At 37.2% G+C, this 60,948-nt stretch overlaps 2 protein-coding genes across 2 annotated transcripts; both read right to left on the bottom strand.

The window, feature by feature from the left end:
- Positions 1-2,337: 2,337 nt before the first annotated feature.
- Positions 2,338-45,327, bottom strand: LOC121375283. The gene is made up of 7 exons (XM_041502659.1): positions 45,101-45,327; positions 24,281-24,427; positions 12,455-12,728; positions 11,337-11,430; positions 9,326-9,487; positions 8,364-8,451; positions 2,338-7,177 (listed from the first exon to the last, which is right to left on the bottom strand). The coding sequence occupies exons 3-7, from the start codon at positions 12,605-12,607 to the stop codon at positions 6,799-6,801; spliced, it is 876 nt and encodes a 291-aa protein (XP_041358593.1). The 5' UTR covers positions 12,608-12,728; positions 24,281-24,427; positions 45,101-45,327; the 3' UTR covers positions 2,338-6,798.
- LOC121374011 lies at positions 38,526-39,206 on the bottom strand. The gene has a single exon (XM_041500883.1). It carries the CDS (start codon positions 39,204-39,206, stop codon positions 38,526-38,528), a length of 681 nt encoding a protein of 226 aa, XP_041356817.1.
- Positions 45,328-60,948: the final 15,621 nt, after the last annotated feature.

Here is a 60,948-nt window from a genome sequence, read left to right as displayed (position 1 = left end):
ATGTAAGATTTTGTATTGTGGGGAGTGGGGAGGGAGGGGCAACCCGCACTGTATGTATGTATGTAAGATTTTGTATTGTGGGGAGTGGAGAGGGAGGGGCAACCCGCACTGTATGTATGTAAGATTTTGTATTGTGGGGCAACCCGCATTGTATGTATGTAAGATGTTGTATTGTGGGGCAACCCGCACTGTATGTATGTACGATTTTGTATTGTGGGGAGTGGGGAGGGAAGGGCAACCCGCACTGTATGTATGTAAGATTTTGTATTGTGGGGAGTGAGGAGGGAGGGGCAACCCGCACTGTATGTATGTACGATTTTGTATTGTGGGGAGTGGGGAGGGAGGGGCAACCCGCACTGTATGTATGTACGATTTTGTATTGTGGGGAGTGGGGAGGGAGGGGCAACCCGCACTGTATGTATGTAAGATTTTGTATTGTGTGGAGTGAGGAGGGAGGGGCAACCCGCACTGTATGTATGTAAGATTTTGTATTGTGGGGAGTGGAGAGGGAGGGGCAACCCGCACTGTATGTATGTAAGATTTTCTATTGTGGGGAGTGGGGAGGGAGGGGCAACCTGCACTGTATGTATGTAAGATTTTGTATTGTGTGGAGTGGGGAGGGAGGGGCAACCCGCACTGTATGTATGTAAGATTTTGTATTGTGGGGAGTGGAGAGGGAGGAGCAACCCGCACTGTATGTATGTAAAATTTTATATTGTGGGGAGTGGGGAGGGAGGGGCAACCCGCACTGTATGTATGTAAGATTTTGCATTGTGGGGAGTGGGGAGGGAGGGGCAACCCGCACTGTATGTATGTAAGATTTTGTATTGTGGGGCAACCCGCACTGTATGTATGTAAGATTTTGTATTGTGGGGCAACCCGCACTGTATGTATGTAAGATTTTGTATTGTGGGGAGTGGGGAGGGAGGGGCAACCCGCACTGTATGTATGTAAGATTTTATATTGTGGGGAGTGGGGAGGGAGGGGCAACCCGCACTGTATGTATGTAAGATTTTGTATTGTGGGGAGTGGGGAGGGAGGGACAACCCGCACTGTATGTATGTATGTAAGATTTTGTATTGTGGGGAGTGGGGAGGGAGGGGCAACCCGCACTGTATGTATGTAAGATTTTGTATTGTGGGGCAACCTGCACTGTATGTATGTAAGATTTTGTATTGTGGGGAGTGGGGAGGGAGGGGCAACCCGCACTGTATGTATGTAAGATTTTGTATTGTGGGGGTGGGGAGGGAGGGGCAACCCGCACTGTATGTATGTAAGATTTTGTATTGTGGGGAGTGGAGAGGGAGGGGCAACCCGCACTGTATGTATGTAAGATTTTGTATTGTGGGGCAACCCGCATTGTATGTATGTAAGATGTTGTATTGTGGGGCAACCCGTACTGTATGTATGTACGATTTTGTATTGTGGGGAGTGGGGAGGGAAGGGCAACCCGCACTGTATGTATGTAAGATTTTGTATTGTGGGCAGTGGAGAGGGAGGGGCAACCCGCACTGTATGTATGTAAGATTTTGTATTGTGGGGAGTGAGGAGGGAGGGGCAACCCGCACTGTATGCATGTACGATTTTGTATTGTGGGGAGTGGGGAGGGAGGGGCAACCCGCACTGTATGTATGTACGATTTTGTATTGTGGGGAGTGGGGAGGGAGGGGCAACCCGCACTGTATGTATGTAAGATTTTGTATTGTGTGGAGTGAGGAGGGAGGGGCAACCCGCACTGTATGTATGTAAGATTTTGTATTGTGGGGAGTGGAGAAGGAGGGTCAACCCGCACTGTATGTATGTAAGATTTTCTATTGTGGGGAGTGGGGAGGGAGGGCAACCCGCACTGTATGTATGTAAGATTTTATATTGTGGGGAGTGGGAAGGGAGGGGCAACCCGCACTGTATGTATGTAAGATTTTGTATTGTGGGGAGTGGGGAGGGAGGGGCAACCCGCACTGTATGTATGCAAGATTTTGTATTGTGGGGAGTGGAGAGGGAGGGGCAACCCGCACTGTATGTATGCAAGATTTTGTATTGTGGGGAGTGGGGAGGAAGGGGCAACCCGCACTGTATGTATGTAAGATTGTGTATTGTGGGGAGGGAAGGGCAACCCGCACTGTATGTATGTAAGATTTTATATTGTGGGGAGTGGGGAGGTAGGGGCAACCCGCACTGTATGTATGTAAGATTTTATAAAATGAAACATATTACACAAATATAACTTGAAAGGGGTTGCATGATAAAAAAAAAAAAAAAAAAAAAAATATCACGGTTCGATTACGATGTTACACCGTTATCTAAACCTCGCCAAATAACCACGATATCAAAACGTAGTAACCTGATATTCTATATTTATTATTACAAAAACTCACTTCTCTGAAAAACAAGGATCTATTAAAACATCAAAAGATATTGCTTGTTTGTCACTGTCCGACGATTTAAATAACAAAACCTATTATATACATTATATGGAAAAGTCAACAATAACGAAATAGGTCAACAAATACATACAGTAAAAATAAAAACATATAATACTTAATGATGATTGAACATACACGCTAATTACAAACATCGAACATCAACAAAAACTTTGTTTTGATTACTGACACCACTAGTGCACAGGGCCGTACCATCCGGGGGGGGGGGGGGGGAGCAGTCGGGACAGTATCCCCCCGGGAATCTCACTTGTTTTACTCCAGAAAATAGCATACACATCTCAGGGTTTAATTTGTATAGTGTTTGATTTGTTTATACAAAGTAGTGCTCCCCTAGGATTTGACTTAATAACCGATTTAGCGGCGGGACGTAGCCCAATGGTAAACCGCTCGCCTGATACGCGATCAGTCTGGGATAAATCCTCGTTGGTGGAGACACTGAGCTATTTCTTGTTCCAGCCAATGCACCAAAACTGGTATATCAAAGCCCTTGGTATGTACTACCCTGCTGATTGTATGAAAGTGCGCGCTGTATGAAATTCCTGAAACACGTTTCTGCAACGAATTTCATACAAAAACACGCGAATAAGATTATCTAGTATAAAGGGGAGATCCAAACAATTGCAACAATTGTACAGACATAGGCATTTCCAGTTGTCTAGGAAAATCATTTTATTAATTATCTGGATTCCAGAAACGTTTTTAATCGGTTTCAAGCAAGTTTCAGACCCAATGATTTATCTCAACTGTTTAATAAACATGGATAGTTTAATGTTGATATCAAAAACTCCCGAAGATCCCCAGACCTGTCTACATGAATTAAGTTAAAATTGTACTAGATGGAAGTTAGAAGTAAATACTTAAAAAACTAATGTTGAGATTTTTAATAAAAAAAGGTATTTAGGAGAAATTTCAATCATTTTTCAAATATAACAACACTATATTATTGGTCACAGACTGATTTCAATATCTAGGGTGTATATTACATTATTCTGGAAACCTAAAATTAGCATAAGAAAATTTTAGTATAAATCCATTAAAAGCTACGTTTTCTTTAAGATCAAAATTAAAGGAATTTTAAGAATTTCCAGATAATACCTTTTTGAAGCTCTTTGACGCCACGATATTTTCGATTTTAACTTATCAAGTGAAATTTGGAATATCTGATTATGAAAATTATTTTTCAATGATAACACTCCTTTCGAAACAGTACATGTAAAATATTTAAAATACATGCTAGGAGTGCATGAAAAGATGTAGTGTTGATTTAAAGCTGGGTGTAATCCGGTCGTGACGTCAATTACAAAATTCATGTTTAGATATGAACATGGACTTGAATAACTTCCATATAATAGAATTCTGTTAAGAGAAGCTTTTATGTCTAATGGAAATAACTACATGTATATGAATGATGGTAAATCGTCGTATGGCAATCTTTTATGTCTAATGGAAATAACTACATGTATATGAATGATGGTAAATCGTCGTATGGCAATCTTTTATGTCTAATGGAAATAACCACATGTATATGAATGATGGTAAATCGTTGTATGGCAATCTTTTATGTCTAATGGAAATAACTACATGTATATGAATGATGGTAAATCGTTGTATGGCAATCTTTTGAAGCTACCAAAACACATGAACATTAATCTTAACTTAACAAAAATATATTTGATGACAATATTAAATAATACTATCAAAAACAATTTGAAAACAAAATATTTTACATACAACTGGCACCAATTACAAAGTTGAAAATATAATAATACTTTTACAAGACTTGCTACCCACCCAAAATAAACGTTCTGCAATTACAAAACTAAGAACAAGCTCACACAATTTAAATATTGAAACTGGAACATATAAAAATCCCGCAATTCCAAGAGATCAAATCTACTGCCCCATTTTTCTAAACCTGACCGAGACAGAAATACACTTTACTAAACCTGACCGAGACAGAGATATACTTTTTACTAAACCTGACCAAGACAGAGATACACTTTACTAAACCTGACCGAGACAGAGATATACTTTTTACTAAACCTGACCAAGACAGAGATACACTTTTTACTAAACCTGACCGAGACAGAAATACACTTTTTACTAAACCTGACCAAGACAGAGATACACTTTTTACTAAACCTGACCGAGACAGAGATACACTTTTTACTAAACCTGACCGAGACAGAGATACACTTTTACTAAACCTGACCGAGACAGAGATACAATTTTTACTAAACCTGACCGAGACAGAAATACACTTTTTACTAAACCTGACCGAGACAGAAATACACTTTTTACTAAACCTGACCAAGACAGAGATACACTTTTTACTAAACCTGACCAAGACAGAGATATACTTTTTACTAAACCTGACCAAGACAGAGATACACTTTACTAAACCTGACCGAGACAGAGATATACTTTTTACTAAACCTGACCAAGACAGAGATACACTTTTTACTAAACCTGACCAAGACAGAGATACAGTTTTTACTAAACCTGACCGAGACAGAGATACACTTTTTACTAAACCTGACCGAGACAGAGATACACTTTTTACTAAACCTGACCGAGACAGAGATACACTTTTTACTAAACCTGACCGAGACAGAAATACACTTTTTACTAAACCTGACCGAGACAGAGATACACTTTTTACTAAACCTGACCAAGACAGAGATACACTTTTTACTAAACCTGACCAAGACAGAGATATACTTTTTACTAAACCTGACCAAGACAGAGATATACTTTTTACTAAACCTGACCGAGACAGAGATACACTTTTTACTAAACCTGACCGAGACAGAAATACACTTTTTACTAAACCTGACCAAGACAGAGATACACTTTTTACTAAACCTGACCGAGACAGAGATACACTTTTTACTAAACCTGACCGAGACAGAGATACACTTTTTACTAAACCTGACCGAGACAGAGATACACTTTTTACTAACCCTGACCGAGACAGAGATACACTTTTTACTAACCCTGACCGAGACAGAAATACACTTTTTACTAAACCTGACCAAGACAGAGATACACTTTTTACTAAACCTGACCGAGACAGAGATACACTTTTTACTAAACCTGACCGAGACAGAGATACACTTTTTACTAAACCTGACCGAGACAGAGATACACTTTTTACTAAACCTGACCGAGACAGAGATACACTTTTTACTAACCCTGACCGAGACAAAGATACACTTTTTACTAACCCTGACCGAGACAGAAATACACTTTTTACTAAACCTGACCAAGACAGAGATACACTTTTTACTAAACCTGACCGAGACAGAGATACACTTTTTACTAAACCTGACCGAGACAGAGATACACTTTTTACTAACCCTGACCGAGACAGAGATACACTTTTTACTAAACCTGACCGAGACAGAGATACACTGTTTACTAAACCTGACCGAGACAGAGATACACTTTTTACTAAACCTGACCGAGACAGAAATACACTTTTTACTAAACCTGACCGAGACAGATATACACTTTTTATTAAACCTGACCGAGACAGAGATACACTTTTTACTAAATTGTAACACATTTCTTAAATTAAGAAACATATATTTAAAAGACTTAATGCTTAAAATTAGCCATAGTTAAACATTGTCATACAAGATGAATTTAAATTATGTTTATTAATGTTAAACACCTTAAATATACACGGTTGTACCATCTTAAATAAGTTTATAATCACGTGTAATACATTTGAACAGGTGTAATACAATATTTATAGCACGGCAACTCCCAGCCAAATGGGTACTAAAATGCCATATAACGGTCGTTTTACTTGTACCCGATTTTTTGGTGCGGAGCGGACGCGACCAATATGAACCGTGCCACTCATGTGGAAGCATTGCTATTGATATACAGTAAACGTCACCAACTGTTGAGACGCCGACATGATCGCACATCATATCACATGAATCGTGTTTGTTAGATGTAAACGAGTGCAACGTGGGGGATACATCCTGCTGAGCTGTCTTATGCAAATTAGGTAACCGCATAATCGTAAAGTTAGGAATATCACAGCTAGCTGGCATTGTGTCTAATACAATAATTGTTATTATTATCATGGCATTCTTCCTTGTGTACAGTTAACGTTAAAGCACATTCTCCAACATTTCCCAGGCAGGAATCCAACGTTTGGCGATTTCTAGAACAAAGGTTGTGTTTCTACTTACACAATTAATGATCAGGTCATGTCAGGTCATAGGGTTTTACGTGCACATTCAGAACAAGCTGTTGTAGCGCACGCCTGTCCTGGGCGCAGGTGCCGGGCTCGGCAGGCTCCTCCGTCCAGGACAGGAAAAGGGTTGGGGTAGGTAGGAGATTAAGGATCGTTTGGTTGCTCTAGATGTACGGCGGTTATATATCCGAAATTACCACACGGCGGTGGTGCGGTCATGCCGGATTCCTCCGCCGTTGACACACGCGGTGCGGATGAAGACGTTGTATACAGGTCAGCGTCCATGTCTATGTAGTCCACGTCGTCTATACTCTGACTCTTGGCTGGGAGGCGCGGGGCAGACGAGTCGTACCCGCCTCCACTAGAACCGCCGGAGACAGGTTCTTCGTAAACGTGACCGTCGATATTCTGCGGAAACACGATCTGGCCGTTGTGTTTGACGGACGTGATGGCGCTTTCGTCCAGTTCCATGTATTCACTGATGTTGTCTGCGTCGTCATCCGAGGGTGGTGTGGAGGATTTTCTAAAGAAGAAAACAGAGAGAGATGAGGATGGGAGGACTGGAATGAAATGATATGTAACCCCATTCACTACAGATCTGATAACGAATGCTTACAAATAGGTCTATTAGTCAGGTTTGCAATTTCTAAGCTATCTTAGCGCTACGAAATCGTAAAACTATCGTAATAGTGACGTCGTGGCTTACGATGGTTTTACGAGTTAATAGCGCTAAGACAGAAATTGCTCGTTGGGATACGAATTAAATACTTTTTATTTTGTCTTTCTCAGATATCCAGCATATTAGGTTAAACATATTGGTTGGCCCTAATCTTCACAAAAATGCTCGAATACAGCCCATGATGCCCAGTTTGTTTCCATGGCATAGTTATTCGATGCCGTATTGATTTGATTTATCCACCAACCCTAATGAAACGTAACAAAGTTGCATGCAGGCTTCAGACTTATATTAAGAAAAACAATGTTTTAAAAGTCAAACAATTATGGATTGTGACATTTACCATGAACTGTAAGTTGACGCAGTGCTGTAACCATGACTCCATTCTACGTTTCCCGGCACTCATTTTTGTTTTACAATTTTTGAAAAAAGGTAGTGTAAAATTTCAGTCTGTCCCGTAATTTGTGATTAGTTCATGTACAGTTTGTTTTTATTTAACGACGCCACTAGAGCACATTGAATTTTTATCTTATCATCGGCTATTGGACGTCAAATATATGGTCATTCTGACACTGTTTTTAAAAGGAAACCCGCTGTCGCCACATAGGCTACTTTTTTACGACAGGCAGCAAGGGATCTTTAATTTGCGCTTTCCACAGGTAGGATAGCACAAATCATGGCCTTTGTTGAACCAGTTATGGATCACTGGTCGGTGCAAGTGGTTTACACCTACCCATTGAGCCTTGCGGAACACTCACTCAATGTTTGGAGTCGGTATCTGGATTCAAAATCCCATGCCTCGACTGGGATCCGAACGCAGTACCTACCAGCCTGTAGACCAATAGCCTAACCACGACGCCACCGAGGCCGGTACATGTATAGAGAAATGGTGCAAATTGATTATGATGCATACATACAACACACACACGCACGCACACACGCACACGAAGTGTTTCGATTTTGTTGTTTGTTATTGCTGTTGTAGTTATTTGTTGTTTGAGTCATTCGTTTTGTCACTATTGTGACCACCTACCTGCAGTAGCAGACGATCCCGATAACGATAGCCGCCAGTAGAACAGCCACAGGTATGGCGATCATATAATACAGCGCAGTATCAATCACTGAAATATGTCAAACTATTAAACTATTGTAACGATAACGATAGCCGCCAGTTTAACAGCCACAGGTATGGCGATCATATAATACAGCGAAGTATCAATCACTGAAATATGTCAAACTATCAAACTATTGTAACGATAATGACAGCCGCCTGTAGAACAGCCACAGGTATGGCGATCATATAATACAGCGAAGTATCAATCACTGAAATATATCAAACTATCAAACTATTGTAACGATAACGATAGCCGCCAGTTTAACAGCAACAGGTATGGCGATCATATAATACACCGCGAAGTATCAATCACTGAAATATATCAAACTATCAAACTATTGTAACGATAACGATAGCCGCCAGTTTAACAGCCACAGGTATGGCGATCATATAATACAGCGCAGTATCAATCACTGAAATATGTCAGCCTATTGTAACGATCAAGATAGCCGCCAGTAGAACAGACACAGGTATGACATATAATACAGCGCAGTATCACTCACTAAATATGTCAAACTGTTGTACTTCAAATGTAAACTGTAGTAATCTTACAACCAACATGTTTATATTATACTACCGGATATTACTGGCTAATAATAGTCTCACTTTACCCCTTCCATATCTAATGCATTGTATTATTGACGTAATATAACGATACCAGGTTGTTTGTGTTTCTTTGACTATAATTAGTTCGATATATCACAGAGATCATTTAAAAAAAAGTAAATAACTTTTTATTTAAAAAGGAACACAATACTGAGAAGAAATGTACGCAAGACAGAAGTACTATAATAAATATACTATGAGATGTACTACAATACATTATGTCAATGTCGACATAAGGGTAAACACGAAAACCAGTCACAGACAGAGATACCAACCTATTCCTGGCGTCGTGCTGACTGTATTGCTGATTGTTGTCTTGGGACTGTTGTCGATATACGTGGTGGTTTTAATACTCGTGGATAGTGATGTTGTTTCTGATGGTGTATTACTGGACGTTGATCCTGGTGACGAGGTGGTGGGAGTCGAAGAATCACATTCTAAAAAATGTTTATAAAAGATTATTAGTGCAAACATTAAATGGGACTGTCTTGGTAACGTATCTTCTGTCAGTACAGTCTCTTCTAGTTATTAAATTATAATATTCTTACATAATATTTACACTTTAAAAAATATTTCATAATAAAATGAAAATATCCTCTTACTTTTTCGAATTAATATTGACAAATCTAATAATAAGTCTATTTAATGTGTATTTTCTGTCCTTGTCAAAGGCAGAGATACATTTCGATATAATTTTGACGAATCTGATATAGATCTATTTATTATGTATTTTATTTTCTCGTCAAAGGCAGAGATTCATTTCCAGTTAATTTTAAGGAACCTGATATTTATTATGTATTTTATTTTCTCGTCAAAGGCAGAGATTCATTTCCAGTTAATTTTAAGGAACCTGATATTTATTGTGTATTTTATTGCCTTGTCTAAGGTAGAAATACATTTCGAGTTCATTTTGTCGAACCTGATATAGATCTATTATGTATTTTATTTTCTCGTCAAAGGCAGAGATTCATTTCCAGTTAATTTTGAGGAACCTGATATTTATTGTGTATTTTATTGCCTTGTCTAAGGTAGAAATACATTTCTAGTTCATTTTAACGAACCTGATATAGATCTATTTATTATGTATTTTATTTTCTCGTCAAAGGCAGAGATTCATTTCCAGTTAATTTTGAGGAACCTGATATTTATTGTGTATTTTATTGCCTTGTCTAAGGTAGAAATACATTTCGAGTTCATTTTAACGAACCTGATATAGATCTATTTATTATGTATTTTATTTTCTCGTCAAAGGCAGAGATTCATTTCCAGTTAATTTTGAGGAACCTGATATTTATTGTGTATTTTATTGCCTTGTCTAAGGTAGAAATACATTTCGAGTTCATTTTAACGAACCTGATATAGATCTATTTATTATGTATTTTATTTTCTCGTCAAAGGCAGAGATTCATTTCCAGTTAATTTTGAGGAACCTGATATTTATTGTGTATTTTATTGCCTTGTCTAAGGTAGAAATACATTTCGAGTTCATTTTGACGAACCTGATATAGATCTATTTATTATGTATTTTATTTTCTCGTCAAAGGCAGAGATTCATTTCCAGTTAATTTTGAGGAACCTAATATTTATTGTGTATTTTATTGCCTTGTCTAAGGTAGAAATACATTTCGAGTTCATTTTAACGAACCTGATATAGATCTATTTATTATGTATTTTATTTTCTCGTCAAAGGCAGAGATTCATTTCCAGTTAATTTTGAGGAACCTGATATTTATTGTGTATTTTATTGCCTTGTCTAAGGTAGAAATACATTTCGAGTTCATTTTGACGAACCTGATATAGATCTATTTATTATGTATTTTATTTTCTCGTCAAAGGCAGAGATTCATTTCCAGTTAATTTTGAGGAACCTGATATTTATTGTGTATTTTATTGCCTTGTCTAAGGTAGAAATACATTTCGAGTTAATTTTGACGAACCTGATATAGATCTATTTATTATGTATTTTATTTTCTCGTTCAAAATTTTGAGGAACCTGATATTTATTGTGTATTTTATTGCCTTGTCTAAGGTAGAAATACATTTCGAGTTAATTTTGACGAACCTGATATAGGTCTATTTATTATGTATTTTGTGTCGTCGTCAAAGGAAGAGATACACATTATGTTTGTGAAATATATGTACGGCTTTGTATTATTATTATGCTGGTAGCGTTGTTTGGTACAAACATATGACTTTGAAACGGATTAGTGACACTAATTCACAATTATCCTTTGTCCAGCACCTGAGAGAACTTCACAATGGGATGTCACTTCCGGTCCGACGTACCTGATTGAATGCATAGTGATGTTGAGTACAATTTGAGGTCATCTATAGCTATGTCACCACGAATATCACTTCCAGTTCTTGCGTCGATATACACCTATCGAATACAAAACAATTTAATGTATTATGTCATCGATCTGCCTGTCTTATGGAATGCACATTGAATGTTTACAAAGGGATTTTACATGTACATACAAGCCCACGCAGCTCACCACCCCTCCCCCACACACGCGCAAACGTTTCAGCACACACAAACACACACACACACACACACACACACACACACACACACACACGCTCCAGCACACATACACACACACACACACTCCAGCACAAACACACTCCAGCACACACACACACACACACACACACACACACACACACACACACACGTACAAACATACACACACATACACACTCCAGCACACACACATACGCACACACAGAGACGCGCGCGCGCGCACACACGGTCCAACACACACACACACACACACACACACACGTTCCAGCACACACACACACACACGCATTCAGGCACACGCACAACGCACAGAAAGACACACACATGCTCCAACACACAGAGAGAGAGAGAGAGAGAGAGAGAGAGAGAGAGAGAGAGAGAGAGAGAGAGAGAGAGAGAGTGTGTGTGTGTGTGTGCGTGCGTGTGCGCGCTATTAGAGCATCCTATTTATTTAATAATTGACATAAACATGACTATAACTAATTAACTGATCCTGTCCATTTTTAAAGTTTGTTTTATTTAACGACACCACTAGAGCACATTGATTTTTTAATCATCGGCTATTGGATGTAAAACATTTAGTAATGTTTAACATATGGTCTCAGTAGCAAAGGGTCTTTTATACGCACCATCCCATAGACAGGATAGCACATACCACGGCCTTTTAAATACCAGTTGTGGTGCACTGGCCGGAAAGAGAAATGGCCCAATGGGTCCAGGGACGGTGATCGATCCTGGATCAACCGCGCATGAAGCAAACGTTTTACCACTGGGCTACATCGCACCCCTAAATCCTGCTACTTGACACTTGGTGTTGTTAAATAGTAATTTAGTCTGCATTACTCTCACTTTCAGATAAACATCTCTTATGAAAATTCACCTGAAACGTTCCATTTGTTTGCCTTGCAATATTAACTGCAGCACAATGCCAGGAATTATTTTGATTTCCAACTTTTGACCACAACTCTGACTTCTGCTGTGAGTCCAGGGAGACAACTCCTACTGTCAATTTTCCGACTCCCGTGCCGTACATGTGGTAGAAGAAACGGAAACAGCGGGTTGAATTCAACGTGGGACTGACTAGCGCTACACCTCGACCAGTATCAACAAGACCATTTGATTGAAGTCGTTCACTTCCAAGTAGATGTAATAGTCTGTCAAATAGAAAAACATACGTTTACACATTAACTAGACATACATACACTATATAGATATTCATACACCAATACACATAAACATTTAAAGTTGATGCGATTGTCAAGATGTTGATTTATCGTTACTTTGAGCTAAGAAAAATTGGTGCAGTGTATTTTAGTTTATTATTATTAATATTATTACACAAAGGTTCGTTTTGGACTAGGCCTACATGTATTTGACAATTATTGACATACTTACTAAACGAACCACGCATTGAAGTAAATGTGCCACAGTTGCTAATGGTTGGTGTGGTTGTAAAAGTTTGTTATATAATCAGTGTGAACAGGTGTAAAGAATTATTAAGCTGGTGTGTACTTGGCATACGATGACAGCTGTGGTCACGTGTCACCGACAGGATGAGCCTATTTCCCATATACTGATTAAAGCTAGGGTCACGTGATCTTTTGTGACAAGGTTTGCATTGCATGTATTTTATTATTCGTACATTATATATCGACATCATGCGTCTGTCCAAAATATCATCAACTCTACACTCACCTGCTGAGAAGGTAACTATGGTCAAGTTGACGTCTAAAAATCAAGTTGTCGATCTGGGGCCAAATTCATAAAAGGCATCTAACTTAGTTGTTTGCTAGATGGTAGCAAGCTTCTAAATGCCTAGTTCATTGCTACAGAGTTGGTAGCTAATATGTAATTCATAAAAGCATGTTAAACATGCTGCTCCATAGTTGCCTGATAAGCATATTGGCACAGGTCCAATCCTTGACAACACCATGTCAATTTCTTTACACACATGTCCATTTCAAATGTAATGTTGGTAATTTTGTGATAGGATAATAGTTACATCTTTATTGAACTTTCTATATGAGTTGTGAGTTAAATGTAGCAACAAAAAACCCAGAAAGCCTAATTATTCTCAAACTGAAAATTTATTTTTGGCGCAAAAGTACCAGGAATACACACGACGTCCCCCAGAAAGATTGCAATATCAATAGAAGAAAAAAAGATGCATGGAAAACGAATGAATGTTTAACGACAACCCAGCAACATGGAAAACGATTCACATGTCACATAAGGCGCGCGCTTCTCAGAGGTTTCGAGAAGCATCGATGATTTGAAACAAAAACTTTCAAAATTATAATCTGAATCCCGCGAACACGTTTTAGAGAAGAAAAAGGCGAGGGAACAGACCGATGGAGGGAAACCACCCCAGGACCCTAGTGGTGCTCATGAAAAGATAATTGACTTATGTAAGGATACCCCAAGCTTTAAAGGGACATTCCTGAGTTCGCTGCATTGTGAGATGTTTCCGACTAATAAAATATTTCTACGATTAAACTTACATATTAAATATATTTTCTGGTTTAGAATATCAGTGTCTGTATATTTAATGTGTTTTTGGTCGTTACCGCGATATTTTCTAAGAAGCCCAAACGTCATTCCTCTTCAAATAATTTCGTACGTACGAAAAAAAATTATTTTTGGAAATAAAGTGAAATTTAACCTAGTACAAATATTAGAACGAACAGAAACACGTTTAATATACAGCCACTAATATGTTATGCAGGAAAATATATTTGATATGTAATTACAATCGTTAAAACGTCTCTGTTAGTCGATAACAAGTGCAGCAAACTCAGGAATGTCCTTTTAAGGGATTAGACGGAACAGAATTGGGTGCAAATGAAATATGTTCCATATCAATGAATATTACACAAGTAGTAGGTGAGTACATTAAAATAGAAATTAATCGAAATTATACATATACTAATTATATATATATAAGTACACGGGGGGTGGGGGTGGGGTGGGGGTGGGGTGGGGTGGATGTAGCTTGTCGTAAGGATGTCAGTATTCAAATTGAGCATACAAACTTACTCCTTGAGCAACAAAAATTAAAACTTGAAATTGAACTGTTGAAACAAAAGATCAAACAGAATGAAATTAAAACCATTGATTAACTATTTAATCAAATTGTAACAATTTTCAAAAAACACACAAACACTGTAATTGTATAATAATTTAAAACATTCATGTTTGTTTATCCTTTGTTTGTTGTTTATATAATCAGTATATGCCAATTAAACAGACAATTACTGTTTAATAGGTCCTGACTGCACGACGTAACACAAACAAGTGACTTAGCAGCTTGCTAGTGAGTTAGAGGTACATGTACTCCCGATCGACTCTAGACTTAGCAAGCAACTTTGAAGCTTGCTACCATTAGAAGGGTTTTATGAATAACACTTAGCAACAAACTAGAGTTAGAAGCCAGTTCAGCGACTAATTAGGCTTAGCAAGCTTTTATGAATTTGGCCCCTGGTGTAGCACGTGCTAGCCGTGCCCAACACCGTGTCATTATTTCAGCCTGTCAGACACACAGCTATAGATACCCTACGTGTTGTATGTTACAAACTTACTCGACCTCTCTTAGCCGTTACTACGCGATGTTATTCTTTCTTTTATTCTTTTGCAATACAGCCATTCTACACTCTATTATACTGATGTTGGTAGTAGAGAAAAATGTAAAAAAAAAGGTAGAACGTTATATCTTTATGTTCAGGGAAACAAACCAGTTTAGAACTAAACAACATATTTGCCTAATTAGAAATAAGTACATACGTGTTTGCTACAATGTGTTGTGTTTTAAAACCATTAAAGTAGAAACCCAAGTTACAGACTCGCACTTACTTTTACCAGATGTAGCCCTTCTCTCTGTCTGTGCTATTTTGACGTACACTGTGTTTCATAGCAATGGGGATTGATCTGAACTTGTACAGACAGAGTGGGGAAATTTGCTTTAGCCTTACGTGCAAATGGTGCATATTCAGTTGATCTAAATACTTATATATTAATATTAATGTTATTTACCTTTGGGATAACCGGCGTAAGAATTGTACTATTATTATTACTTTGTTGTGGGGATGTGCATTCTAATCCTGGACCAAAAAAAGGTTTGTCAATAGTTCACTTGAATGTTTGCAGCCTCCGTGATAAAATTGATTTTGTTAATGCTGAACTTAATAATTTTGATGTGATTTGTATTTCCGAAACATGGCTACATAAAGATGATGCTGATAACATAGTAATTCCTGGTTACCCCCCCCCCCCCCCCCCCCCCCCCCCCCCCCCAAGTTCGTAAAGATAGGTTGACTAGAGGAGGAGGTGTGGCTATCTATGTTAAAGAATGTATATTTTATAAGCATATGTTGGACTTGGAAGTAAATGGTCTGGAAGCTGTATGGGTGAATATTAGAATTAAAAACCAAAATATACTCCTTGGGTGCTTTTATAGATCTGATTATAGTAAAGCGTACTGGGAATTAATTTCTGAATCAATATCAGCTGCTAATGATAAGATGATGAAAACTGTAATTGTGGGAGATTTTAATGAGGACTTACTAGGTGAAAACCATCCACATATTGATAACATATGTCAATTGCATGGACTGACTCAAATTATTACCGAGGCTACACGGATTACTGCTAATACTAGTACTCTCATTGATCTTGTTTTTGTTTCGTCTCACGAATTTGTTGAAGAACACGGAATTCTGCCTCCATTTTGCAGTGATCATTGTGCTGTTTACGTGACTTTGAAGTTTAAAAAGAAACAAAGCACATGCTATACAAGAAAAATTTACAATTATAACAAGGCTGATTTTTATGGCTTGCAAAATTGTATTAAAAATTTCAACTGGGAGAATATATTTGTTAGTAACGATGTAAACATTATAGCAGAGCTAATGGTTAAAACTATAATTAATTGCTGTGATGATTTTATTCCACATAAATATGTTACTATTAGACGAAACGATGCTCCTTGGATGAACAGTAATATTAGGACTTTAATGCGGAAACGAAATAGACTACATACAAAGGCAAAAATTAGAAATACACAACGAGATTAGGAGCTATTTAGAGAGGCGCGTAACAAAGTTATTTCAAGCATCCGTAAAGCTAAATATGATTATAATATGAAACTAGATAATTTGTTAAATAATGAACACGGGAGTAAAACATGGTGGCAGGTTCTCAAACGATATATAAAACAAAAAGATAATTCCAAATCAACATTTCCAGTTATTGAAAACAATGGTATTCTTTATGAGAGTGATGAAGATATTGCAAACGTAATGAACAATTATTTTATAAACCAAGCCAGAGTTGATAAACCAGACCAAGACGTACCAATGAATCAACATAAGATCATTAATCAACTGAAAGAAATAAGATTACAGGAAAAAGAAGTCGAAGATGTGTTGTTATCTCTAAATGTAAGAAAAGCCAGTGGTCCTGATCTAATTAATAACAAAATTATTAAGAAAATTGGAAAATATTTAGCCAACCCGTTGACGAAATTATTTAACTTGTCTCTGTCTTATTCTATATTTCCCACTATTTGGAAGCAGTCACTCATCGTTCCCATCCATAAGAAAGGTAGTATTCATCTGTGCAGTAATTACAGGCCAGTGGCCTTAACAAGCTGTTTATCTAAAGTATTTGAAACATGCGTTATGAAATATATTTCAAATTTCTTTCTTGATAATGAAATAATATCTTATTTGCAGTCTGGTTTTAGACCTGGTGATTCCACAGCTTATCAGTTGACAGACCTTTATAATTATATCTCTAAAGCAATGGATGATGGGAAAGAGGTCAAGGCAGTATTTTGCGATATTAGCAAAGCCTTCGATCGCGTTTGGCACAAAGGTTTATTGTATAAATTACAGACAAATGGAATAAGTGGAAAACTCATCCTGTGGTTTAAGAGTTATTTAGAAAATCGTAAGCAAAAAACGGTGATCATTGGGTGTACATCTGATAATAAATCCGTATTGGCTGGGGTACCACAGGGATCGGTATTAGGACCTCTCCTGTTTTTGGTTTATATCAACGATATTGTTGATAATATTAGTTGTAATATTAGATTATTTGCCGATGATACTTCTCTTTTTATTACTTTAGATGATGATTATGCTTTGGGATATCGTATGATAAACGCAGACTTGTGCTTGATATCAGACTGGGCAGACAAGTGGCAGGTTAAGTTCGCACCTGGTAAAACAGAATCTATTACCTTCTCAAGAAAAATTCATACCCATACCCAAATAGATTTGTACTTAAGTGATTCCAAAATAAAATAGGTTAAAAACTACAAACATCTTGGTCTAACATTTCAGAATGATGGGCAGTGGCATTGTCATATTGAACAAGTGGTTAAAAAAATTAGCCCAATGATAAATTGTTTCCGTAGCCTAAAGTATCGTTTAAATAGGAAAACCCTAGAAATGCTTTATAAATCATATATTCTACCGTTGTTCGATTATTGTGACTATATATGGGATAATTGTACCGAAGGTCAAGCAAATATATTGGAACAATTTCAACTGGATGCTCTTCGAACAGTTTGTGGTGCTGTTAGGGGCACTAACCACAATAAAATCTATAATGAAACAGGATTTACCGGTTTTCCTTTAGTCCAACGTCGTAAATTCCACAAAACATGTACTTTTTATAAAATGATTGAAGGTATGACTCCTAATTATTTATCAACATTAGTGCCCCCATGAGTAATGACAGTGAGGAATTATCCGCTTCGAAATGCTGATGAATTGAAAAACATTCGTGCTAGAACAGAACTATATAAGAAATCATTTTTGCCGTCAGCTGTTCGGGATTGGAATGGCCTCGATATTAATATTAGAAATTTAAACTCTTTTAAAAAATTTAAAAAGGCAATATTTCCACTAAAACAAACACCACATAAATACTTTTTAGATTTTGGATCACACTCAAACCAAATTATACATTGTAGACTCCGTTTAGATTGCAGTGATCTAAATGCCCACAGATTTTTAAGACACATTTATGATAATCCTTATTGTCGTTGTGGCCATCCTTTTGAAGATACAGTTCACTTTCGGCTCTGTTGTCCTTTGTATGATCATATTCGCCCATCCATGTTCTTTTATAACAGAGGTTCGACATTAAAGCAGTGCTTTTTGGAAATAAGGATTATCCTTCTGAATTGAACCTAAAGATAGTACAATCTGTGCACAATTTTATTACTTTAACAAAGCGATTCACTTTATAATTATACATTACCTAGTATATATATATTATTATTATTATATTAGTCTGGTGCACCATTTGCATGTTTCGCTTAAAATTTGTATTATATATGGTTTGCACACGTAGCTCATGTATATTTACGAATGCGACTTCTATATCAAACAAAGTATTTGTAGTTTGTATGCAATGGCTGAAATGTTATTTATGTAATGTTATCTTTCATGTTCATCATTTATTTCAATTAATGTATTATGTCAAATTATATCGTGGAAAGGCATTTACATAGGCCTACAACCTGTTTGCCGATCCATTTGATTTATTTCAAATGAATAAATATTGTTTTTAAAAAAAACCCCACACACACAAACAAACAAACAAACACACACAATATCTATGAATGTAATAGTCAACCCGATATATATATATATATATATATATATATATATATATATATATATATATATATATATATATATATATTGTTTTAGTATATCCAGTGTAATCAAAGTATGTGATAGTTTTCAGATCACATACTGTCAGAATTTGATAACTTTGCAAATTAGATGTAAATTAATTGAGGTCACGACACTACGTTTATTGACATTTAAGCAAACTTACTAGGGTACGGTGACACTTCACAACTGACGTATGTACTCATAGTCATCGAACAAAAACATTTCAATAGCAACTTTATACTGCACGCTGTCCAGGGTTCAGAAAATAATAATTTAAAAAACGTTAAGCACTAGTTTATTATTATGTAAGTATATCCAAAATGACGTCATTCACATTTGACGTAATTTCCATTCAAAAGGAATCCGCGTCACATATTCTTACGTCATTTGAATATCGCGTAATAGCTGACTGGAATTAAAGTTGTGTATACTGTTTACAAAAACAGTTTGTATTAAGCTCAAGTTTATATGATAAAGAGATTATTTCCCTCGTGTGTTTCGGTATCGTCAATATTATATATTAGGAATAAAAATAATATATTATATATATGTGTGTGTATGTGTATATGTATGTATGTATGTATGTATGTATGTATGTATGTGTATATATTATTAGTTACGCGTTTTTTTAAACAGGCGTACGGGATTGTATGCCCCTCCAAAATCTGTATTTCCTGAGGCGCAGCCAAATGAAATACAGATTTTTGAGGGCCTATAAAAAAAAACCGCGTAACGAATTTATTACCTTTTAGATCTTTGTTTTATAATTAAACTAAAATTACACTAACAGTCAAACGTTTTAAATAAAGTACACACACATTTCGAGTTTGAGTTTAATAACATAACATTACATCAAATTCCTCAAAATATATTGCAAGGTATTACTGCTTTCTGTTAGCTGTTTGGGTATTAAAAGTGTCAACAAGGATTCTGAGTGGTTTTACTCTGAAATCATTTCAAACCCTGTTTCGAAAAGGGAGACAACTCTTAGCGCCTTATTATCTTGCGTGTTTTAAAGGTCTACAATCATGGCACATTATTAATACACAGTATATAAAACAAATACATAAACATTACAGTATTAAAAAAAAAAAACTCAAAAATACCATCCCAGTTATTAATAAAGTGACTTTTTGAAAACGCGTGGGGGAAAAATTCACTGCTCAGTCGATTTGACCCGCATCAGACCTGTGACCAGACCAGCTGATTCACGCTACTTTGGACATTTTGTCTTAACACATTTGTACATCTACTCTAATGGTACCTCAATTGGTGAGGAAATGGAGTATAAGCACGTTAACCTAGTTACCTACCTACCTAAGTTCAGTCCTGACTTTTGAAAGTGGGATATTAAAATATGTGTTCAGATCAGAACGCATTTAAAACAACAAGCAGAATAAATAACATTATTTTGTTGATTAATATCACATAAAATAGGGATCTGAATTTATTGTCTTAGACAGATCGGTATGATGCAATACAGGTATGAACACATACAAATAATAATACGATTTATCTTGCTACCTACACCCGTTACTACGGGTGTTGTTCATTGTTTTCAAAGAAGCGCGATTATTTCATAACACTTTCTGTGGTGTCCTAATTACAGGGGACCTGCCGTCATTGTTAAAAGGTGACCACTGGCAGACAGTAGGTATGATCGCGCGTCGGAGTAAACACAGCTAATTACTACATGAAAGGTTCTTTTGTTCTTGAATTTGCATCCGATGTCCGGAATAGAAGGCATCTGGTGTCGACAGATTTTTTGTTTCCTAATAAATTAACGATAGCTGAACGAGACTTTAAAACTGCCGGTTTACACAGAATGCCGGTTTAGATAGATGCCGGTTTGGACAATTTCCATTGTGTGTGTGCGTGTGCGTATGTGTATATATATGTGTATGTGTGTGTGTGCGTGCGCGCGCGTGTGTGTGTGTGTGTATATATATATATATATATATATATACACGCGCACGCACGCACGCACAAAATGTTCGTATTTATTTATGAAATACAAGCCCCATATTTTTTTTATCGTTCTAGGCTTGGTACCCTCCACTGGAGTAGACAGGATTTTATATTGGGATGGGGGAGGGGAGGAACCCACACTATGTATATACATGTGTATATATGATTTTATAAAATGTATTACTTTTTAAAAACAGTTTGATGGGGGTGGGGGTGGGTTCCCGTAGGCCCCCTCCCTAAGCCACTGCAGTGACGGCGCATGTCCTAACACATTTCAAAGAGCCACTTTTGTCGGTTACATTTGTTGTATATGTGAAAATGTCCTCAACTGAATTTGAAAGAAGAGTCGTACCACTCTATTTTACACTGCAATCTAATTAAAATTAGCTCCACTATTACATGTGGATCTAAAGACAGCCAGTTGGAGCTCATGTCCACCAATCAAAACCTTACTTGCAGAATCCTGCCAGTGATTTAAAAATAATTTGAAAACATTCCGAATTATCCTGAGGGTATACGACATGTTTCGTGTGAATTACGAATGCCTTAAAACATGTTTTATTTTGTAAAATAAATAATTTGTAATGTAAAACTGAAGACTGATTTAGTTTTTTTTTATTTTTATAAATAAATAAATAATTTTTAATGTAAAATTGAAGACTGATAACCCACCCCGTACGTATTGGTATGGTTCGCTGTACTGCGTCCACTAAAATAGACTCGCCCGATATTTTTAGAATTTGTATGCTCCCAAATAACGTTATAAAAGGCGAAGTGTGATTGGTCAATATTTAAATTATTATTTACAGACGAAATGTTACCTGGACATTGGGGACTACGCAGTGTTGTTAGTTTTAAATCACTGGCAGGATTCTGCAAGTAAGGTTTTGATTGGTGGACATGAGCTCCAACTGGCTGTCTTTAGATCCACATGTAATAGTGGAGCTAATTTTAATTAGATTGTTTTACACTGCCGCCTCCTCTCCCCCCCCCCCCCCCCCCCCCGCCCTTTTGATCTCTAGTTTAGCTCGTGTTCGTCGTGGTTTCTTGTTTGTTGTATCATGCGCAATCGTAGAACATGTGCCGGTGGGAATACAGGTTTTGTACAGATATGTTTAAAAATAAAATAATAATTAAAACAAAAATTAATAAAAAAAATAGGTGTCAAATTTATCGACCACCTTAAATAATTGTCGTAATCCCCAGGGATGAAGTGGTCACTGCAGATCCTATCCCATCGTGATAGTCCTTTCCATCACGCACGGGTTCTGTTTAAGAACCACTTCCATGCAAACCCTGTGATTGTCGGTTTGTTTAAAGTTCGGAAAAAACTGCTGCTTTGATACATCCATACACTAAACAATGGTTCACCATATTTTACATTTGAAAACTGTCTCCAAAAGAATATTCCATCCATACAATTCAATATAATAAAATTTTCGCGTTTTAAAAATACACGTGTTCCACCTTCCCAGTAAAATGTTTGAAAGGCTGCAGGTCAGGTCAGGTCATAGGGCTTTACGTGCACATTCAGAACAAGCTGTTGCAGATGGGAAAAAACGCGACTTTTTATTGCGAATATGTTAAAAACGGGTAATTTTAAATTTTTAAATTTTATTGATACTTCATATATATTGTAAAAGGTATACGTAGATACCAAACAATAGTGAATTACGTTTTTGATAAATGTTGACCTTTAAACGTTTATGATTATGTTGTAATCATATCGGGAAAACAAAATTAAACACCCGCAGCCGAACAAAAATATTTGTCGTGTTGTACTAACTTGTAGAACCTGTAAAAAGCATGTCAAATTATTATTTAAAATAAGTTCGCGATAATTAGCCCAAGTTCTAACACGGTAACTGATTACGCAATGCTATATTATAGCATTAGCTTTTAATACGCGAAAAACTACAATCTAACACGTTTTTGGGGGCCAAACGTGCTCAAGAAATTTTCAAATAAACAGTAAAAATTAAATTTACCGAATTGTGGTATTCCAATTCATAATGAATTCAAGATTTTTAACAAATTTAATCAGTGAGTTTGTATTTTCGTACAACCAGTCGAGCAAGTCACTTGACATTTCGTACACCCCGGCAAATCCTGTATTTTCCCGCAAATGACAAGGCGTACTTGTGGTATGCATTAGCTATTGACCAATCAAAACGCATGGAATCTATCTAAAAAGTAATAAACAAAGGTATGCAGTTTCAAACATCAGGTTACCTAGACTACAAGTGTTTTTCAGGATTCGTGCATTAGATACATAAACGCCGTTTGGAATCAATGTGGAGTCTGGTAAACGCGTAGAAAGAGATACAATTATTTTTAAAATAATTTACAGTGATATTGGTAAATTTCTGAACGAAGACATTTTAAATCTGCAAACGGTTACGGAAGATATCCTATTACAGCACTTCCGGTTATTTCATTCCAAAAACATTCAAGTCTCAATAATATATTATGCTAGTCTCAGACTACCAGCTACCAGCACAAAGTTGGCGAACTCGACAGTTGCGTTGTCATTTCCTCAACTCCCGACTTACGACGGACGACTGATGGGTTATACGACGAGAATCGAGTTGTAAGAGCGCTCAGACAAGAAACTAACTGGACAGTCTCCGCCTAATTCTGCAACCCTCTAGCCCAGTCCATTTTTCAGTGGTTGCTCTGTTATCCCCTTTTCTTAAATACAAACACAAAATAAAATAATAACATAATAACAACAACCGCTACTACTACTACTACTACTACTACTACTACTACTACTACTACTACTACTACTACTACTGCTGCTACTACTACTGCTGCTACTACTACTACTGCTACTACTACTACTACTGCTGCTGCTACTACTACTACTACTACTACTACTACTACTACTACTACTACTACTACTACTACTACTACTACTACTACTACTACTACAAGAACAACATATCGAAGCCAGTAATTACACTTAGTAAAATTAACTGTTCCTGTATGACGTGTAAGAATTTAAAATACTCCTTCTTAAATACGAACAGAAAATAAAAATGTCTCACTTTGCGTTGCATTGGTATGTCCGTTTTGAGGACCAGTGTTAATCGTAACAGTGCCAAGACGATGAAGTTTCCAGGTGCCGTTCGACCACGTGGCGTTTTGCCAGCCACAGAATCCAGCCTCGAAGGTACATTCTAGAGGTTCGCCTTCTGAAACGTGAGAAAACCATTTATTTGATTATTTCTTTATTTATTTCTTTGTTGTTTTTGTTCCAATAATTTTAAATGTTAATTTATATCCTAGAGTGTTCACTGTTCGTTCGGCTAAATATATGCGCCATTGTTGCTACTCGTCCTGCCAACAATAATATCGAAATGATTACTAATCTTAAAGTGGTCCTATATCCTTTATTTCCACAAACCATTCACAAAACTGAAGGTCTTGGTGGACTAGTAGACGTTTCACAACGAGGTCAACCAACCACAGTGATCATTTGTCGTTGACCTACTTATGAAACGTCTACTACTCCACTATAATATCGGAACATCAGTAAAGAGTTATGGTTTTGTCCTCCACTTCAAACTCAAACTAACGGGCCATAAACACTCCAATAAAATTAAATATTATCCAGTGCTTTGGGTATTTAATTCTTATTTTTTTATAAACATTTTTGATACAGCAAAAATATCGAACCAATATTATGAACCAAGAAAGGAAACTTTACAAATGGAAATGATTCCTCTACAAATGTCTTACAGTGAATACAATAAAAAAAATATATTTTGAACAAAACTTAGAATAAAGAGTATTCAGGTTTAGTTTACTCCAACAAATATCATTGTAGTGTGACCCAATAATATATTTGAATACTTGTATTATACATGACTAAACGAGTGCCTATATACGGCTAAAATAAAGCCTCAGACAGGTGGAAAAAATATTTATTTATATGTTACAGTTAATGTTTATTATATACTCTTTATTATATTGATAATTATTATCACATTTTATATTAGATAGTTTCGTCACATTCCATACAATGTAAATATTTTCTTTTTTAATGATATATCGTCGCTGAACTAAGAAAACCTCGTAAGTGCAGTTTTGACGATTTTCATTTTTATTCTTTCAGAAGCATAAATCTATTATCTTTTTGTTGTCAAAACCTCGTACATGTCCTGGCAATGGAAAGTATGGAAAATGTCAAATAAGTAAAACACGTATTTGATAACCACTGTTTATCTGTTATGAAAACCTTGTATTTACTGATTATTTTTATCCTTATCATATTTCAACCTTTTCTATCAGGTTAAGGTAAATTTTTAGTGACCAAAGTGTCTGTATTGTATATATGTACATATTATGTATTCAACTGGTGGTCAAGAAAAAGCTATCATACCAGAAAAGAAGTGTAGGCCCACGAGGTATTTCTGTATTTAAGGTCCAAGCATAAATACAAAAAAAAAGAAAAAAAAAGATAATCTTGGAGAAGATAACAGTTTATCTAAAATTAAGTCTGGGACTTACATTAAGAAGCTGAACTAAAATGTATCTATATATGGACAGTTAATAATAAAGTGGGAAAGTGCAAGTTAGGGTAGCAGCAGACAACATACATGTACAATCATTCAATGGCAAGGCCACACATGTTTCAATACCATTATGTAGGACAGTGATTAATTTTAATTTGAACTGATGAAGGGTAGTGCTTATATATATTCTAGACACCTAGCTGTTTCATAGTTGAGGAAAATGAATGAAGTACACCCGACGCCTATAGATATAACTGGGTTATTTTAATGGATAGCTGATGTTTACTTCACGTAAAATATCAGTTTTTAGGTAAAGGATTCTTTGGTAAGCCACTGCGCAGGTTTCACATTATCGAGTTATTATATACGCAACAATGATGTATGGTATCGATTAATATGTAGGTTTATTTGTTTATTTTATTTTATTTCATTGTTATTGTTATTTATGTAAAGAGAGCAAACATGATGATGCATCTTTATTTAAAGTTTTTAAAAATATATCTTGTTATAAAATTCCATCCAGTTACACAGTAAATAAGATGTCATTTGTTAGCCCAGGTAACATTTGTTTATTCCGTGAGCCAAGTATGTTCAGCTAAAACGAAATGTATTATTTTGAAAATATTTGTGGTTAATCTCTTAAAAGGCAAATTTTTTAAGCCATTGATGAATACTCCTGTTAGTTAACTTAAATGGACAATGAACATTTTGTATACACATTATATTGTTATACACCCTAAAAAGTGGCAGACAGCCACCCTGTAGGAAACCTACTATGTAACTTTTAAGATCTAATATACAAGGTTTATTAAAACGTTAATACACCTAATCTATTGGTGACCCGGGGCCAGAGTCACAAAGACATTTACTGTAACCATCTGTTAAGCAATCGCTAGCGAAAATGTTTTCTTTGATCATTTTAAAAATAAATTCATTATTGTGCCACATTCTTGAATGTAGCAGACAATACTAATGAACATTACAAATCGTCATTTCTAGAAAATGCAGTTTTAAAATTTGGTCCTTGCATGTTGCAGCCTGGTCAAGAAAGAGTATGGGATGGGGGTGGAGAGGCGGCTTCGTTGAACTGCTCCTGATTTAAGCAATTTAAAAACAAAACATTGTACGGAGAAGTGTTCTCTAAACATTACTTATCACAGTCTAGGCCCCTTCACAATGTCCCGCATACGTACCTGCAGGTCACTTTCACTTTTTTGTTTACCAACAGCAGATTAACAGTCATTTAAACTTAACAACCTGTATGATTGGGCAAGACATGTTTTTATTAATTTTAATGAGGAATTCCTGGTCCAACAAAGGACACCTGGCCATCTGCAGAACAGAACAGAACAGAACAGAACAGAACTTTATTTCACCCAGGCCGCTATTCAGCGGCATATGAGGTACATTAACAATAATTATATGACAGTGATAAGATGGGGTTTACAGGAGAAAATTTACATGTACAATATCAAAACAAAAATTTCTAATAATAATAATAATACAAAATGAAATATATTTCTAATAGTAATAATCTATCTATCTATCCATCTCTACATATACATATACATATACATATACATATACACACACACATATATATATATATATATATATATATATATATATATATATATATATATATATATATATATATATATATATATATATATATATGCAAACACGGATAGTAGTAGTCGGAATAAGACAGCATAAGCTTGGAAGACAATTCGTTTTAAGGTTTACCGAATTTATCCGTAATTTCTTTTATTAATATGCACAACTTTTTTTAGAAGACTTATTTTGTCATTTGTCATTAGTTGTTTAAATTTCAGCATATTGGGTTTGTTATAATAATATGGCTTTAACAAAAAAAATCGGGAGTTATTAAAGAAAGAGCATGTTAGTAGATAGTGAAATTCGTCTCCGATGTCATTTTTATTACATAGTGTACATAGTCTGCTTTCTACTGGGGTGTTGTTCCATCGTCCTGTTTCGATTGGTAAGTAATGGTTTGATGTTCTAAATTTGAGTAACGTAGTCCAGGATATTTGTGGTAATTTTATAATATATTTTTCTAATGTTAGGTGTTCTTTAAATGTGGTGTACATTTTACCCCTTGATGATGAAGCTATGTCGCTATTCCATTGTTGTAGGTACTGATCGTTTTGTCTTAATTTAACGTGATGAATAAGTAGTGGTATAGATGAACAGTTTTGTGAAATCCAAATACTGGTCATACCTAGTTGGTTAAATATATTTTCCACGTGTTTTATCCACTTATAATTATATCCAGATATGTTAGAGTCGTGTAACATTAGTTTATACAATAAGAAGGATGTTTTTGTTTGTTTTCCAGAAACAATTCGGGCCCAGATACTTATCATCCTTTGTTGGATAATTAATTTAAGGGGTTTTCTTCCAAGTTCACCGTATATCATGAATAGTGGGGTTCCTTTCCTTACTGGTAGGATGTGTTTTAAAAATTTAATATGAATAGCTTCAATAATATCAATATTTTCATGGCCCCATATTTCACATCCATATAAAAGAATCGGGACAACCATTGAATCAAATAATTTTAATTTACATTCAACTGAAAAGTTATTGTCTTTAGATTTTGATAGGATAAAGTACATTGCTTTTGTCGCCTTTTGTGTTAGCAGTTTTTTGGTGATTTTAAACCTATTTAATTTGGTAAAAGTTAACCCTAAATATTTGTACTCTTTTACGTTATCGAGTGTTTGGTTTCCTAATGTAAATACCTTCTTGTAGTCAGTAGCAGTACCATTAAAAATTATTATTTTAGTTTTGTTTACGTTAACTTTAAGTTTCCATTTATTGCAATATTGTGAAAAGGCATTAAGGGATTGTTGTAAATCGAAGGCGTTTGTTGTGAGAAGCGCAGTATCGTCGGCATATAATAAGCATAGAAAATAAAGAATGGTTTCCGAGATTGTTGCTATGTCATCTGTGGCTATAGATACCCCAGTACAACTGTGGCTTTTTAAGTAATTATCTAGATCATTTAAATAAATAGAAAACAAAACAGGTGACAAATTTTCTCCTTGACGGACACCGATATTGCAAGGGAATAGATCTGATGTTTCATTGTTTGTACAAATGCAAGATTTTATTCCTTGATACATTTGGTAGATAATTTTGAAGAATTTTCCATTTATGTTATTTTTAAGCAATTTTTGCCAAAGACATGTCCTAGAGATTAGATCAAATGCTTTTTGAAAATCTACGAAAGCGCAAAATAATTTATTTGTTCTTTTCTTCAGAATTTCGATTAATGAATGTATATTAAATAGGTGATCAGTGGTAGAGTAACCTTTTCTGAAAGCTGTTTGAGCTTCGTTTAATATATTATTTCCTTCAATAAAGGTATTTAATCGGTTGTTTAAAATAGTCGTAAATAGTTTCGACATGCAACAGAGCAGCGTTATCGGCCTATAGTTTTCAGGGAGTAAACGATTTCCTTTATTTTTAAAAATGGGTTTAATTACCCCCGTCAACCACTCATTTGGAAAAACACTGTTATCGAGAATTATGTTAAATAACTTGGAATAAATTGGAAGCATCATGTCGGCAGTCACTTTAATGTATTCATTTATAATATTATCGATTCCAGGTGCCTTGGCATTTTTCAGTTGTTTTATAGCATATAATATTTCTCCTTCTATGTTTCTGTTTAAAACATTTTCACTGTGTGTATTTATGTTATCCAGATTTATATTTATTTCGTCTTCGTCCGGTTCGCCTTCATTTATAGTTTTGAAAAATTTATAAAAATCGTCAAGTGGGGGGAAGCTATTTTCTTCAGTCTGTGGTTTTAGTAATTTGTAAAAAGCTTTGGGGTCATTCGTTCTTAAGTTACGCATTTTCTTTTCAATATTGAATTTATTTACGGAATGTTCCTTTATCAACGACTTTTTATACGATTTACTTGCATTAATAAGTCTTAGTTTATTTTCTAATGGTTTTTTTACGTTGTAATTCTTTTTAGCCTGATGATATTTTCCACGGAGTACTCGACAACCATGCGACTTTCCGTACAGTGACTGGTGACCTTTGGGTTTTGCACGTCGGTTGATCGTGCGAGAGCGTGCTTGACCTAGAGTTGATTCAGCCGCGTCTAAAAATAGGTTTTTCATTGTCTCTGTTGTATTATCGACACGTGTTTGGATGTCAATAGACGAGTTGTTTAGGGTTGTTAGTATGTTATCGAGTGAGTCTTTATTAATGCCATTTTTAAATTCAGTAGACGCTTCGGGTTTCCACTTATTAGGCTTGTTATTTGTTGAGTATATAATACAATTTGGAATATCGTTGTCACTACATGCAGCATTCTCGTTTACATTCAAGGTAAGTATTAGGCCGCAGTGTACATCTGACAGGAGTGGGTCAAACTCATACACTTGAAAATTATTAGCTATTTTAAATATATGATGGGTGTCAATGGCATAGTCAACCACACTGCTATCTTTACAAGTAACTTTTCCAATGTTTCTGTCATCTCCTATTCGACCATTTACTATATAAAGATTGTGTGAGTTACATAGGTTAAGTAATTTAATACCATGCCCGTTGGATTTGCCCATATCTTGGCTTGTTCTATCTATGGGTACATTATATGATTCTAATTTGAATATGTCATTAAAGAAATCTAACATATCATTATCTATGTCGTAAAATATGTCTATGTATGTATCAATTATAGTGTAATCTGGAAAACATTTAGTTCTAGCATTAAAATCACCTAACAGTAAAAGTGGGCTGTGTTGTCCTGTATTTTTAGTAATTTCATTATCAATTTGGTCAAATGTATCTTCTTTATAATATGGGGATCCAGTAGGAGGGATGTATACAACACCAATAGTAAGTTTTTCACAAAGGCCTGTCATTTCAGGAGGAATGCTAAACCAAGACACATATTCAAAATTATTTGTAACATTAAAATCTATAGTAGATGACAGTTCATTTTTTATACCAATGGCTATTCCACCAGATGGACATAATCTTTTTCTCCGGTTATTCAAAAAGAATATGTAGCCTGGTAGTAATGTTGACATGCAGTCGGTTTGATCTGTTTTTGTTTCAGTAAGACAAAGAATGTCATACTTGGATGCAAATTCTACAAACTCAAGAATTTTAAGTTTACTTCTGAGTCCACACACATTAATACTGAGAAAGGTTAATTTGGTATTTTTAGAACTGTCGCAAGAGGCCAGTGGTTTGGGGATGTTGTGGTCTTTTTTCTTAGCTACACAAGGCTGATCAATTGTGACAGTGCTAATAGGAGGGGAGTCAACAGCTGTATAGGAGATAGGAGCTGTATGTACATTTGAGGTATATAAATATGGTGGATATACATATGGAGGTAAAAATACATTTGTACTACTACACCATGGTGGGTCAATATATGCCGGTAAATTATTACCCGTTTGTGGATATACATTTCGAGGTAAAAATACATTTGTGCTACAATAACATGGTGGGTCAATATATGCGGATATATTATTATCTGCTACTGAGTATACATTTGGAATATTATCACAGGGTGGGAGAACATTTATACATGAAGTATTGATAGGGGGTAAATATAGGCTTGTAATATCAGTACTATATCCAGGTGAGTTGATATTTGTAGTGTTTACTGATGGGATACAACCAGTTGTGTTACTACTATAAGTTGAATCAACATATGCATTGTTAACAAATGGTATATGGAGATATGTGGGACTCTCAGGTAAGACAACATTTGCACTATTAACACAATCTAAGTTAACAATTTCACTGTTTTCATATGGTAAGTCAACACATGCACTATTAACACAATCTAAGTCAACATTTTCACTATTTACACATGGCAAGTCAACATGTGCACTATTAACACAATCTAAGTCAACATATTCACTATTTACACATGGCAAGTCAACATATGCACTATTAACACAATCTAAGTCAACATATTCACTATTTACACATGGCAAGTCAACATATGCACTATTAACACAATCTAAGTCAACATATTCACTATTTACACATGGTAGGTCAACATATGCACTATTAACACAATCTAAGTCAACATATTCACTATTTACACATGGTAGGTCAACATTTGCACTATATACACAGTCTAAGTCAACATATTCACTATTTACAAATGATAAGTCAACATTTGCACTATTAACACAATCAAAGTCAGCATATGCTCTGTTAACATATGGTAAGTCAGCATCTGTAGTATTATTAGTAATAGTATTAGAAGTATAGTTTATATTTGTCCTGCTTATACTAGGTAAGTCAACATTTGTGGTAGTACATGTATATGTTGGTGGGATTACATAGACTTTACCTCCACACAGTAAATCAGCAGGTTTGGTACTGACATTTGTAGCAGCATAACAAGGAAATTCAGCACATGTAGTTTGTACAGAGGATAAACTGACATTTGTAGTACAGCTAGGAGGTAAGTCAGATATAGGGGGATTGGCACAGATTGAGTCTGGAATCACAGATTTTCCACAAAGATGATCAACATTTAGAGTATGTGCATGTGGTGATCTGAGTTCAAATATTGTTTCTGTGCTGTAAATACTTGATGTTGTTAAAGGAAACATGACACGTGACCATATTATAGCTCATTTTAAAAGAAAAATGATATAAAAATAATATACAAATAACTTTATAACAATAAAATACGTGTAGTTAACTTAAAATGAAGAAATTACGCTAATCAGTATCAAAGTACGATTTATGCATATTTCTTCGTGAGCGTTCGGAAAAAAAGGGAAGTGACGTCAGAGCCGCTGTACTCTTCCATTGTTGTTAACTGTTTATATATGGAGTAAGGGGCTTACGATCTTTTCAGTCCAACAGTGCCGTACTGCGCGGCCTTTGGGTGTAAAAATAAACAGTTTAAAACGATCGGGATTGTCTTTTTTATGGTTTTCCAAAGGATTGTATCCGAAGAAAGACGCGTGTATTTTATCGCAAAAGAAAAGATTGGACACCAACACCGCATAGTACTTTGGTGTCAGCCTATTTACAGCCCGGAGCCCGAACGTTACCCGGAGACAAAAACAGTACTCTGTTGCGAATGCCGAGGTGTACATTGTACATATTTGGCACAAAGATACACCTCAGCATGATGTATTTATATATGTTAAACAAAAATGTAGAATTTTTTATTTATTTATTTTTTTTGGAAAAAAAAGATTTTTCATGTTAGGGCTGTAGGCCTACATAACAAAATCTGTATTCGCCGTCCGAAGAAGGAAACGTCAATAAGTAATTAAATATGGCATATACAAACATGGGATTTGGCATGAGGATACATCTCAGTACGATGTATTTAAATATGTTTTTAAAAAATGTGTAGAAAACAATAATAATTTTAAATAATGTTTTTAATCTTCGGGCGGAATACGTCACAAAAACGTTCCTCATCGCCCGAAGCCCCAAAGCAACACGAAGTTCAATACAAATAAACCACTACTGTCGGTGTCGAAATAACTATTATGTTTCATCCCACGGGCTGACTTGAGAATCGGAGTGTTGTTTTAGTTAATTGGTCCTTTCTTTCCGTGGCCTGCACATGTGATTCCTGATTGGCAGGTGTAAATTGCAGGGTATCGACCAGGTAAGTGATTACCACGGTCTAGACATACGCACAAAATACGTGCCAGTTTTTTAAAGATCACAGGGTATGTGGCGTAACCTGTCGCGACTATAGTACAATGTTAATGGACATTATCAGCCGCCCTGCTTCATTACTGTAAATAATGCTGTAAAAACCCTTGATTAAGTAGACTTTCCCATCTAAAATTACAAAACTGACCAATTACGTAGTACCAAAGAAAAGAAAATTATCACTTGGGTATCGTGAGTGGTCGTTTTTACTCTAACGCACCCTACCAATAGGCCTAATAATATGCTACTTTTTTTATGAGAGAAAAATACTATAACCCCCATTTCGTTCTATTGATGCAAATAGAAATATATTTAGTTTAAAAGTTGATTATACTCTCAAGTCATTTATGTTGTTTTACAAGCCAGGTTAATGAAAGTGAAGCGCCTTGTCGTAAATTAGAGCGTTTGTTTACACTGTGCATACAGATTTCATTATGTACAGCCCGAACATAAAAAAAATGCGATATTTTCTAAAAAAAAAACCCAATTTTTTTTTGTCCTACATTTATATTTTTTTTACATATTTAAATACATCATATCGAGGTGTATCTTTATGCTAAATATGAACAGTATACACCCTCGGCATTAGCATCCGAGTTTTGGTTTTGTCTCCGGGTTACTTTCGGGCTCCGGGCTGTAAATTGGTCGACCGGTCTGGTCTGGCACCATCAGTTTCTCTCACCCTCCGACTCGCTATCCATTTTTTCTTCAGTATCACTGTTGTAAGTAAATGTGTGTCTTTCTTCATTTACTAACAGCTCATATTGATACGGCAAAACGTTTTGCGAACGAACACTCATTGTTTTGGTAAGCTGTGCAAGTCTTAGATTCTTTATGAGTGGTACGGACTAATGCTTTTAAGTGTAAGGCGTCAGATCAAGCGACGCGTCTCTGACGTCACGGACCTCGTGATTGCCCTGCTCATTAAAGATCGGCAATTTCCGCTAAGAGCTCGTATCTGGGGTTCTTTTATGGAGATATTTTAAGTAATTAATTTTTTATATATTTTTTTTTTAGGTGGTTCAATTTATAATTAATTGTACATGGTTGGTGCCAAATATGGTTTACGTGACATGTTTCCTTTAAAGGTTCAATGTTTGTGACACTGATAATGTTAGGTGTAACATCAACACATGGCATACTGTTAAATATACTTTGTCTGAAACTACCAAGTAGGCTACTAGTATTTTTGTTCACATTAATTGATACTGTCAGACATTTACTAGACACATTGGGAACAAGGTATTTTCTAGGTAAATATCTATCTGTTCTAGCTGTCACATACATAGGACTCTTAGTATTATTAGTATTTACAGTGGGTAACCAATGGGTGGTGTTAGTACTAGAAATGCTGTTACATGATTTAGTGGGGACACCAATACTACTTTGTGTATATATATTGACTTCTTGTTGTTTTTTTTGTATTAGTGTAGTTATGATTAGAAGGTATTGGTTTATGACTTGTGTTTTTTTGTATTAGTGTAGTTATGATTAGAAGGTATTGGTTTATGACTTGTGTTTTTTTGTATTAGTGTAGTTATGATTAGAAGGTATTGGTTTATGACTAGTGTTTTTTCCTGTGTGTCACTGTGCTGAGTAGGGGATTTTGGTCTTGTATACTCTGTTATCCACAGGATATGCACTTTTATTTTCAATATAATGGGTATTCACATTTTGTGAGTTGTTTGGCATAATGTTATTACAGTGTAGGGATGGATTTGTGGATTTGTGGATGATAAGTCGTAGGTATTAATCTGGGAGGTTTCAGACTTTGGAATTCCGTGACACCCCTAGGTGGTAGGGAGGCTGGCTAAAATGTCAAACTGGTTTCTGTCCTCAAATACTGGGTTTGGGTTGGGTGTTACCACTCTGTGTCTTTTACTGGATGGAGCTCTGCTGCTATGTTCTGTGTCAGGTTCCTGGTATCTTGTTGGGGTCTGGTACTGATGCGGTTTGGTGGAACAACTCTCAGGTATGTATTCTCTACCGTCAATATAGAGTCTGTCGAGTTTGAGAAACGCTTTTTGGTTTCTTCTCCTAGCTTCCCTGAAGGCTGGATAGAGTTCCTTCCTCCTTTCTGCAATTTCTCTTGGGTATTGATCGTTTATACCGTATGGTTTACCTGCCAGTTTTTTTGCAGCATTTTTAATTTTATCTTTGTCCCTCAATGTTTCAAAATGTGCCACAATTGTCCGTGATCTGCGTTGTGTTTCTTTGAACGGACCAAGCCTGTGGGTTACCTGAATAGGGATGTCTTCCTGAATTTCCAACTCTGTTTTGATGAATGATTTTAAAACCTCTTCGGTGTCTTCAGTTTGGCCTTTGTCGGGGATGCCAGAGAACAATAAATTAAAACGCATGGATCTTGTTTGAAGGTAAAGTATTTCGTCGTAAAGACGGTCGTTTTGGTCGTGAGTTTCATACAAACTCTTTGACAAGTGCAAAAGATCTTCGTTTGCAGTTGTCAGCGACGTTTTCATGCCGTTAATGGTTTGGTTTGGTTGGGTAGATTCGGTATTCATTTTGTCAAACGTGTTGCTAATAAACTCGCAACTGAGTTCAACTTTGTTGATGCGTTCGTTTGCATTGTCAATGCTACCGCGGAGATCTACCAGTGAGTTTTCTGTAGTGCACATCTTAGCTTCGATAGTACCTAGGCTCTCAGTCCGTTTGAATATTTCTGCCGTAGTGGTAGTTAACTGGGCAATCTGGTCACATAGACTTTGGACCCAAGATGGCGGGGTTGTTTGTTGGAAATGGCCGGGTGGTACAGTATACGTCAATAGCGGGTTTTGTATCTGTGGTACATAACACTGCATAGCACTTGCTGATCCAGAATGTGAGGCGGGTGATGCATTAATATTGTTAAAAACAGGAGGGGTCGTCATTTGAACACTGTTGATCTGAGGACTGGAGTTCAATCCCAAGTTCTGGGCAGGGTTCTTGTTGACAGTCATGGCCGCCATTGTTGACGAGCCGGATGGTCGTTTACTGGTTGAGTTTTTACTGGTTTTAGTAGATTTTTTCATATTCCGAAGCAATTGAGTACATAATATATTTTATGTGCATGTCTCGGGACCTAGAAAAATGCATTAATACCGTTTTGAGTCGACTTCCAAGGTAAACATTTTCAGGAGAAGCCAATTTTCATGTCCTCGCCGCCATCTTGTCACGTCACCACCTTAACTTTTGAAAATAAGTACACGTACACATGGCAAGTACGCTAACTGTTTCAGGGCCTCGTTCCATGAAGCGACTGTAGCGTTAAGATCACCTAAAGTACATAATATAGTTATTCACCTAAGGTGATCTTAGCGCTAAGATTGCGTCGTAGAACAGGGCCCAGGACACAATTGAGACTGGGAGTGTTTATAAATGATACACCTTACATTACATGGCTAGGTTTAAGTATCAGGGTAATTTGAAAAACAATATAGGTCTACTGGTCATACTAAATGAAGATTTTACTAATATGAAAAACTAGTAAGTAAAGTTTAAAGGGACATTCCTGAGTTTGCTGCATTGTAAGATGATTCTGACTAATAAAATATTTCTACGATTAAACTTACATATTAAATATATTTTCTTGTTTAGAATATCAGTGTCTGTATATTCAATGTATTTCTGGTTGTCTTAATATTTGTAAGACGCCCAAACTGAATTTTGTCTTCAAATAATATCGTACATACAAAAAAATTATATTTTAGGAAATAAAATGAAATTTAACCTAGTACTAATATTAGAACGATCAGAAACACGTTTGATATACAGCCAGTAATATTTTATGCAGAAAAATATATTTGATATGTAATTACAATCGTTAAAAAGTCTCTGTTAGTCAATAACATCTTTAATATTGCAGCAAACTCAGGAATGTCCCTTTAATTCAGATTTTTACAATGGAATACTCGTAAATGACATCTATGTAATTCAAATTCAGTTATTGATAAATACTATTCATCAGTTTAAAATGACTTTATTCGTAAAACTATAGATCTCAAGAGTCATTTGTTACACTGAATTAGCTTGTACCAAAACAGTTTTTTTCGTCTCCTGTAAAATATAAAAAAATGCAAATACGAGTTTTACTTAGTTCAAAGACGATATGTATTGTACGTGTATAAAGTTATTTAATATTTCTAATGCCTATGAACTACATGTTCACGGCCAATAAAGTATTTGTGGACCACTGAAAATATAATATGTGGTGTATTGCATCTTAAAACTGTGGGCGGGACTTAGCCCAGTGGTAAAACGTTCGCTTGATGCGTGGTCGGTCTGGGATCGATCCCGTCGGTGGGCCCATTGGACTATTTCCCATTCCAGCCAGTGCACCACGACTGTTGTATCAAATGCCATGGTATGTGTTATCCAGTATGTGGGATGGTGCATATAAAAGATCCCTTGCTGCTAATCGAAAAGAGTAGCCCATGAAGTGGCGACAGCGGGTTTCCTCTCTCAATATCTGTGTGGGCCTTAACCGTATGTCCGACGCCATATAACTGTAAATAAAATGTGTTGAGTGCGTCGTTAAATAAGACGTTTCCTTCCTTTAAAACTATTTCCGATATCATCAAACCTTTAGATAAGAATCCATAATGCAGACTTCAACTATCAAACTTTGTCCAGATTTTATTATTATTATTATTATTATTAATTAGTGGCTATTTTTAGCAGCGGAAATGTGGGATTAGGGAAAATTGGTAAATATTCACTTATTGGTGTCCTCCCATTTTGCCTACAAACCCACTTTGCCTACACCCATTTTGCCTACAACCCAGTTTGCCTACACTCAGTATGAAAAGATGATATCCCCAGTTAAAAGTGGAACATTCCATGTATGGTCTCTATGTATAAAATAACATGACCAAATAATATGACAAACATATTTTATTATAAAAACGATTAACATTAAACAACAAAAATTATTAAACTATTAAAATGACCCAGAAACGTTAAACAAATATTTTGTACAAAGTTCAAAGTCATATTTACAACTGCAATTTTAGCAAGTGGCTGGCAGCGTCTAAAAACTCTAATAAAGGACTTTTGCGGCCTTGTTTAAGTTGATTCTTCAGCTCATAAGGCGTGTATCAATATCACGATAAACCCGCTTTCGTGGTACTGGAGCTGCCCCATGATCAAGTTGGATCAGTGTCCTTCTGGTTTTCTCTTCAACGTCCTTCAGTTTATTTATGAACTCATAAATGTTAGGGTGAGCTTTTGTAAGAGAACGGTTCAGCTTGGAATGCCACCCTTCAAGGTGGTTATTGGTTCTAGGACCAATGCTGCCATGCTGGTTCCACATAGCTACCTTGAACAAGGAGTCATCATCAACCCACGTTGTTGTCACATAGTCTGTAAATTCAGTTTCATGGGGCAGGTGATCAGGTCGCTCATTCATAATGTCTATCCACACATCTTGAACATGATCGATAGGCAGCAAAGGCAAACTGGCGGCACGTCTAACTAGAGTTTGTACCCCTTGATCAGCACGATACAGTCTCATAAGTCCAAGCCCCTGAACTTTTCGCAGCATGCACTGACTGAAATGAAACAAACAACCACGTGTGTCGGCATCTGGGAAAATCTCCTCGATTGCTTGGATTGCTGCAATCTCAAAGTCAGTCTGTACAACTTCAGGTGACAAGTCAAACCCGGTCTTTTCCTCAACCACAGAGCTCAGCTGGTTAAACAATCTAACATATGTTGCGCTTGTTCTGTTCGGCATTAGGGCAAATGCAACAGGAACCATCGTAGCACCAGATAAACAGTGAATCGAATACAGCTGATCCCACAAACCAGGACACGCATAAAACGTACCATCCATGAATAGGGTTTCAGCTTCCTGCATTCTAACAAGCATTTCATCGGTTGCAAATACAAGTAATTTGTCTTCATCGCCATCATTTATTGCCAGGAAACGTTTGTTATTTTTCGTTTCGACCCAATAATCACGTAGATCTACCTCCGACCGAGGGCAACATCTTACGTCTGTGACGGTATAGACCGGAGTCAAGACTACTGAATGACGGTACGATAGCTGCCTGTTCATCGGTTAACATACCAACCTCCTCATTGTATATCTCTTGTACTGGGAGCAACTCATTCCGAACACGAGTCCTGAGTGTGCTCAATAATCGTACAGCATCCGGATCTTCGATCTGAGGATGACTGTGTACAGACACAGACTTCATATAGTCGTCTACTGTAATGAGCCTACCATTGCACCCAGATACTACACATTTCCAATGTGTAGAAGACTGGCGACGGACATTCAATCGGTATCAGAAACCTGCATATAAGACTTGTTGGCCACCTATTTGTGACGTTATAAATTCAACTCTCTGTAACCCAGCCATAGTGCAACGATATAGCAACCTATTCTGCACATACAGCTCAATATATACATATATATGTTTTGGAAGCCATTTCTGATAATCCTTATGTTTATATAAACATTTAACTTTAATCCTATATCAAAGAATCATGGATGCCATTTAACACTTTGATCACATATTAAGGATCGCAGTATGGGATCATTGGACTAATACTAATCACAATAAAGAGCGTGAAATCACCTTTGCGCCACTAAGCCCCAATTACATTATTTCTGTTAATTGTAATCTTAATTGTTTATATAATACAATGTTACCCAATGTTTTTATGTTGGTTTGAGACAAAAAGTAATAGGGATTGTCCCACTATTAACTGGGGATGTCACGTTGTCATACTGTAGGCAAACTGAGTGTAGGCATACTGGGTTGTAGGCAAAATGGGTGTAGGCAAAGTGGGTTGTAGGCAGAATGGGAGGGAACCCACTTATTTATATCATTACTTATCTATTTGAATAGCAGTTTTACTGCATTTTTGCAACAAAGAAAGAAAGAAAGAAATGTTTTATTTAACGACGCACTCGACACATTTTATTTACGGTTATATGGCGTCAGACATATGGTTAAGGACCACACAGATTTTGAGAGGAAACCCGCTGTCGCCACTACATGGGCTACTCTTCCGATTAGCAGCAAGGGATCTTTTATTTGCGCTTCCCACATGCAGGATAACACAAACCATGGCCTTTGTTGAACCAGTTATGGATCACTGATCGGTGCAAGTGGTTTACGCCTACCCAATGAGCCTTGCGGAGCACTCACTCAGGGTTTGGAGTCGGTATCTGGATTAAAATCCTATGCCTCGACTGGGATCCGAACCCAGTACCTACCAGCCTGTAGACCGATGGCCTACCACGACGCCACCGAGGCAACAAAGATGCAATGCTTTCATACTTTATTTTGACAATCGGAAATCATCCAAAACACGTTATCAACCGAATATAGATATTTTGTGTGCCTATACGAAAATTTAACCCGAACGAATATCGGACATATGTATTTATTTAAATGTAACTATTTTATGAACACACGCAACAGGTTTATAAAGCCATATTATTATGCAAAAAATAAATATAAAAAATAGCACACTAAAAATCAAAGAACTGTTTTATTGTAATAGCATAAGCACCATCCGTAAAATTTCAAACTTCATTTCCAAAATTACAAGTAAATTTAGTAAACCATAGCCAGACATCTCCAAAATTACAAGTAAATTTAGTAAACCATAGCCAGACATCTCCAGTATCACTAAATACTATTTAAAATACTGACTAAAAATTTCGTACAACCATATGTTGATCTGTGTTATGCATCATGTCTGTATATATTCTACGAATAAATCCTGGTGTCATCTTGTCATTGTAAATACCCACCGCACAATAATTCCTCAAATGATGTAGTTTATTATCTTTACAGAAATAATAAAGTTTGAAAGTTACCTTTACTCCCAGTTGCGACAATATTCACCTAGGACCCGCCACTGGTTTATATACGGAATTGTACCGTGGCTTGCGATATAGTAGATATGCAAATGTGGAGATTTACAAAATAACTATTTTAACTGTTATAATTATGTAGAATCTGAAGAACATGTTCTTATTCACTGTCCTCTATATGATGATATTAGAGCAGTAAACTTTAATAACCTTTTAGATAAAGAAAAAAATGTCATTACTTTTAAGCCACCCGGATAGTGTTAAAATTGCAGTCAAAAGTTACCATCTTATGTTATGACGTCGCCAATTATTTGTTTTACATATAGACACAATACATATTTTATAGCTTTCAGCTGTACTTCTAGTAAATACACTTTTTGAATATTTGTCTGTCTGTCTGTATATTTGTCTGTTTGTCTGTCTGTCTGTGAAGATGATGCCCCCGAGCATGACGCTTCACAATATAGAGTGCGTGCGTGCGTAATGCTCGGACATGCTCATACACCACAACGGTTTCGAGCATGTCCGCCCCAGGGTTCGGCCTCTGAGAGGCCAGGGACCCAACCTGGGGCAGAAACAATTTACAGTGCATTAATATCTCGCCTGACTTACTCTTCCGTGACACTGCATTCCTCCCCCATCACAAAGGCACCCCTCACCCGTAGTCAAACGAGTTAAGTATATATATACATTACAATATAGCTCACTGGCTTGTCGGTGTGTTAACCCAGGTAGGTAAGGAGTATGCTCAGTACGGAGTACTTGAACCGTAATTTGATATCAACAGGAAAACAAATTAAAGTGAATAAAGGTGTGTCTTTGATCGTTGCGATCAGGTTTCAATGCAGGTCTTTCTGTTGTCACTGATCCACCCGCATCTAGCTGGTCGTAACCGATGGATAGGAGCGGCGCTCGCTGGAATGCGAGGAATAGTGCAGCCGATTCCCCCCATTGAATATAATAGCTTTTTTTCTGTTCCAACCACAACTAGGTCTCTTACACGTGTAACTGTGATAATGAGCAGCCTGCTGGAAGAGTATAATATAAAATAGGCCTCGATACTAATCAAAAGGAGTAACCTGTATGGCGATATCCGGGTTCGTCGCTGTTACTAATACTGTAGATTATGTGTTTTGGTTACTATAGGTATCACAGCTAATAGGGAAGGAAAGGAATGTTTGTTTAAGTTTGTTTGTTTTGTTTAACGACACCACTAGAGCACATTGATTAATTGATCATCGGCTATTGGATGTCAAACATTTGGTAATAATGATACGTAATCATTAATGCAGAAAGGGATCTTTTATATGCACTTTCCCACAGACAGGAAAGCACATACCACGGCCTTTGACGAGTTGTGGGGCACTGATTGAAACGAGAAAAAAAACAATCAGTTTAATAGATCCACCGAGGTGATTCGATCCTGCGACGCAAGCACCTCAAGCGAGCAGTCAACCGACTGTGCTAAATCCCGCCCCTGAATGTTTGTTTAAACTACGGCTAATTGGTGTTTGACATAATAAACATATTATGGCTATTATGGCTATTTTGACATTTGGTTTACATATTTTATATGTATACATCTAATACTGACGGCCATTGATTACGCTATGGCTGTGTGTTGAGGTGTCATTAAACGGACAATTTATTTTACCGCACCTCCCACCCCGTCCCTCATTCAACTGTACTTATACAAATAACAGAACTAAATTAAAAAACTTTTTTTCATAAAAATAATATTGTTTTTAATCCAAAAAAAGTATTAAATCCAAATAAACAGTATAAATTAACTATAGATAGGTTATTAATGGCCTATGTGATGGAGACAAAGGTTAATATCTAAATATTTGATTTACCATGTATCATTTATTTGTAATATTTTATCTAATGTTTTGTTTCTATTAAATTGCATCTGGGCGCCGGGCTCATAAGCAGGTAAACAGCACCGAGCGGCGGTCCTGGAATCGCATTTGGAAAGTTCCGGGGGGTCGGGGACAATACTTGGTTGTTGCTTCTCCGGCCCCGACTGGGCTTCCCCCTTATTATATGCACGTAATGTCCATTAGGGTATGCGTTTTGGGAGTGCTATCTCGCTTAGTCCGGTACCTGGATGAATTAAAACTATTAAAATAAAATTAAAATTAATATTTATTTTTCCTTTCTTACCCCCCAGTCGCTCTCCCCGGAATTTAATAATTTATTTAATTTTTTTTTTTTTTTTTAATTATTAATTAACCTTATTTTCTCATTATAATATTAAGCTAGGGGTAATTCTCACCTTCTTGTTGTACAATTCTAGGGTTATACTTGGGATAACACTGGGTATCTATAGGCTAATCTTTTTGGCTACTTGTTTATTGTAGTTTTTAATATATAATAAATTTTAACTCTATATTATTTTATTTGATTTGTATGCCCGTTGCTTCCCCCCCCCCCCCACACACACACACATTTTAGTGGGGGGGGGGTGCAGTTAAATATATATATATATATATAATTTTTTTTTTTTTTTTTTTTTTTTTTTTTAATATTTAAATTGGTTGGGGTTTCTCCGCCTTGCCCCCCCCCCCCCCCGTTTTTATTTGGGGGGCCGGGCGGGGTTTTATTTTTAGCCAATTACTTTTACTTTTTGTTTTGTTTTGTTATGTAATGTATTAGATTGGTTGGGGTTTCTCCGCCTTGCCCCCCGTTTTGTCTGGGGGGGGGGGGGGCTGGGCGGGGTTTTATCTTTAGCCGATTAGTTTTAATTTTTGTTGTCTTGTTTTGTTGTGTAATGTATATATGTTGTATGATTGAATGTGTGATTGTTGCTTGGAATATGGGGGGAGGCTTATCTGGCAGTAATCCCCTCCCCGTTCCGGAAACTGCACCTTATACATGTATATAGTTCGTCTTTTTTAATTTGTTTAATATCTATTTTAAAAATAAAATAAAATAAAATATAATGTAGGTTACTGGCATGCTCGCTCATTTAATCTGTTTTATATTTTTTATCATTATTTTAACTATGTTTTAGATTTTTAATTAAACAATTATATAATTAAACAGGGCAGGTAACTGGGTTGGGACACTTTCCTAGTGACCTTCTACTAAAGCTTTAGGTCACTCTACTAGTGACCTTCTACAAATGATTGCCATGACTGGATCGAGCTGCGGTTGGACACGGTGGGGTGGGGGGTGGGGTGTGTGGTTGTGGTGCCGGTGGTTGGGTTTTTTGGGGCCATAGGGCGTGGGCGGTTTGGCCGTGGGTTTCTGTGAAAGTTCCGGCCCCACTTCTCGCCCCCTCCCCCCCCCCCCCCCCCCTTCCTCCTGGTCACACCAAGGCCCGAAATACGATTGGTAATCATTTTAAATAAATATTAAATTCAATATAACTTTTCTGTGGGCCGGGCTTACCCCTCTACCCTTTCCCTTGCCTCTGGGGACTAAATAAATGTTTTTTTTTTTTTTTTTTTTTTAAAAATAAATTATAATGTTTGTATTTTTACTTTTAGACTTCCCCATCTAAATTTGCGTTAATTTAAAATAATTATATAGGTGTAGAGTAGGGATTTCTGTATTTCTTTTGGGAACGCATTCAAAATTATTAATGTCGACATAATATATTTACTCTTTTTGACCTCCAGTTTAAAATTTCAAAATTTTATTATAGTTAGGTTTTTCCTGCCCCGAGTCAGACCACCGATTATATCGGAGGCCGGACTGGGGATAGGCGTGCTCGAAACCATAAAGGTATGTGAGCACGTTTAAAACATATTTAATCTAATCTAATCTTAAACTCCACTAGAAATGGCGTTAGTACTAGGGGACCTACTTACCTACGTATATGACACCAGGTGAAAAGCACTGCAACAAGAGAGCTGCGACTACAACATCTGTTAACGTCCTTACAATTAACTTAGACATGGTGTGCACCCCGGGCAGTTGTTACGTGGTCATTCTCTAGGGTAGATCACATTTATCACCATTTTAATATACGTAAATTTAATAAATCCACCACAGTTTGCTGTGTAACATATAAATGTAACTTCCTGCTTGGGAGGTTTAATAATATACTAGTTGGGGGTGGTTATTTATAGACGGACAAAAGGGCACCCGACGAGTATATAGCAGGCTACGTACATATAGAATTCTAAACGAGCTTGCCTGTCATGCCATTTTCTCTCTCTCTCTCTCTCTCTCTCTCTCTCTCTCTCTCTCTCTCTCTCTCTCTCTCTCTCTCTCTCTCTCTCTCTCTCTCTCTCTCTCTCTGTGTGTGTGTGTATGTGCGTGTGTGTGTTTTTATATATATATATATATATAATCTATGTGTGTGTTTATATATCTGTGTGTGTGTGTGTGTGTGTGCCTTCATGTGTGTATGTCTATGTACGTGTGCGTGCACGTGTGTATGTGCATGTATGCACTGGTGTGTATGCGTGTGTTGGGACGTGCAGTGAGCGCGTGTGTATGTTCGTATGTATGTACGTGTACGTGAACGTGTGTATGTGGGTGTATACAGATGTACGTTTCAGAGTGACAGGTAATAATGCTGATTTCCAGCCAAAAAGTAAACAGGCTTTCTGATCTCTTTTCCAGGCATCATTAACGAAATTGCCATTTTAAGTGAAACCAAACCCGCCTCTTCTAAGTTTAAATTAACTGAAATAATAATGAATATTTACTATTGATTAAAGTCATTTGAATTTTGTTTATGTCTAAGTAAAGCTCTTGAGCGCTGTCCTGGACAAACATGGCGGCAACAGTGGAATGAGTAAGGCGAATTAAAAAACAAACATGGTGTTGTTTACAAATATATTTTTGGTTTCGATGTCTACATTTTATTTCAACTTATTTTCGTGCTTATGTCCAGTTAAGGTTCAAGCACGCTGTCCTGGGCACAAACCTCAGCTATCTGGGCTGTCTGTCCAGGATAGTGGGCTAGTTTTTAGTTGTTTAGTGGTTAGTAGGAGAGAAGAGGGTGTAGTGGCCTTACACCTACCCGATGAGCCCTTAAGAACTCGCTCTGGGTTGGAGACGGTACCGGGCTGCGAACCCTATACCTACCAGTCTGTTGTCCGATGACTTAACCACTGCGCCACCGAGGCCGGTCGATGTCTATAGACATGACCCGTGTGATGTTTATATAGCATACGTTATGTAGACAAAAACCATATTAATTACCATGCGTGACATTAATGTTGGCCATCAACGGTGCTGCTTAAAATTTATACCACTATTTGAAAACTGTTTATCCTCCAAATACCACACCAGATTGCCGTTCCACGAAGTGATCTTAACGCTTAGATCACTTTACGTACATAGCTACCTTATGCCCATAAGGTGATCTTAGAGATAAGATCGTTTCGGGGAATGGGGCCCAGGGGTCATTTGCAATGCGGTTGGGATGCGGATCAGTGGTAGAACACACGCTTGGAGTATCGTGGGTCGTACGATCGATTCCCTGGACGAATAGATCAATATAAGTTTTATTATATTTTTACCTCTTCTACAACAACGTTCCACGATTGAAATAGTAAAGTCCGAGGTATGTGTTATCCTGATAGGAGAAAAGTGCAAATAATGGACTATTTGCTGTTAATCAGATCCTGTAGCCTATGCAGTGGCAGCGGATTTTTTCTCTCATGTTTTATACGGAGTGTTTCAGTTACTTCGTATATGTTAGACACACATTAGCCGTAGTCTGAAATGAAAGCAAAAGATATTATTTGTTTAATGACACCACTAGGGCACATTGATTTTTATCAATCAACGGCTATTGGATGTCAAACACTGGTAATTTTGACCTATAGTCTTATAGAGGAAACCCGCTACATTTTCCCATTATTAGCAAGGGAACATTTATATGCACCATCCCACAAACAGGATGATACATACCATGGCCTATGATATACCAGTCGTGGTGCACTGGCTGGAACGAGAAATTAGTCTGAAATGCATCGAGATGCCGATAAACATTCGTCTCGGAACCTTACCCTGGTGGGCTAGGTTTGTTTATTATATTAAATTAATGCAATGAAGAATCTGAAGCGCGCGATAACATTATGGGACGTGACCTAAATCAATATTTACTTTCCGTGACTAATGTTCGACAGCAAATAATGGGCAAGCCAACTACTGCCATATAATGGATACTTCATGAATGGCCGTTAGATACCATTTATGTTACATCGGGGTATTTCACAATATATCTAATGCTATTCTCAGGCTACCAACTGCCAGCAGAGAATTGTCCAACTTTCTGCTGTCACGACTTCTACGGTCCATTTGCTATTCTGAGCGCTCTTACAACTCGAGTCTCGTCGTATAACCCACAAGTCAATAACTGGAAGTAAAGCTATAGCCTAGGACTACTTTTGGAAAATATGTCAAGAGAAGGCATTTTTGGGTAGAATTTGTCTTTCGGTTGATTTTACATAATTTGTGTATGCTGAATCCAAAATGGTGCATATCATTCTGAATCTTTTGTTTGTAATCCAGGAGAGCCAAAAACTAAATGGCCGCCAAATTAGCATTTCACATATAAAATAGTTAATCCAAAGTTAATTAAAAATATATATTTCTTCGATTTCTCTAATATTTTCGGGAGCATGGAATCCACCAAAAGTACTCTAATGATGTACAGGCTAATCAGTCTATAACAGTTACCCAGGATGACTGTATGTCTTGAAGTGATTTTAAGAATTTTAATATTAATGTAATGTTTTCTATTTTGATAGAAGATAAAAACATAATACCATAAACACAGATGCCACACTGAACATCACACTGACTTTACAAGAACTTTGAACGTTTTATAAAAACATGTCTGTTAGCTGATAGTATTGGTGGTGGTCATCGTAGCAGTTCGCAATAGTGCATGAAAGAGCTTCTCTCCAAACTGAAGATATCAGCAAGTGAAACAGTTTATGAAAAGTGCCTTGTATGCAAAACTGATAACCATGATAAACTTCGTATGCTACTACACAATCATGAGCTACTTCTAATTCCTTTGTCTGGCAGTAACTGATGGCAGTCTTAAAGCAGACACTGATGGCAGTCTTAAGGCAGAAACTGATGGCAGTCTTAAAGAAGACACTGATGGCAGTCTTAAAGCAGACACTGATGGCAGTCTTAAGGCAGAAACTGATGGCAGTCTTAAAGAAGACACTGATGGCAGTCTTAAAGAAGACACTGATGGCAGTCTTAAAGAAGACACTGATGGCAGTCTTAAGGCAGAAACTGATGGCTGTCTTAAAGAAGACACTGCTGGCAGTCTTAAAGCAGACATTGATGGCAGTCTTAAGGCAGACACTGATGGCAGTCTTAAAGCAGACACTGATGGCAGTCTTAAAGCAAACACTGATGGCAGAATTAAAGCAGACACTGATGGCAGTTTTAAAGCAGTAACTGATGGCAGTCTTAAAGCAGAAACTGATGGCAGTCTTAAGGCAGTAACTGATGGCAGTCTTAAAGCAGAAACTGATGGCAGTCTTAAAGAAGACACTGATGGCAGTCTTAAAACAACACTGATGGAAGTCTTAAAGCAGTAACTGATGGCAGTCTTAAAGCAGAAACTGATGGCAGTCTTAAAGAAGACACTGATGGCAGTCTTAAAGCAGAAACTGATGACAGTCTTAAAGCAGAAACTGATGACAGTCTTAAAGCAGAAACTGGTGGCAGTGTTAAAGAAGACACTGATGGCAGTCTTAAAGCAGAAACTGATGGCAGTCTTAAAGAAGACACTATGGCAGTCTTAAAGAAGACACTATGGCAGTCTTAAAGCAGAAACCGATGGCAGTCTTAAAGCAGAAACTGATGGCAGTCTTAAAGAAGACACTGATGGCAGTCTTAAAGCAGAAACTGATGGCAGTCTTAAAGAAGACACTATGGCAGTCTTAAAGAAGAAACTGATGGCAGTCTTATAGCAGAAACTGATGGCAGTCTTAAGGCAGAAACTGATGGCAGTCTTAAGGCAGAAACTGATGGCAGTCTTAAAGCTGAAACTGATGGCAGTCTCAAAGAAGAAACTGATGGCAGTCTTAAGGCAGAAACTGGTGGCAGTCTTAAGGCAGAAACTGATGGCAGTCTTAAGGCAGACACTGGTGGCAGTCTTAAAGCAAACACTGATGGTAGAATTAAAGCAGAAACTGATGGCAGTCTTAAAGAAGACACTGATGGCAGTCTTAAAGCAGAAACTGATGACAGTCTTAAAGCAGACACTGATGGCAGTCTTAAAGAAGACACTGATGGCAGTCTTAAAACAACACTGATGGAAGTCTTAAAGCAGTAATTGATGGCAGTCTTAAAGCAGAAACTGATGGCAGTCTTAAAGAAGACACTGATGGCAGTCTTAAAGCAGAAACTGATGACAGTCTTAAAGCAGAAACTGGTGGCAGTCTTAAAGAAGACACTGATGGCAGTCTTAAAACAGAAACTGATGGCAGTCTTAAAGAAGACACTATGGCAGTCTTAAAGAAGACACTATGGCAGTCTTAAAGCAGAAACTGATGACAGTCTTAAAGCAGAAACTGATGGCAGTCTTAAAGAAGACACTGATGGCAGTCTTAAAGCAGAAACTGATGGCAGTCTTAAAGAAGACACTATGGCAGTCTTAAAGCAGAAACCGATGGCAGTCTTAAAGCAGAAACTGATGGCAGTCTTATAGCAGAAACTGATGGCAGTCTTAAGGCAGAAACTGATGGCAGTCTTAAGGCAGAAATTGATGGCAGTCTTAAGGCAGAAACTGATGGCAGTCTTAAAGCTGAAACTGATGGCAGTCTCAAAGAAGAAACTGATGGCAGTCTCAAGGCAGAAACTGGTGGCAGTCTTAAGGCAGAAACTGATGGCAGTCTTAAAGCTGAAACTGATGGCAGTCTCAAAGAAGAAACTGATGGCAGTCTTAAGGCAGAAACTGGTGGCAGTCTTAAGGCAGAAACTGATGGCAGTCTTAAGGCAGAAACTGATGGCAGTCTTAAGGCAGACACTGGTGGCAGTCTTAAAGCAAACACTGATGGCAGAATTAAAGCAGACACTGATGGCAGTTTTAAAGCAGTAACTGATGGCAGTCTTAAAGCAGAAACTGATGGCAGTCTTAAAGAAGACACTGATGGCAGTCTTAAAGCAGAAACTGATGACAGTCTTAAAGCAGACACTTGTGGCAGTCTTAAAGAAGACACTGATGGCAGTCTTAAAACAACACTGATGGAAGTCTTAAAGCAGTAATTGATGGCAGTCTTAAAGCAGAAACTGATGGCAGTCTTAAAGAAGACACTGATGGCAGTCTTAAAGCAGAAACTGATGACAGTCTTAAAGCAGAAACTGGTGGCAGTCTTAAAGAAGACACTGATGGCAGTCTTAAAGCAGAAACTGATGGCAGTCTTAAAGAAGACACTATGGCAGTCTTAAAGAAGACACTATGGCAGTCTTAAAGCAGAAACCGATGGCAGTCTTAAAGCAGAAACTGATGGCAGTCTTAAAGAAGACACTGATGGCAGTCTTAAAGCAGAAACTGATGGCAGTCTTAAAGAAGACACTATGGCAGTCTTAAAGCAGAAACCGATGGCAGTCTTAAAGCAGAAACTGATGGCAGTCTTATAGCAGAAACTGATGGCAGTCTTAAGGCAGAAACTGATGGCAGTCTTAAGGCAGAAATTGATGGCAGTCTTAAGGCAGCAACTGATGGCAGTCTTAAAGCTGAAACTGATGGCAGTCTCAAAGAAGAAACTGATGGCAGTCTTAAGGCAGAAACTGATGGCAGTCTTAAGGCAGACACAAGTGGCAGTCTTAAAGCAAACACTGATGGCAGAATTAAAGCAGACACTGATGGCAGTTTTAAAGCAGTAACTGATGGCAGTTTTAAAGCAGAAACTGATGGCAGTCTTAAAGAAGACACTGATGGCAGTCTGATGGCAGTCTTAAAGAAGACACTGATGGCAGTCTTAAAACAACACTGATGGAAGTCTTAAAGCAGTAACTGATGGCAGTCTTAAAGCAGAAACTGATGGCAGTCTTAAAGAAGACACTGATGGCAGTCTTAAAGCAGAAACTGATGGCAGTCTTAAAGAAGACACTATGGCAGTCTTAAAGCAGAAACCGTTGAATCTGCAGTCTTAAAGCAGAAACTGATGGCAGTCTTATAGCAGAAACTGATGGCAGTCTTAAGAGATGGGAAAAAACATCTTATGAAAGAGCTGCTTGACGGAGTCATGTGCTCTACTAAATATTATGACATTCCACAAGATTCAACATTGATAACTGATAGTCAAGCTTTGGTGTAGCACTTGGAAAGCCCTCAGACACTTATAGCTGTATTCTTTGGAAACTTCTCAAAGATGTTCAGCACTGTAGTTTTCTAGTATGGACAACATTTATCATGCGTTGTATGCTGTCAATCAACGTGGGTACCATATCTACAAGAAACGAATGCAAACCAATCTGCAGAATAATTGAATGCCACGATGTATCATTGCCAAGTGATTGGGGTGGCTTTCTGAATGATCAACAGAACAAAGAAGGCTTGGCTGACTTCTTGTCTCAGGAATTGATTGGCAATGCACTTGATGATAAATGTGTGGTCTCAGGTGGTGGTCTCCTACACGTTGGTGATGTACTGTGCAACAAAACAAATATGTACCAAGAAGATCTCAGAAGCATACACGAAGAAGCAGATACCCGTATGATCATATACTGCCGGCATACGCAGTCATCGACAGTTGTAGGGTGGTCTCGTGACACAGACGTGTTGTTATTGTTGATAGCACATAGTTCATTTATAAATAAAGAGATATACATGAAGGCTGAAACAAGCAAGGATCCCAGATTCATACCTGTCAATGACATTATTGCTACAAGGAATTCCAGTGATGATGTAGCGTTGTCTGTGTTGTCATTCCACGCAGTAACAGGTTCAAACAAAACATCATATCTATCAGGCCATGCGAAGAAAACACGGACTGTACATGTGTTGTTCGAGAAGGGGTGCAGCAACAATTACTCCCACTCACAAGTGATGTCGTCAAACACCGCATCATGAGAGCACATTTCCAGGTCATGAACAGGGCTTACCCTAAAGTTCCTTTCTGTATATTTTGCACTAGACAACTACGTCTATCTTGTAATACTATATTGTTCTAACTCCATCCAGTATACAAGTACTCGGTGACCATGCAGCTCTTCAGGCATTGCAAAACAAAAGTCCGGGAAACAAATCTTCGTATCTCATAAGTTCAAGACCAATAACTTGGTCAAACTGTCTGTAACCGTTCATAATAAAGCTATTCACAAATGTCAGATCAATATCTCAAGGCATTCTGAAAAAATGTCTGGAAAACATTTCTTTTTTTCACATCTCCTAAGTTCAAGGGCCATAACTTCATCAAAAATCGGTAAATCGCCATGAAAGAAAAACAAAGAAATGTTTTATTTAACGACGCACTCAACACATTTTATTTACGGTTATATGGCGTCAGACATATGGTTAAGGACCACACAGATTTTGAGAGGAAACCCGCTGTCGCCACTACGTGGGCTACTCTTTCCGATTAGCAGCAAGGGATCTTTTATTTGTGCTTCCCACAAACAGGATAGCACAAATCATGGCCTTTGTTTCACCAGTTATGGATCACTAGTCGGTGCAAGTGGTTTACACCTACCCATTGAGCCTTGCGGAGCACTCACTCAGGGTTTGGAGTCGGTATCTGGGTTAAAAATACCATGCCTCGACTGGGATCCGAACCCAGTCCCTACCAGCCTGTAGACCGATGGCCTAACCACGACGCCACCGAGGCCGGTAAATCGCCATGAAAGTCAAACTTGATCTGTAACAGTAAAACTATACAAAAAATACAATATATCAAGGCATTCTGAAAAAAACACAAAAAAAAACAACAACAAAAAAAACATTCGTAACACTATATGTGGGACAGACGGACGGACAGACAGACAGACATACGGAAGGACGGAGAAGAAACCTATAGTCCCCTCTAGTTGAACCGGTAGGGGATTAATAATAACTATTTTCAAAATACCATATTTAGCGATTGCGCGTACACCTTTTTAATTTATACATCATAAAGCAATCAATTTCAATAGTGTCAATTTGCCGTTTACGTCATCAACATGGAACAGCCAATCAGATACCATTACATTGATCTCCCCTCCAGTCACAACCTACCGATCGCAACTAAACTGCTAGATATGTATGACGAACTGTTTTGGAATGATATTTTTTCGGAAGCATCTGAACCCACAGAGGATCCGATAAATAAACGTATGTTCTTTCAGAAATAGATACTTTTATTCAGGAGAATGAGAACAAGAACACCGTCAAAAAGACTATGTACAGTATTAAACGTTTGGAAGATTTCATGTCAACAAAGGACGATTCACGACCAATCGAATCCATCAATCAAATTGAACTATGTTACATACTTTGTTCATTTTTTATAAACCTAAAAAAAGAACAAATGGGGAAAATTATGAGCCGTCGTCTTTAAGAGAAATGTTAGGAAGTTTCGAACGGTATCTCAAATCAAAACATTACGGCGTTTAATTAATCACTGGCACGGCGTTCGCCAAATAAACAGTCCTCAAAACGAAACAAAAATAGTAAAATCTGAAGGAATGGGTAACTTACCACACCGTGACGTCGATATTGACAAATTATGGCAATCCCGCCAGTTAGGTTCCCAGAATCCTAAATCAATTATCAACACCCTGTGGTGGAACAATACCATACACTTCGGAATTCGTAGCGTAAAGCCACATCGCGACATGACGTGGGGTGAAGTGACACTGCAGGTTGACAGCGATGGCAAAGAATTTCTTATTTCCAAAGAGCAATAATCCAAGACCTTTCAGGGAGACAATCCCCACACGATGCGTGATGTCCAGCCCAAAGTTTGGACAACCGGCGACGAACGCTGCCCTGTGGACCTCTACAAGCGGTACTCGAAACTGCCTCCAGCTGTGTTTGTTGGACCCGAAACACCGTTTTATTTGGCGACAAATTCAAAAGAAGGTTTGGAAATATTCCCTTGGTTCAAACGTCAACCGATTGGGATAAATAAGCTCTTTTCTATTATGAAACGCATCTCCAAGAATGCCGAACTCCCACACAGCACATCGTTCAGAAATTCAGTCAACAAACACCAACATGAATTCTTCCACTACACTTTCTGCACCTCTTAGTCATCAAACATCAATCTTTTCAGCACCAATTTATGGTGGCGCCATAAATATTAACTTTTGTGGTGAAAACAGTTGCTAGAGCATTTCAGAGTGAACGTCAGAAAATGGCACATGACATCGACCATACCAACTCCCTTCATTAAAGTTGAAAGTTGAATGACATTGTGGACTTTGATCACTTCTAATATATTGTTTTATATATTAATACAGTTTATTAAATTCTGGTAACTTTGGAAGCATCTGTTATCTTTTTTTTATAACGGGAACACATACTAGTACTATCTGACGTCACGGAGTCGTAATTACTTAGACAAAGCGTGCACAGAAGTATGCACTTTTAGAATCAATGCGCTGTTTACTTTTATTTCAAAACAAATCTCCTTCGTCGCGCTGCAAATAAACAATGCAGCGTGTTGTAAAAAAAAAAAATACTATACTCGGTCCCGTGTGAGACCGTTTATATTACAACTCGTGTGTTTTCGATCGTCCATCATTCGCTTTCGCTGGTGATGGACGATTGAAAACACGTTTAGTATTCTCTATAAATCAGCTTATAATGGACAGTTAACTAGTACGTGGCACTCGTTTTCAGTGTGGTTACTAAGTCGGAATGGATCCAGTACTGAAGTATGACACCAAACACACTAGCATTAATCCGGACGACCTTACGACCGCTTCTTCGAGGCCGTCTACTACATATTCTTATTAATAATGTTTATGAAAAGCTAACGTGAAAATATACATTGAAATTCAAAGACTTTGAAACTAATCAGCCCCGTTTGACAATCACCTTCTCGTAAGCTGCAATGGAGCGACAGTAATTGATGAAAGTGACGCTTTCGTCACCAAAAGGTAGGATAGCCTTGAATGTAAGTTATCTAATGGTACGTAACTTGTTAAACACGCGGACTGTTTACCTGTCGCGACTGCTGACAAAAGCAACCCAGTAACACTAACAATGGTCCTGTGTGATGGGTCTGAATGTGAAATGTGTGCATTAAAAGGTGATCCAACTTGAAAGATCTCGACAGAAAGGTGCAAACACGCTCCTTAGTTTGTCTGTAGTGGCATTAGCTGAACGTACTTGTTCCCCTTACAACAGTACTATAGTATACACGAGACAAGTATGACAATGTAACCTTTTACCGTTATGTCTTGGTGCTACAATACGCCAGTCACCTAACAGTTACCGAACAGATTAAACAACCCGCTACATCCCTCGGTCGTCTAACGGGTAGGCTATCGAAGTTTAAAGCCGATTTCATGTGTGCAGTTTGCAACCTGATCGCAATGCGTGCGCGGAACACACACAGACGCGCACACGCATATACGCACGCACAAACACAAACACACCCACAGACACCCACACACGCGCACAAAAGTAGTCTCCAAGCTAGAGCTAGTTTTAATCTCTCTCTCTCTCTCTCTCTCTCTCTCTCTCTCTCTCTCTCTCTCTCTCTCTCTCTCTCTCTCTCTCTCTCTCTCTCTCTCTCTCTCTCCCTCCGAGGGACACAATACATGTGCGAGGTCTCGGAGTATTTGTTTCCGAAAGAAAGTCTCCAAGATGTTACATGACCTACTAACAATGGTTTTGCGAGACTTTGCTTCAGAAATTCTCCATGAGCCAGGACCCAAAATTTGGCCCATTGGTACCACTTGGGGGGACGAATGCTCATAGTGATTTTTGTCAAGACCTATTTATGATAGCATTGCAGGACTCACAGATATGTATGTGTAACCACCTGTTTTGTTACCCTACCCCCATTTCCACGACAGTTATATTTTTAAAGAACTGCGAAAGGGTGACTATACTAAACGCATTGTAAAATATTTGTCAGGGCATTTAGGAATACAAAACTTGGAGGATTGGGAGTTAGTGGATTGGAGAATTAAGATATGCTAACAATATTGTAAACCTTTGTAGATTAGGGTCTCACTTTTTCTGTAACGTTACAAAATACAGTTTTATTTTTCAGTAGAAATTTAACATGAGGTTTAGGCTCATCACCTCAAATATTCTTTTTGAAGGATCTTATTATAGCAGAAGCTTGTTTTGACATCTAGTTAATATTTACATCCTATATATCAAGTTTTCTTGGAAGTGTTTTGATAACTTTACCCCTTTCCTCAAAAGTAGTATTTCAAAGGAATTGTTTACAAAATAACTAAATAAAAACATCATACAATATTTATTAAGATATACGTGACACAACTAAAGATAAACGAAGTTGGTGAGATATAAATCTGAGAAATAGAAGCAATAGTTTGATCACTTGAAGGTTAGGGTCTCAAATAACACTTTTTGTTTAATGTTAGGTAATGCAATTTTTGCCATTTTACAACAGTAATTCTAGTTGACGTTTAGGTTTACACTTTCCCACGCATTATTTAGATCTTCCATATATAAATCATTTGTTAAGCTATTTGCTCATGAAGTTGTTATTAATATGAGCATTTATATGGCTTTTTTTAAATATATATTTTAATACAAATTTTATTAATTTGTAATATAAACTCATTAAAGGTTCCTGTCAAGTTAAAATGTACTTTGATCACATATTTATTGTTACATGCAGGTGATAATAAATATTATTGTTTAAAATCATATTGTTGTACAAGACTGAGTTGAAACAATAAATTAGTTGGAAATGCATACATTGCCTTGTACAGGCATGATACCATGATAAAGATGTATGCATATTTTGCAGATATAAAAAAAACTCTGTGCTACATTTCCATCACTGCCTACGACCTGGTTGTCACAGTCTTCAATTATAAACATTATACCAGTCTATATAGATGCTATATAGTCTTCTTCTGTTTCTATTTTTGAGCCTATATGAACGGCACTTGGTGTCACTGAGTCATAATCTACATTACAATCTGGTTGATTGAATGTTGTGTATGTTTTATCAAACAATCCCTGCATAGTTATACTTTCGATGCTGCCCTTCTTTGCACAGAATAAAAACATATCCTGGCAGGCTCTAATCTAGAACTGAAAAAGTAAGAGAAGTGAATTTCTCCCATTCAAGAAGAAAGGGAAAACGTGTGATAAACCTTAGTGAAGTGAACATTTATTGCTACATTTTGTTGCGCGTTCATTCGAAAAGGCGTCAAATTAGACACACGGTTCTGATTCCTGGGTACACTGGCAGTGTGACACCCAGCGTATACAACTCTACAAACATTTTGATTGTCAATACAGATTCAACGATACTGGTACCAGTTTTAGGACCACATTTGTGATAATAATGGAACTCCAGGGATCACAAAATATAATCTCTGTCTCCTGAGCTAAAGGCAACTTACTTATATTCCTAAATTGCAGCATGAGCTGCATGCAATAGCAAGCATCAGTCAACTTGAAAACACCAGACGACATACAACCTTGGATATTGTTTTAATATTTGTTATCAAAACACTTTCCCTTGGAGTATATTTGTGTATACTGCCTTCCTTCATTCTTTGACTAGGAAAGTATTTAAATTGATGATATTGGTAACCTGACTCCGAAAGGTTCTCAATTGTTTTACAAAATATGTTGCTCTTAGTAAATGTCCCATGATATATATCAACCACAATATTAACAGGGGCAAGATTTAGCTCAGTCGGTTGAGTGTTCGCTTGAGGTACTTGCGTCGTAGGATCAAACCACCTCGGTGGATCCATTCAACTGATTGTTTTTTTCTTTTCTTGTTCCAACCAGTGCACCACAACTGGTCAACGGCCGTGGTATATGCTTTCCTTTCTGTGGGAAAGTGCATATAAAAGATCCCTTGCTGCTTTAGAAAAAATGTAGCGGGTTTCCTCTCATGACTATGAGTCAGAAATATCATATGTGTGACATCCAGTAGCCGATGATTAATTAATCAATGTGCTTTAGTGGTGTCGTTAAACAAAACAAACTGTTTAAAAACAATATTAGCACGTTTTTTTGTGGCTTCCACCTCATAATGCTTTATGTAGATTTACCATCTATAAAAACTTAACACAATCACTGTTTACTACCTGGACCAAAGAAATGTTTTATTTAACGACGCACTCAACACATTTATTTACGGTTATATGGCGTCAGACATATGGTTAAGGACCACACAGATTTTGAGAGGAAACCCGCTGTCGCCACTGCATGGGCTACTCTTCAGATTAGCAGCAAGGGATCTTTTATTTGCGCTTCCCACAGGCAGGATAGCACAAACCATGGCCTTTGTTGAACCAGTTATGGTCGGTCGGTAAAGTGGTTTACACCTACCCATTGAACCTTACGGAGCACTCACTGAGGGTTTGGAGTCGGTATCTGGATTAAAAATCCCATGCCTCGACTGGGATCCGAACCCAGTACCTACCAGCCTGTAGACCGATGGCCTGCCACGACGCCACCGAGGCCGGTCACTACCTGGACCAAGTCAATCCCATCAACAATAGTTACAAATTTTCTGTAACATTTTATGCCTTGTGCCAGCTCAGTGATGCGCTCAAATCGTGATTGGTCTTCAATTTATTTTCCTGGCACAAATGGCTAATGTTTCAGCTTTTCTTGTTCTGATTTTGTAATGGGATTTCTTGTTATATATAGTCGCTCACCCTTGAAGGTTGCATAACATTGTTCTTCATCAAGTCAAAGGCAGTATCCACTGAAACTGCCTATGCAGTGCAGATGTTCTCAGCAATTGCATTTAATCAACATTGAATGAGGCTTATTACCAGTACTATGGAATATATTCATAATTCCTTGAAACGTTTGGCTTTGGAAACTCTTTGTGATGACACATTGATATTCTGCTGTATCATTTTAGCAGCAGAATTTAGCCTTAACCCTGTTATGACCTCTAGAGTCTGGGCATCTTTGTTCACTTTAACGTAGTGGGTTTTAGGAATGCATCCACAAATATTGTTATCAAACATCTGGGCACCGTTCCACAAAGCGATCTTAGCACTACGATCACCTTAGTGCATAAGGTAGCTATGCACTTAAGGTGATCTTAGAGCTAAGATCGCTTTGTGGAACGTGGCCCTGATAAAAAATGCTGCCAATCTGAAAACCTTCAAACATATCAGGGCGCTCAGTTGGAAGATGCATAAATTGGTGTGTATGTGCTGTAATACAGCTTGTCAAAGCAGAGCACCGTGGAATGACTAACTTAATAGCCGTAAAGTGCAATTCCCACATGAGACGCTCGTAGAAGGCTAAGCAATGCATCTATGTAACTGTGAGGCATCAACAATGCTGAAAACTCTTCATTTTTGTGAGAAAGACATTTGAATAAATCTTTCTAGAGATTGTTTAACTCTGCTAAAACTTAGCAAACTGTTAGGCTGTCAAATTTCATTTGGTACAAGTCTTTAACCATGCTGAGGGTTTTTTGGTTGGCATTTTGCCCAAATAGTAAACTGACCATGCTAGTCTCATAAGAATTTTAGACCTTTATAATATACTTGTACCTGGTTGTATATCTTGACTTTATCGGACTCCATTAACTATGGCTTCGGCAATCCTATACCACTATACCTATGTACAAGCCTTGAAATCAGCATCATAGGACGCTTATAGCATTAAGAATGATTCCATTTTAAAGATAATAATGGCATTGCCGTCGTTATGCCTTTGCAAACTGTTTGATTCATCAGTACGGCAATGGTTTGTAAAGGAATTTGTAGGTAGTACTAAACCAAATAACTTCCGGCTGGGTCAAAGTTCGAGGTGCACCGAACTTTTGATAGAGAAGTGAACACCACAAGTCCTGTGATTGGTTATAAATGTGAGTGTGTTGGTTGTAAAAAATAATAGTTTCATCTGGGTAAAAAAAATGTGCAATTTTATTTCATCTAGTACCAGTGTGTCAAGTAGCCTTGTGCTTGAAACATGTATGGGGTACCTGTAAAAAAAAGTACTCAAATTTTGTGCGAAACTAGGGTAGTCATAGACGCTACCCGTTATCTCAGAAACGAGCAGCTTGACCCCCATTTTTTTCTGATTCACTTTAAGTGTAAGGGGTGGTAGTATTTATATCCGTGGCGTTTATGTCGGTTGATACGTTGCAGGTAGGAGTTTTAGCCACATATGTTACTATTGTCGTCTATGGGATTTGATTTGGTAGTATACACCCTATAGCACATATTCAGTGCATAATAAAAAATATTATGATTTTGTCATTTTATTTAATTAAACTATACTGGTTGATTAATTAGCCATCACTCGATCATGCAAGTTCACAATGACCTTGACCTTGACAATAATCTCTGTACATGGCTCTGAATGGAGTTTGAATTAAAGTTAGCACTGAAGAAAAGTTGGTTTTGGCCTATAATTCATACTGTAAAGATTTTAATCATTTCTTTTTACATGGTATTTGACGTGCCATATACAACTGCTCTTAAATATGGTATTATATATAGGCAACCTGAACTAAGATTTTAATAGCAATTTATTTTTATATTAAAAATAGCATGTGCCAATAGTGGGTTAATGTCTTTAGTTTCCATTAACATTGTT

This window comes from Gigantopelta aegis, chromosome 6 (genome assembly GCF_016097555.1).
Source record: "Gigantopelta aegis isolate Gae_Host chromosome 6, Gae_host_genome, whole genome shotgun sequence".
Classification (NCBI taxonomy): Eukaryota; Metazoa; Mollusca; class Gastropoda; order Neomphalida; family Peltospiridae; genus Gigantopelta; species Gigantopelta aegis.
The sequence above is the reverse complement of the archived record's forward strand: the minus strand, read 5'-3'. Positions and strand labels throughout refer to the sequence as shown.

Excerpts from the sequence above, each read along its gene's own strand:
- LOC121375283 (XM_041502659.1), bottom strand. The coding sequence starts at position 12,607 with ATGTACGGCACGGGAGTCGGAAAATTGACAGTAGGAGTTGTCTCCCTG. Across the intron at positions 11,431-12,454 it reads AAACAAATGGAACGTTTCAG|GTGTATATCGACGCAAGAAC; the intron begins GTGAATTTTCAT and ends TGTATTCGATAG. Across the intron at positions 9,488-11,336 it reads ATCACTATGCATTCAATCAG|AATGTGATTCTTCGACTCCC; the intron begins GTACGTCGGACC and ends AACATTTTTTAG.
- LOC121374011 (XM_041500883.1), bottom strand. The coding sequence starts at position 39,206 with ATGGTTCCTGTTGCATTTGCCCTAATGCCGAACAGAACAAGCGCAACA.